Below are 63,855 nucleotides of genomic sequence, written 5' to 3'. Positions count from 1 at the left end.
ATGTTATATCAATAGGGCCTATCCCGTTAAAATTGATGTTAAGACTAATCCACTTGTTGGCACAAAGCCTCCTCCTGTATTATTGTTTTCCATTACTTCTGTAGACAGAGGATCAATTCTGGAATAATTAGAAAAAATTACTCACTGCAGTAGCTTCAGTAGCTCTGTTTGCTTTTGCATTGAGCAGTCCCCTTTTCCAACAAGATATGCCTGGCATTTGCTTCTGCTGATAAGAAATCAGTAAATGGGGTGGGAAGATGACAAGCAAACTAAAGACTAATTTACAGGGAAAAGTTAATATTTGCTCATCTGCCAGATACAGTAAGTTATTGTTTCTTGCTAAAGACTGAATGGCAAGGTGTTTTTCTAAATTGTGGCATTTTCCACAAAATACAGAATTGGTGTTAATCCATTCAACACTGCAGTTACATCACCTTACAGGAAGCAAGAACAATATGTCTCTGTTGTTCTCGAGAACAGCCCGTGTTTGTCAAGTGCAGAAGGAAGTCATGGACTGAAGGGAGACGGAAGAAGCATGCTATTCCACTTAGCATTACTGACTTGTGAGGCTTGCTTCGCTATTAGCATCGTGTCTATTCCAAATACAAGGTAGTTTTTCTACTGATTTGGCCATGAGTGAGGTTGAGCACTAAACTGGGGAAAAAATTCAAAGTACTGTTGAATAGCAAACACAAATTGTTGATGCTTTTTGAAAGTGAAAGCGTATCTTTTAATCTGTTAGCTCTCTGAAGCGAACAATCAGGCATTTAGGAGCTCTTGTGTTTTCCTGTTTGATTAGGAGATAATTCCAAGGACTTTTTAAAAACTGAAGTAACACCCCATTTGTTATCAGAAGTACCCTTACCTTGTTCACTTGTATCTCAAGGGCTGTGAAATTAACATATTTAACACCAGATGGTTTGTATATAATCACGATTCAGTACCATCCTGTTCCAGCTCTGGTTTTTTCAGAGACAAAACAGACAAAAACTTGGAACAAGCAATTGGTTGTAGACTTGTTGAAATAACAATCTTCTCTTATTTTTTTATTTCTACAGCTATAAATCATTTACCTCTGGTATTAATCATTATTATAATTTTAACATCCAAGAGTTTGCCAACTTTATTAGTTGCAAATATAAATGCAATTTTTGAAGAGTTACAAACAGCTCATGACGAATACCACAGGCTGGATTTTGCTGATCCAACCAGTGTAAACAAGGTCAAAGAACAAAAAAGACAATTCAAATGTCCTGATTTATAGAGATTAAATTTAAACGTAACTGTACCTGATTTATATTTTTTATGCATTGTGGCCATCCATGTCCAGTAGAGGGAGAAAAATTAATTTAGATCAATCTTCATTTTGAATTTGTTTATGGTAATGTGGATGGAATTCATAGAACAAACAAATCTATCTCCACAAATACTGAGTTTAAAATGGATGTGAAATTCCATTCATCATTTGAGGTCCTCTTATTTAACTACAGGATAACATATAGGAGTGACAGATTAAAGATTCACTGTAAATTCTTCACTGATAAACAGGGAAAAGGTTTCAGGAGTCCAGCATGCTTCGATCATAAGTGTCTAAAAAAATGCAAAAGAATTTAAAGAAACTTGGAGATATAAAAATTTGAATGATATATTAAAAACACGTAAGTTGATTTTCATAACCTTTAGGCCAGAACTCTCACAAGCAGTAGAAATGGTTAAACTGAAATTTAAAAAACCTTGTTTCTAAAAGATATCTAAAAACTTTGACTAAGTATATCACTGTAGAGAGTGAGAAGTAACTTTTAAGTTCAATAGGGAGAAGGCAGTATTTTGAGGCAGCCAGCTGCCAGTCTTTAAGAAAAGATACACTTACAGTCACACTGAACATTTGAAATAATATTTAAGAGGGGGGTGTGGTAAAGAGAGACCTGTGGCCATTGTATAGGGATGCAGCTGATCATGGAACAGTAACATGGGGAATCTGCTTACCAAATTACAGCATGGTTCACATGGGTGGCAGCCAGCAAAACCTGACTGAACAATGTGGATACATTATCCAGGATGGATATTTCACCAGTCAGGATTGTCTCTGTTTGTAGCCCTCTTCTTGTGTACACAGTGAAGATTGTGTGCTGTTCCTGCTTCATACTCTCTTTCCCCTTAATTCTCACATTTCTTTCTAAATCTCAATGTTTAAATCTTCATTTTCTCCAATGTCTTTCCCTCCTCTTGCTTCTTTTGCTCTTTAAAACTTCCAGAAAAGCCTCCATGCTAACTGGCTCTTTCTTCAAAATGTCATAACCCTGTTTAGCTATTGGAGAGGAGCCTTTTTCCTTTGCATTCATTACTGCAACCCCCTTTATTTTTATTTGTTTATTTTTGTTATATTTGTTTATAATGTTGTCAGGTTTTCAGTCTTAAATGACACAGGGATTTCAGCTGGAAACATCTCTATGCTTCTGTTAGTCAATAAGGATTCACATTTAGAAGAAAATCTTGATGGCATGGACCCTAAGGAATGGTTCAATAATTAAAAGACAGACAAAAATAACTGCAGTCCTTGAATATTTTCAGTGGTTTAAGCTACCTGTCCTTGCACGTGAGGAAATAGTTCACATTCTACTCTCTGGTAGAAAAGACCTTTTAGTAAGTTGTTCAAACACTTGTACTCGACCTTTCTGATTACTGTTCCTGCTGGCCAGCAAGGGTTTTGGAAGGATTTATGCACAGAGCAGTGATGGTTGCCAGCTCAACTCACACCAAAACTAGCTGTCAGCTAGCAAGCTGAGGAAATGAGGGATGTGTTTGTAGCAGAGCAGAGCTCTTGGGGCCGAGAGGGTGGAGATACTGCAGTGAGCATCTCAGCCACCTCTTCTGATGCTAACGAGGGGTTCAGCTTTGAGCTGAGCTAAGAGAAGTGGCAGCTGCATAAAGATAGCCTAAAACTGCATACTAAGCAACTTTCTCTCTTTTTCTATTGAAATTATGATTCGTTAGGTAAACAGCAATTTCAGTGTAGTTGGGGATGCTTTTCCTTCAACTGAGGGCTCTCGTTTTTTTGCGTGGAACATGGCTGCCACCTACTGCTGCAGGCAGGATCCGTCTGCTTGGAAGAATCTGGATTCTTCCTCTGCACTGGTGAGGCTGCACCTTGGGTCCTGTGTCCAGTTCTGGGCCCCTCAGTTCAGGACAGGCATTGAGATAGTGGAGCAAATCCAGAGAAGGACAACAAAGGTGGTGAAGCTCTGAAACACAGGTTTGATGAGGAAGAGCTGAAGGAGCTGGGAGTGTTCAGCGTGGAGATGAGGAGGCTCAGGGGTGACCTTATTGATCTCTATAACACCTTGAAAGGAGAATGTGGGCAGGTAGGGGTCAGCCTCTCCTACCTGACAACTTGTGACAGGATGGAAGGAAATGGCCTCATGCTGAGCCAGGGAAGGTTTAGGTTGGACATTAGGAGGAATTTCTTTACAGAAAGGGTGATCAGACATTGGAATGGGCTACCCGTGGAGGTGGTGGCATCACTGTTCCTGGAGATATGTAAGGAAAGCCTGGATGTGGCACTGAATGCCATGGTCTAGCTGACATGATGATGTTCAGTCATAGGTTGGACTCGGTGATCTCAAAGGTCTTTTCCAACCTAATTCTGTGATTTGGAGTTAGCTAAAAGGAGCTGGTAGGTAGATAATTTGGTTTCAGTAGCTACATATAAAATGCTGCTCTGATTGGTGGTCCTTCATATTTCTTGGATTTACTCAGCTGCCCAGAGGCTGAGCAGGAAATAGAGTAATGTTTAGCAACTTTGTTGGGACTTTCTCTCTCTACTTGTTTCTTTTGTTGTTATTCTACCTTGAAACCATCCTATTCAAGTCTTTCACTGTCCATATAATTTTGCTTTCTACTTCCATGGATCTTCAAAACCTGAATTCACAACTCAGTCTGTGGAAAAAAAAAAAAAAAAAGTTTGAGAACTAGTCCTCTCAGGACTTCCTTGTAACCTTTTATCCCCTTCTTGATCTTTATGTCTATGAAAATTCTTCTAATCGTGTCTTTAAAACAAAGCTGGGCCACTGATAAGAACTGGTTCCTGTTTGCACAACCTCTTTGCAGAATTTCACTCATTACGAAAGATCAATCAGCTTGGGAAAAATGGACTTGATGAAACCTTTCCAATTCTGTGATAAATTGTCCATAGAGTAACTGGACTTTAAACCATTAAGCATCTGACTCCCTGACACACTGCAAATGGCTCTGTCCAAATTTACCTACCCTACCCCTATGGTGGCCTTTCAAGCGCTGCAATTGACATGGCAGTCACAAAGGACAATTACTTTAAAAACACTTGCTCAGAAAACTGTCTTGTGACTTGCATTTTGAAAAGATGAATTGATGTTAAAAGATTTCACAAAAGCTAAAATTGGTTGAAATTGGCCTAGAGCAGCCAATTCCGTAAGGTATTCCTTTGCCCCAGGGTTAAAAAATTGATCTCATGTGATGTGAGTAAATGAAGCCTATAAATTGCCAGTTATGAGGATCTGAGAACTGCTGTGGCAATCCAAAGGATACACTGAATTGTGTTTCAGTTGCACTGAATTTGAACTGATTTTATTCTAAAATCGTGGAGACTATTTGATAAACACATTTGTTTTCATTTTTATTACAAGATTGTAGAATGAGTAGAACTGCCTAATTCTGCACCTGCGTGCCAGGTTAAGCAAATGGCATTTTTGTGGCTTTACAACGGATTTTGTAGTCAAGGTTTAGTTTTAAATATAGGTACCAGGAGTACATAACTATGTTTCAAATTCCATGAGGTAATTGTGACCAAATAGTCTAATTTGCCTTTTCTGTAACTTCTGAAAGTGTAAAATGATACTTTTTCATTTTTATGTTTAAACACATAGACGGGTCATTGCGACTAATTAGGGTGGTCTGTGTCCAACTGGAATAATCCGTCTGTATGTTAAGGGACATAGATATGGATATATATGGGATATAATATGACAAAAGCTGCAGCTGCTGCTCTGATATTAATTTTCTAAGTGTGAACACCCCCTGCCCACCTCTTCTTTTCAAAGGCAAAATTCCCACCGACTTAAACAGAAGTTGTCACAAGTTTATTCATAAAAGGGCTTGCATAGAGCACAATTTCGTACTGAGAAGAATCATAAAATATGCAGATCTATTCAAGAATTTAAGAGAATTAAAAGCTCAGAAGGTGTTTTTAGAAGGAAAAATGAAAGCTAACGCACATAGTTATGACTGAAACCTCTCCTGTATTCAAGCTGATGCACACACCCGAGCTGATCCATGTGCAGCGTGCGCATAAAGAGCGGATTGTTTCTGAAATTCGGCAGCGGTTCCTTCGGCGCAGGAGGCGATTCCGAGCGCGGCAATTCCGGACCCGCCGCCCGGGCCGCCCCTGCCATGGCCAAAGATGGCGGCGGCGGCGCGGCCCCGGCACCGCCCGGCGGGCGGGCGCTTCCGCCGGGGCCGGGGGCGCGGCGGCTCCTCCGCGGCTCCTCCGCGGCTCGGCGGAGGCCCGGGCGGGGGCCATGGGCACGGCGGCGGGCGCGGGCGCCCTGCGGCTGCCCGGGCTGCACGGGTACGCCGTGGAGTTCTCGCCATACTGCCCGGGGCGAGTGGCTTGCGCCGCCGCGCAGTACTACGGCATGGCAGGTGCGGGGGGCGGCGCGGCGGGGTGACCGGGAGCGCGGCTCCTCACGGCAGGAGGAGGAGGCTGGAAACCCGGGTGTGCGGAAGGACGGACGGTGTCTGCCAAATGCCAGAGCAGTGGGGACGACTTCCCTTTCGGCTGCGTTTGTTTCGCTGTGAGACAGCGCCTGTGCCCCGCGGCCGGGCCGGGGTGTGGCGGGGCTCCCCCTGCCCTCCACAGCCCCGGGATCTGCCCCTTGCCAAGGAGCGGCCCGCGGTGCCCTGGTGCTTCTCACAGCGCCAGGCTGATAGCGTCGGGAATAGACACGGGAGCAAAGATGTACACAGCGTGAATGAAATGTCTGAAAATAACTTTCTCCGGTGGCGGGACCCGAGGGGATGGCCTGAAGTTGTGTCAGGGCAGGTTTAGGTTGGGTATCAGGAAAAGGTTCTTCACCCAGAGGGTGTTTGGTCACTGGAGCAGCTCCCAGCGCAGTGGACACAGCACCAGCCTGGCAGAGCTCAAGAGCGTTCGGGGGATGCTCGCGGTGTGACTCTTGGGGATGCTGCTGTGCATGGCCCGGAGCTGGGCTCGATCCTGACGGGTCCTTCCCAGCTCAGATTGTTCTGTGATTCTGTGGCTTCAGCTCTTCTTGTTTTAGTCCCTGAGTGTCCAGGTACGCCCTCGGGATCCTGTGGTCACCCCTTGAAAGAGCCAAGCTGAGTGTTCCTCAATACTGGCACCTTTTTCATTTCCAGTGGGAGTATTGCTCCCCAAAACATTAATTAAAAAAAAACCCCTCCAAGTGTAGAATAACTTTAACAACATCCCCATCAGATGAGGAAGCAGAACTGATGTGTGTTTTATCAGAGCTGAATTATTTGTTTCGTTTCTAGTGAGCTGTGTTAGTATCACTGGATTCAGCAAGGGGCGAAAAAAGTGTTTGGTCTGCTGTGTTATCAAAAGCACAGAAGGGAACTCTGTGTTGTTATGTCTGTCACCTGAGACCCATGGGGAAATGTACTTTTATGCTTTATAAGCAAGTCTTTTTCAACTTCACTTACAGATGTACTGGAGTAAACAAACAAAACAACCCCCAAAAACCCAAAATCAAACTAGAAGAATCTGATGTACATGAATTACCGTTTTAGAAAACATGAGATCACAAGATGTTTAGTTATGCAAGTAATTGTTTGGCCTCTTAAAGTTTATGTGCCCTTTGTGTCAGAACCACCCCCCAATTTCCTTTGGCATTGGGGAATTAGTTGTGATGTTTTGTTTCATTTTGCTGGTTTAGGTTGTGGAACTCTGGCAGTGCTGGAACAAAACGAAGCTGGGATTGTTCTGATCAGGAGGTAATAAAGGTTTATCTTTTATTTTTGTGAGAGAAAAACTTACTGTGTACTTGTGAGTACTAGGCACAATTGAAATACTTTTGGTTATTTTTAGCAATATAAAGTATTTTTTTCTATTCTAAAGTAGCTACTGAATACAGGTCTTTGTATTTATATAGAAAAAATGTATTTGTATTTACATACAATGCATAAGATAGTTTATACTGCATTGATTTTATTATGGGGAAATCATCTGGCTCACACCATTTCTGTAGTGTAAACCATTTAATGGAAAACTTATAACAGAAATTAAGAGCAACTTCTCTGCCCTAGCTTGAAATTTTATGTTCTAGATTTTTAAGAACCTAATTTTTAAGACACCTAGATTTGTGCCTTTATGATTGATTTATAGTGAAAATAGGCCAGGAAGCTATGTCAAGTCATGGAGGTCCTAGGAGATACAATTTTCTAAGGGTTTTAAGGAAGTTGATTTTGTTGTGGATGGAAGGAAGAGAAAGGTTAGAAAGGAGGGGGTTTACTACTTGACTGTTATTAACCTAGAGCATTTTAAGGAGAGCCTTGTAACAGTGATTGTTTAGATTAAGATGGCTGACATAGAAATGCTTAAAAAAAAATTAATCACATTCAGAGAACCTTTTTTCCATTCATAATTATAAAACAAGACTCTGAAGGTGTGTAACACTCTGTCACTTCTACTAAGTACTCTGGTTCTGTACATTTCATTTATGTTTCCAGTGACGCCCCTTATTTTGTGGTAGAAAGTCCTCTTAAGTTCCTGACCCACAGGCTGTGTTGTTCATCACAGTGTTCTGTGTGGATGCCTTTACCATATCATTACTGCAGAGTGCCATCAAATTTGACCTAACCTTAGCTAAAGCTTCCGTGAAAAGGGGGTAAATAAATTTGGATTTCCCATATTGCAGTAATTGATAGCTGCCACAGGGTAGCTAACACATGGCATCAGATCCAGTATGATGAATTGTTGGTATGGTGAAAGCATTTTCAAGAGAGTGTAGAATTCTTCAGTAAATTCTTGACCGTGTTTCTGTTGGGTTTTCATTGTCACTCAGATTGATAGTGGTGTTGTGAATTGGATAGGGCTCTTTCAGCACAGTTTTATTTCTTTATTTACCACAGTGGTAAGAAACAAAGTGCTCTTACATTCTGGAGAAACCATAGATCAGACTGAGGCGTTTTGCACTTCTGTTTGCGTGGCAAGTTTTAGACTGAAATCAGAATTCCTTCTTTGTGTGTGGAAGGTCCTTGGCTCATTTATGCTTTAAATTAATCAATCTATTCGGGCATATGGTTGTAGAAATTGGCATTCAAACAAATAAATTAATTGTGACGAGATTCACTTGGAACTGAAATATATAAAAATGCTGTTTAGAGTGATAAAAAGGATGATTTAAAGACTTTCTTCACATGGAACTTGGTGTAGACTTTTATTTGTGCTTTCTCACAGACAAATATCTTCATTTTTCCAATTTAGTTTTGACTGGAATGATGGCCTGTTTGATGTGACCTGGAGTGAGAATAATGAAAATGTGTTGATCACTTGTAGTGGAGATGGATCTCTGCAAATCTGGGATATGGCTAAAACCAAAGGTCCACTTCAAGTCTATAAAGAGCACACTCTGGAGGTAAATCAGGAAAACTTAAATAAATGTAATGGATGCTTTTATGTTTGAATAATTAAAATATTTATTTGTAGCCTTATAATCTGAAGTAGCTTTTTGTTTTCTGACTCTTTTGTGTCTGTGGTTTGAATTAGTAATTTGAATATAAAGTGGATGTACATATTCTTGTGCATGTTCATATGCTGTAGTAGGTACTGCTTGATTACACAAATCTAATATATTCAGAAATAGCATTTGTGGTTCCTTACAGTAATCATTGTGATGTATGAAATTACTGAAGTCATGCTGTGACTTTTGGAGAGCCTTATTAAATAGGTCTAAATCAGAGAGCTGTTACATGAGTCTTATTCTGGAGGTTGTGGAGTGATCCACATTATGCAGATCCTTAGCACTTGGGTTGCACTTGGATCTGCTTATCTTTTCCCTCCTAGAATCTGTGAGATCCTGCTCAAATAACATTAGTCAAATGTTGGGACAGTGTGTATGTTTAGCCTTGGTTTGATACTGTTGCATTTGATTTTCTTAAAATCTGTTTCTTCATGCAGTGCTGTATGGATAGAGAATAATGTTATATTCATATTCATAAATATATTTGCACAGTTTTAAGGATATTTATACTGTAGTACATATATCTTCCCTATATTTTTCTTCCCTTTTTCTTCCCGGATTTTTCTTCCCTTTTTTTTAAGCTTTCTATCTAACCCTCCTCTCACTTCTGTGAAATCTTTGCACTTAAGATGCAATGATTGTCAGCCTGGATTTTGCTGGCTTTACTGGTACTTTATCTAAATGACATTGATCTCAATAAAATAATCTAGTAGATATGCAGTCAAAAAACTGATTGAGGAAATTCAGTTTCATTCCCAAAAACCTCAAGATTTTTTCAGATATGAAGCACAAAGCTAAAAGCTGAGTGACAGTAGTTACACAAGAGCCCATCTTCTGTAGCTTATTTCTCTGCAGTTTTTCTACTTTGGTTTAATACACCTACTGTGTAAACTGAGAATTTTGAGAGAGGAGTTTCTAGTTGTGGTCAGGATTTTGTGATAGTGTTCGAAGGCTGATAATAGTTACAGAAAGAGGTAGGTGAAGTATAGTACTGGCTTTTTTTGTTAGTTTGTTTCTGTCATTTTCTCATTGAAATTGTCAGTAAGTTTACTTTGGTTTGCTACACCATCTGTTGTTTGTGAAATATACATTTCTGTGTCTGTCTTAGCTGAGCCAATAGCATGGGAGGTGGGCATATTCATCTGTGCTTAGAAAGACAGCGTAGGAAACATGGGCCAAGTGAGAGCTTGTTGTGAGATATGAAAGATTTGTATTGATTCTGTATTAACTTGTGTTAAGAGGATACATCTCGGAAGGAATTTACCTAGTAATTTGTGGTAAACTCTGTCAGACACTGTACTCAGTAGCTTCCTAATCCTTGATCCCTGTCTGACATTTTTAATGGCAGTTTTGTCACTGTGTTTTGTATTATTTCTGATGCATGATTGACAGGGGTCTGTTTCCTTTTTTCTAGATGAGATCATTGTCCTTTCTCAAAAAACAATCTGCATTTTTAATTTAGAAGTGAATTTGCATTATCAAAGGATGATGAGTTTTATTCCAGCACTAACCAACTGCTGAATCTCATTAATAAATTAGTCTAATTTACTTTGGTTTAGACGAAATCTCACTGGATTGTGAGATAATAGAATGCTTGAATTAAATTTGTCTTGTAAAGTGAGCCTGAACATTTCTTTTAAGCTATATTTTATGTTTTTGCATTTTTTTCCCTTCGTCTTTTGCCTGAGTCATTTCTTGCTGCTATTTAGGCATAAGATAAGGTTCATTTATTTTATGATTGAAGATAAAGCACTAAAAGATTAATAGCTAAGGTTTATGGTGTTATTAGTCTTTCCTAGTGGCTCAACACAGCTTCCATTGAAGTGTCTGTAAATTTATGTTGGAGGATAGCATGAGAAGGAAAGAAGAATAAAAATGAACCTTACTGGGTTCTTTGTACTGTCTTTTCATCCTCATTACCTAGACTATCACATGCCAAATAGACAGCATCTCTTGTTTTTCCTGAGCCTGTTGCCTGTTCTGTTTGTAATTCTTGCCCAAAGGAGAGTTTGCTCAGGCCCTGCTGCCTCTGCTGCAGCTGCAGAGCGCTGAGCAGCGCCAGCCCTGCGTGCCATATGTGCCCAGCTCTGTGTCACAGCACCTGCTCAGCAGATCTACGTGCTGATAGCTTGGGAGCGAGCTGGGTGTGCTTTGCCTTTCCCTGCAGCAGATCTGATACATCCCAAGTACAATGTATTGAATACCAGCTACCCGGGTTGTGTGACACAGGTACATGTTTCCCAAAGATCTGTTTCTCTCTGGAAAATCTTGAATATGAGTATGAGAGCCAAACACTTACTGAGCTGTTGTGTGAAAGAGGCATACTGGCCAGTGATACAATTAGGGGCTTTTCCAAGCAGCAGCATCTTAGGAGGTGAGCTCAGGCCATCACACAGATTCAAAGGCAAAGAGGGAAATATTTGTGTGGAGCTCAGGAACCACTTTGAAGAACTGTCATGTCTTCAATTCATAGAATCTGTGGAGAGGTACTGGTGTAATTCCTTTGTTACTATTTTAGTAGGAAGAGTTAGAGTAGGAAGAGAAAGGAGCATGTTTGAATGAGCTGTAGTACAATTAGTTAGCTAGCAAAAGTAGAAAAGTCAAGAGTATGGTTTGGCAGAAAAACCCAAAAGAATTACCTCTCAGTTGGTTATGTGGCTTTTGTCAAGTACTCTCCTAGTGTCTTGTACATTAGTACTGTAAGCTTCTCAAGGAAGGGAGTTAGTATAAAATTATTCTGGAGCAGTAGGGCTTCCAGTATATGGGAAGCAGGACTTTGTAGAATAAAAAAGGAGAGTTGCAGATGAAGCAGCTTGTTTTTCTCTGTGCAGTGGTTGCCTTCCACTTAAGGAAGATAAACAGGCAGATGAAACCCAGTTCATTTAAGCTGGATCTAGCATAGACTGAAATATTTCTTAGGAAAGAAAATGCTCAGAAATAGCTAAATATTGTCTTGATTTCCATTCTCACACAGGACAGTCTTCATAGAAGACTGGAGTTGCTGGTTTTCTTTCCCTTTCAATTTCTCCACTTTTTAAATCTGGTAACACTGGTCCAAGCACTTCCACCTTCAAAAGAAGGGTTACTGTTATTAAATGCACAATTCCATCTATTCAAGACAAACCCAACATCTAGTATGTTGATTTGCAGGCCATATCCAGTGCTGTCCTAGAACTAGATTATCCCAGGTAGAATACAAATCCTCAGTGGTTAGTGGCCCAGCTGTTGAGAGCAGTGCCACCTCCTACTTGTTGGTAGTGACCACATTTCTGAGAAGTGTCCTGGGAGCTCTGATTGGGTCAGAAGGTTAAGTGGTTGAGGTGTTTTATCTAATATTTATCCACCTTACACTAAAATGGTTCATGTCCCACTGCAGCTTATTGAATCACTTTGGTGTGAGTTAACACCAGGTGAAATAGAATGCACCTTCCATCAAGTTAAGATGTGTATTTGAAGATTGAAATTGTACATGTACGTGAGACTAGAGGATTTTAAATAATTTGAGGAACTACCTTAGTGCATTTGTTTCTGTGAAGCAGCAGAGCTGAAAAATCAGCATTCAAGTGTTGAGTTAAGGTATGCTGTCAGGGAAGAGGGAGCTTATTTCAACTACATAGTGGAAAGTAATTTCTTAATAGCTGAAATGAGTAATTATGAGATAAAGTGAGTTTTTAATTTGTGTTATTTTACTTGTTTGAGGATTTGGATGGTAAAAAAAGAGTGCCATAGAACCTGGAAAAGATGAAAACCAGGAGTATTTTCATGATATATTTCTTGGAAGAATTAGATATAATTAAAAAGCATTTATTGTTAGTCAGCTAAAATCTCAAAGTCAGCTCTGAAGAGAGATGGCATTTACAATGAGAGATGGCTAGTAATTGGAAACTGTAGATCTTTGAATAAAATTGGATCAGCAATATGAAATCAAGTCTGAATTACAGCTTTTAAAGTAGTAGACTCCTAGTGATGGCAGATGTGGATTTTGTTACAAATTTTCTTTTTCCTCCATTTTGGCCTATCTTTGCTTTTTCAGATACTTTTCTTAGCCTGTATGTACCTTTAATGTCTGACTGAGATGCTAAGTTTAATTTTTGTTCAGGTCAATGGTATTCTTGGCAGTTTTGTTGTGCTTTAGTGGTGTGGTTTTTCAGCTGATCAGGATACAATCTGCAAATCCAAGTCTATTTTGTGAAATTCTGTCTAACTACAACCTGAAACTTGTATTCCAATGCTCCTTCTAAACTATTCTCTTATGTCATTTACAGGCATACAGTGTTGACTGGAGCCAAACTAGAGGAGAGCAGCTAGTGGTGTCTGGCTCATGGGATCAAACAGCCAAGCTGGTATGTTGGTTTTCTGCTGGAGGTGAAAAGTGTGATTTCTTTTGTGTCTCACAGTTCTTTGTGTAAGAGACAACAGGGACTCTCTTTTCCTCTTTATTTTTACGGAATAAAAATAGCCACTGAATTGTGGCTGAAATTCTGCTTTAATTGGGTGGTTGCTTAAACTCTCAGTTGATACCAGTTTAAGCATACATATGCTTTGTTTTTAAGAAGTTCATTTAATCCTTTCTGTATGTATAAAGTTTTTTTTTTCAGTGTATGAAACCCTTTCATTTCTTATTGGATATGTATCTCGTTTTCTTTTTTCCTTTATTCAGTGGGATCCAGCTGTGGGGAAGTCATTATGCACTTTTAAAGGCCATGAGGGGGTCATTTACAGCACTATATGGTCTCCACACATCCCAGGTTGTTTTGCATCTGCCTCAGGTAAGCATAATGGTAGAAGAGGTTCTCACAACAAAAACCCAAAAGCCACTTTCTGTGTTGGTGGATCAGTTCAGCACTTTGTCCAGCAGATGGTAGTGTGTGTCATATACACTCGTTTAGTAAAAATGGAACAAGGAAAGGTAAGTGTATTGCTGCAGCTGGATTTGTAGGTTCTGTTATAGTCAGTAGATCATCCTCTTGGCCATTTAAATGAGGATCAGCAGTTTTCTAACAGTGACCTTGTGGGAGTTTTTTCTGTTATTTTATGTAGCTCTCTCCCAGTCGTCTCATTCTTGTTATTGACCACTAAATCATGTTATATACTTTATTTTGTGTTTTGGCCTATGTTTTTGTTCAAATTATCTCATGTGTCAGTAGGCTATTAACTCTCTGAGAAATGTAGTCAGTTCCCACTGAGCTTTTTTTAAGTGGTTATGTAGATCTCTATGTCTTGTTCAATCAATTTTAGTTTTCTGCTTTGGCCAGTGCTATGGGTCTTGCTGATAAATACAATCACAATTGAGTTCGCTGTACACAGAGGCAAAGAGAGGTAAGGTGACAATGTTTTCCAAGCACTGCTCCTGCTTCAGAGGCACAAGGAGAGCTCTGGAGTGACACCTGGAGCCCAGTGATTAACTGTGAGAGAGGTGCTGTGAGCCACAGAGTTTGGGAGGTAAATTGGCTATAAGGCATTGTCTTAATACAAATATTGATAGATTAACTCCAATGGCCTAAATTTCTCATATTTAATATCTGTTGTACTTCTGTACTGATGTAAATATAAATTGTTTGGCTCTTACATCAAGAGAGTAAGTGGGTATAACTATGTTTTCCTGTTACTGAAGTTAGAAAGAGAGTGTGTACACATAGATACTGGTATTACCTATTCTGTGGCAAGTCAGATGAAAAAGTACATGTGGCTTTCATAAAATTTCAGTCTGGCTATTTCCATCTGATTCTAAACGCAGATTTTAGCTAGAATGATGAATGAGTAACATTTATTTGTTCTAACATAGTAGTGCTTGAAAGCCAAATGTTGGAGCACAAGTTTTTCCACCTTGTCTAGTAGATACCTGTCTAACAGGATGTGCAGAAATTTACAGGATTGAGCCCTGTATGCTGTATGAACAGTTCTACTGAAATGCAGCTATCTGTATACTACAAAATACTAGCTGAGTACCATTTGGTCAGGGTTAAGTGCTTAGTGATTTTTGCAAGTTCTAAGGAATATTCTCTTTAAAGTCCTGCTTAGAACCTTTCTGTGCATGGTATTCTTACCCATACAAAATTTCTGGCATTCTAGATAAACAAAAGAGCTTTTCTGATACAACTGATTATTTCATATTTGATCCTCTAGGATATGAAGCCGATCTTTCTTCTAATACATTGCCACTTGAACAATTTTGGGAAACATTGATTGTTAGATGCTGTATGTCGTGGTACCTAAATTGGGTACAACTATTGATCTGTTCTTTGAGTGACTCAGTGGGTGCAGCTGTTGAAAGAACTAAAACACTACTGAGTTCCTATTCTTTTGTCAATTTTTACTTTGATGCTTGAAAGGGACTAATATGCTACTGGAGACTAAAGCTAATTGCAGTCAGTGTTCACTCATTGATGGAAAAACAACATGCACAAAAGACACAGTATTTATCTTCTCTAAGTACTACACGGGTGTGAAATAAAAATCTGCTGTCAGTGTAATTCTGGGTGCAACATAATTAGATTTTGGAAGAAGAGGATTTCAAAATGATGGTAAACTTTCTTACAGTTTCCAAAATAAAATGTCTAGTGTACTTCTAGGTGAAATAACAGAATTTGTGACTTGCTGATGTGGAAAAGGTTTCTGTGTTTGCATTGTTTACATTGAAATTTTCCTGTGGTTTGATTGGATTGTTTAGCTACAGAAAATACATACTGTCAGTTGCTTCAGCAAGATTGGATAGTAGAAGGACTCGTGACCCTCTAGCTCTGTGTAAAAATGCTATTTCCTTATTGTAAAAAAGGTATATCTCACACAGTTGATGTTCAAAGAATTTATTGTTTAGTACTTAATGACATTCTTCTCTGTCAGTCATGATGAAGTAAAAGTGGAAAGTAAAGTGGATGAAAGTAAATGTGGATGTAAGTAAAGTGGATCTGTTCAAGAGGCTGGTTGTCCTCATTTAAAACTTGCTATGGTCTGCATACTCTATAGGGATGACAGAAAATCATGGGACAGAAAGCTAAATTTCACTGATGATTCATCTTCTATTGAGCTAAAGTTGGAGCTGAAAAGAAACTTGAATCTCAATGTGATAATACTGTGTCAAATTTAGAGCTGTTTCCTTCTTTGGGATGCACTTGCTGGAGAGATTGACCTGTGGTTTTGTGGTCTCTTATTTTGCAACTTCTTGTTGTCTTGAAAATTAGTGACTGAAATGTGTCTGGAGGGAAACTTTTTATACTTCCTTTCATCTCACTTGGGTTTTTTCACTTTTTAAAATTATAGTTTTTTTGGAGTTAAAGATTATTGAAACATTCCTTTCTTAAAGGACTGTAGGGTGTCTCTATGTCTTTTTTTTTCCCTCTCTTTTGTCCCACCTATCCCCTTTCTCTCTTCCCACCTCACAAATACCTACTCATAACCATTTACTTACTGCTGTCTTAATAGTAAAGTTGTAATGCTTAAGAAATTAACTTTCATGCTTCAGCATCTTCAATTCTCCATGTACAAGTAAAATAAGTTAGGTATGTTGTAAACCACAGATTGGAAAAAATGTTGCTCTTTAAATATTTTAGATTAAACTAAATGTAAGTAAAACAATGCACTCTTTTTTCTTTTAAAGGAAGCAAGCGAGGGGAAAGAAGGTTTAGAAACATTTTTCATGCCACACCTCTGCCATTTTTCTGCTTTTATTTGAATCTCTATAAAATCCTGGAGAAGTTTAATTTCTATGGAGCTAATTAGTTTGTGAACTCTGAAAACAGAAAACCAAACAGATTTGCAAACCACAGTAAAACAGCTGCTCAAAAGGATCAACTTAGACCTGAAGCTAATACTTGATTTTGAAATATGGCTTTTTATCAAGCTATTATGAGATTAGAAAAAGAATACAAGTGAAGAAAATGAGAAATCTAAGATGGCAATATAAAACAATTGAAAAAATTTGATACTAGGTATAGCCTTTTTTGCTTCATTATTCTAAATATATACAAGAAAACTGAGCTTGTCTGCAGTGATCAATAAAATTCAATTGAATTGCAAAAGATATATATGTCTGATGCTTCAGTTAAATTAGGTTTTATTCAGCATATAATGAACTTCCATTTAACATTTACAGAGATGTGTAAGGTTCTTTACCATGCTCTTATCTTCATGTACAATCATTCATACTCCAAAACCAGAAAGTAAATGGTCTTTTTTTTTTTTTTTTTTTTTCTTTATATTGGCAGCTAGTAGTAACAGAGCAAACTGTTAATTCTGGATATGTAAATAAGTGCTGTTGTGATGTCAGTAACAATTTCTGGGCAGATAAGCAGGATGTTCAGGTGTACGTGTGGCACCAAACCAGAGCCCTGGTAAATGTCTGCCTTATGCTGAAAACACACTGATGTGGAAAATGTCATTAAAGAAGTGACATGAAGCCACTAACAGCATTAACAGCAGCCTCATGGCTAAAGGGGTTTAATGAGTCATTATGTCATTTGCCTAGTAGGTTGTTTTTTTTTAACCCAGAGAGCAAATTGGTGAGAAGCTCATAAAGAACATTAAAAATGCACACAGCATATTTAGTCAAATGTTAATCAGTTCTACTAAATAATTATCCATGACTGCAGAGCTGTAGGCCTTGCTTAGTCTTGTGGTTTATGAAGAAAGCATCCTTTTTAGTATCAACTGGGTTTATTGTCTTTTAACAGTAGAAAGTACTTAATAAATACCATTTTACCTTTATCTGCAAGTATTCTTTGATACAGATACAACACTGACAAATGATGAAAATATGAATGTTTTGGATTTGACAAAGCCATATTTATAATGACTGATAACATTTTTCTTAAATACTAGGACCTTAGTTTTAATGCTGCTTTTCTTTTTAAATCAGTCTTTTTTACTGATAAGGGCAGATACATAATTTTAATAATATAATTCATGAACAAGGGAAAGAAATCCTTTTGAAAGCTGCCTGACAATGTCAGTATTCATCAGTATTTAGATCAATTAATTGTATTCTTTGCTCAGAGATTTGCTTTTCAGACTTAAAGCCCAAGGCAAAAGACTTTGTTTTACCACAACAAAGTGTGATAAATTCTCATACATTTTTATTATGTTGGCAAAAGTGTTGAATGACTGTAGCTTTGCTGTTTTACAAATGAATCTGTAAATCCAGGTCCCACTCTTGTAAGCCTTGCGTTGAGTGCTAGACCTTAACGTTGAAACTAAAAACCATTGTTTATCTCATATTCTGTTTTACTGCCAGCCCTGAGTTAGTGAGTTGCCTATTAAAAAGTCTTCTTGCTCTCTGCTCTCTTGGTGATAAATGTGTGTAGTAAAGGGATTGTCAAGCTATAGTTTCATAGGTCAGGCTGGCATCTAGTCTTGATGCACCCTTCTGTGTTTGATATTCAAGTGTAAAAAAACCTATGATTGAACAAATTATTTTCCATGAAATAATGAGCTGGGGTAGATGTACATCTGCTAAGAGAACATTTACTGAATTAGTGCAGGTTCTCAGTAGAGGTGGTTTTTGTGTTTCTGGGCCAAACTTTGGGGTTGTCAGGTTTTTGACATCACTTTTCAACTCACAAGTTTCAACTCACATTCCTGCCTCAGAAGTAGGACTGAGCAAAAGAAGGAGCCATTGGAGAGTAGGGCTTGCAGACAAGTAATTCCAAAGATGCTTTTGTTTCTTCAGGTTCCTTAAAAATGGAAGAAATAATCTCCTGTTTGGCTATGACAGTGGTTTCTCATGAGTTCCAAAGCACTTTTTTCTAGAGGTTTATATTCAATCCATTTGTGTGTGGTGTGGGGCCATTTTTTGCTTCTTATGACTCCTGGTGATTTTCTTGTTTAATGTGTTAGGAGAAATGCCATAATGAACAAGGTTCAAGGCTTGTGAAAAATGGTCATTTTTGAAATCCAAACCCTAAAGGGACAAAATAATAAGATGCTTCAATTTACTGCATGGTACATAGTTGTACAAATCAAGTGTCTAGACTGTGGAGCTACTGTGGCTTGTTGCAGTTCAGCCAAACTACTGTTTATACTAAAAGCTTTTTAAATACAATCTACTTGCTTAGTTTGCTACATCAGATTTATGTAGTGACGTGAGGTGACTAAAAATTTTAATTTGCAATCTGTTATTTCAAGACTTACCAGCACAGTACTGAATTCATCCAAATCTTGTGCTGCAGTGTTGTGGTCTAACCCCAGCCAGCCAACAAGCTCCACACAGCCACATGGTCACTCTTCCACCAGTAGGATCAGGGAGAGAATAGGTGGTGTAAAAGAGAAAACTCATAGACTGAGATAAAGACAGTTTAATAGGGAAAGCAAAAGCTGTGCATACAAGCAATGAAAAACAAGGAACTAATTCATCACTTCCAATGAGCAGACAGGTGTTCAGCCATCTCCAGAAGAGCAGGGCCCCTTTGTGCATGACAGTGGCTTGTGAAGATAAATGCCATCTCTCCAAAGGTCCTCCCACTTCCTCCATCTTTCCCCTACTTTATATGCTGAGCATAATGTCATAGGTCTGGAATATGCCTTTGGTTAGTTGGAGTCACCTGTCCCAGCTGTGTCTCCTCCCAGCTTCCCATGCACCCCCAGCCCCCTCAACAGCAGGGCAATCTGAAAACCAGTGAATGCCTTGCTCTGTGCAAGTCCTGCTCAGCAATAACAAACACATCACCATATTGTCAACCCTGGTCTCAGCACAAATCTAAAGCTCTATACCACTGAGAAGAAAATTAAACCTACCCAAGCCAAAACCAGCACATCAAATAAGTTTTACTAAATCATTCTTTAATGTACGAGCTGAAGTAGTTCTCAGGAAATGAGTTTATCCCTCAATTTATGCTATTTAATCATAATAAAGTACTGTATATAGTACATGCTGTAATATAAAGCACTTTCAGGTTACAACATTTCATATTAAAATCTGATAACATGGTTTAGTGTTCAGAAGAAATAAACAGTAACAGTTTCTTACAGTAAATTAATTTGGATTGTGTTGTTTGGGTTACAGGTAGAGATAGCCAATATTTCCATTTGCTGAAGAATGGCTTAATCGTAAGTCATAACTTTGGTCAGTTTTGGGGGAGAAAATAAAACAGTCCCAAGATGTATATATAATCCTCTTGGGAAACACTGAAATAAAGATTTCACTAACTTTTAAGAATTTATTTTATTTTATTTTATTTTGGTTTGGTTTGGTTTTTTATTCTGTTTAGAAAAAGAATTAATCGGGCTCTTCCCTAAAATAACTTAAAATTCTTCTAATTTTTAGCTTGACAGCATTTTGTATTAGGCTAATATTGACCAGCTAGAAAGTATATTTCCACTGGTAATTATGTGTACTTGCTAAGTTGTTCTACATGGAGATAGATTTTGTGTATTTGGTAGTAGTCTTGGATGATTTAACTAAAGCTATTATTTGTGTCACTCTATTTCTGTCTCTTTGTGCAGAATTCCATGAGCTTTATTATTCCTATTCTAAGTTTTCTTCTACTGTTGTATTGGTTTAACCCCCGTTGGCAGCTCAGCCCCATGCAGCCACTCAGTCACTCCCCAACAGTGAGATGGAGAGAGAATCAGAAGGGCCAAAGCTGGAAAACTTAAGGGGTGTGGTAAAGACAGTTTAATGGGTAAAGCAAAAACTGTGAATGGAAGAGCAAAACAAGGAATTCATTCACCACTTTCCATGGGCAGGAAATTGTTCAGGCATTTCTTGGAAAGCATGGTTCCATCATGCTTAATGGTTGCTTGGGAAGACAAATACCCTCATTCCAAACATCTCTCTCTTTCTTTTTCTTCTCCCAGCTTTGTAGGTTAAGCATGACTCCATCTCTTATGGGGTATCTGTTTGGTCAGCTGTGGTCAGCTGCTCCACTTGTGTCCCTTTCCAACTTTTTGTGTAGCCCCAGGCCCATCACTGGCAGGGCACCACGAGGAGCTGAATGGCCCTTGACTTAGTGTAAGCACTCCTCAGTGACAACCAAAACATCAGTGTCTTATCAACATTATTCTCATCTAAAATCCAAAGCACAGCACTGTACCAGCTACTCAGAAGAAAAACATCTCTATTTCAGCCAAAATCAGAACAATCATCTCTGATGGAAACAATCAGCACCATCATCTTAACATGCATAAAGAGATTGGTTTTGAGTCATGAGATTTGGGTTCTGATTTTAATTCTCCCAGAGATTTTCTATTTGATTCGAGCTAAATAATTTAATCCTGTTTCATATTTAAAAATACATGTAAGTAAGCAAGTAATGTTAAATTATAATCACTCAGTGGCACTGCAGGCATATTTAATAGCAGTAGTTTTGGCTTTTTACAGATGCATGTAATGATAGAACAAGGGCTAATGCTTTAAACTGAAAGCGGGTAGGTTTAGATTAGATATTATGGAGAAATTCTGTACTGTGAGGGTGATGAGGTGCCAGAACAACCAGAACAGGTTGCCCAGAGAAGCTGCAGATGCCACTCATGGAAGTGTTCAAGCCCAGGTTGGATGGGGCTCTGAGCAACCTGGTCTGGTGGAAGTTGGTTACTGTACCTGTCCTAGTTAGAGTCCTTTTCCCCTTAAGATACTGCTTAAGGTTTTATGAGGTTTTATTAACCTCCCAAATACCTACCTATTTTTTGTACTTACTGTTTGGGAATGATTGCTAAGCTGGTTACTCTCACAGGACTTCAGAGAGGATGTATAAATTTGGATAAAATATATCTGTGAGTAAAAATGTAGTATAAAACCTACATGAAATTTAAATCTTAAATAAATTTTATCTTTTCTCTTTTAGACCTTGTTGTTCGCATTAGCAATCTTCATCCTGTGTATAAGGATGATGTACTTGTAGATTAGCATCAATTGAAAAGTTTTGAATAGATGAGTGTATATTGTGTAGTTTTATTGATTCGTCCAAGATTTCACAAATATTCATTAGAAAGAAAGCAAGCAAGTACAATGTATAAACAATTCTGAAATAATAATTATCTAATGGACCAGTAAAAATCTGTTGCCATGGAGAAATTTCTTCTTACAAAAATAGCAATATTTTGTGGGGGAAATGTTGGGTACTTTTGTGGTTGCTTACTTTGGAAGATCAGCTGGAAGTGTCTGTTAATGAATGTGATTGCATTAGGTGTGCTATCCTTGGACTTTCTACTACTATTATTATTATTATTATTATTATTATTATTATTATTATTATTATTATTTTACTTTTGCTTTATCATGTGGAAGAAGTGCAATCTCAATAGTACTCATGAAAAGGTGGAAATTGCAAAATTTTTAGCTACTGCTTTTTTGAAATTAAATGTAAAAATATATATGTAATGGAAATAAGTTTGAGGTTAAAAAAAGTTTGTTAAAATGTGCACTGAGTCAGGATTGCACTGTTTATCAGGGTTTTTAAAAAAATTAATCTGATTTTTCCACTTAAATGAAAGAATTGGATTGCCCTTGGCTTTAAATCAGTCTTTTCTATTCACAGAAAGGTTCACTTGCATGTTGTGTTACTCCATCAAAAACATTTCACTGATAGTGCCAGCCAGAATTAAGAACTGCTAAGTCTAGCATTTTCAAAGAAATTTTTTAAAAAAGGAAAATAACTATTTTTTCCTTTTCTCATGCATCAGCGTTTTCTGTTAAAAAAAGAAGCAATTGGGGCAATTGTATTTTTAGTGTCAAAATTAATATTGACTGAATTACTTATTTTTCCAAATGCTTTTGACCCTTATAATGCTACTGTAGCATCTCTCTAGCAGTTCATTCTAGTTCACCTGGATTTATATATTTATTTGCTTGGGGAAAATGATCCTCTCTGTAGTGAAATATGTGTTTCCCCTTCAAATCTATGTTATCTGATGAAATTAAAATAAAAGCTTTTTAAGAAGTCCATTATAATATCTCAGAAAGGCTTAAAACTCAAACTGAACTTTACTCTGCAGGCAAGCAGATTAGCAAAGCTAATGGAGAGTGGATCCAGGGCATGCTACCAGTTTTTTTTTTGCCAAAGCCCTGCTGCTCGTGTTTCTTCCTCTCCATATGTTGCCCTGTTTTTATCAGCGCTGTAGCGATGTTTGCGGCTTCGGCTGGCTGCGGGGTGCCATTGTCGGGAGCGCTAGCCCTGTGCTAGCAGCAGTCTCCCTCTTGACAGCAGGGGAGAGGAGTGAAAAGAGGGACAAACTGGGTGTTGTTCCCACCTTAGAGATGGGAATTTGCCCACCAAGAGTGCAGCATTTCTCTCAGTCTTGAGGGCTGAGGATGAGCTCCCCATGCTCTGCACGGTCAGGAGGCTGCACTCACAACATACAGTGAAGCAAGCTCTCTCTGCTTTATTTATTTAAACTTTCCAAATTCTAATGGGTTTTTTTGTGAAGTCTACAGGGTCTGGTAATTCATGCAGTTAGGAATATTGCTGTGGAACTGGGGATGGTTTTATTTGATCTGTAGCCAGTTTCTTGAAAAGATCTATGATTTTTTTTTTTTTTTTTGTGCCCAGATGTATATTTTTACAACCAGGGCACTAAAACCATCAAAGTGCTTGTATATAAACGGCATGAAAATAATAATTATAAGGAAATATCAATAATTTCTTCACTAGCAGTGTAATACAGTGGGTTTTTAATTTAGGTAGTATTGACACATGTTTCCTATAGAAATCATAAGTGTTTTAATCACCTTTTAGTGATTAAATTTCTCTCTTGAATGAACATAAGCATAATTATAATTTAATTTCTCTCTCTGTAAGCTAGAGAGCTAGCAAATTCATTTTTGCTGACACAAAGCTTAAATATTCAGGGCTAATGAGAAAATCCCAATTTAAAAAATTGCATAGTTGTCATGTCAGCTGATGCAGCTTTCGATGTCTTTACAAACCATTAGGAAGTGAATTTGTAAGAAGAGTGTATAGAAATGCTAAAGATCTTTAGGGGTAGAAGAAGATTTATGGCTGGAGGTTAAGAGAGAGGCACAGGTGATTAACAGCTCTTAAGCTGGACTCCACTACTCTCTGTGTGTGTGTTCTTGCTCCAAGATTAAAGCACATGTTGTCTTTCATATCTGTAACTCTTAGAGTAGAATGACTTTATCTTCCAATGTTCCAGTAAATGAGAGTAACTGCAGGCTTTGTACATGATGTATACAGGTGATAAATACATAATAAATTTTCATTTCTTTGAAGGAATTTTGAAATAAATTGTATATTGAATACTGTTCACTTTGTGCTGAAAGCATGTGACTAGCTTGAACTTCTCAGTTGGTTTGAAAAGAAAGCTTTTTCATGATTCTGATCTTCTAAGTTCATTTTAAAATGACCTTTTAAATGGCTGCTAGTTTAATGAAATGTTATTTAAGTCTTTTACCCTATCTCCTTTTAATCACATCTGAGTTAAAAAATTGTAGAAATGTCAGTAGTAAAATGAAATTTTTTCTTTAATGAAAGAGCAGTAGTAATTTCAGATACCTTTTCTTGCATCAATCCATCTTCTATAATGTGTCTATAATGTTACTTGCTTTATTTGGCATGATTGTCCTCATGCAATAATTTGTATTTCATACAGCTAAGAAACACTTGTCTGCCAAGTGCTAATGGACTGTAACTGGTGCAACAGCATTGAATCAATTTCTCTTTGTTTCAGGTGATCAGACTTTGAGAATTTGGGATGTGAAAACCCCAGGAGTCAAACTTGTGATACCAGCCCACCAGGCTGAGGTCTTGAGCTGTGACTGGTGCAAATATGATGAGGTATAAAACCGTTCATCCCACTGTTTTGCTAATTGAACCCCTCTCATTAAATAGCAGGGGGTTTTGCTGCAACATTATTGCCTCTTCACTTCATGAAAATATGCCTAGTTTCTTTGTTGCTCTCATTCACTCACTACTACATCTCTGGAAGAGCTTTGTTCTAAGAGATGTGAGCCCAAGCAGATCAGAGATTTTGCTTAACTCTTTTGTGTAGTGCAGTAGTCAAAAGTGGAAAACCAGTTTGTTTCTCTGTGCTCTTTAATTTACCCACTTGGGACGTCACTTCATTTATGATTTATTAATCTGGTTTTTTTATTTATCTAACTTTTGTATCTAACATATGCATTGCTACAATTTAGTAATTAAATCTTATTTTTGTTACATCATCAGAATTTGCTGGTAACTGGTGCAGTTGACTGTAGCTTGAAAGGCTGGGATTTGAGGAACATCCGGCAACCAGTGTTTGTCTTGCTTGGTCATACCTATGCCATCAGAAGAGTAAAAGTAAGTTGAATTTTATTTCCCACTGACCTTCACTGAATTGTTAGACAAATTTTTCTGGAAGCCAGCAATATTTTATATTATGTAATAAGTATGAAAAAACCAACAGGATTTTAGATGTTGCAGTGACTGTTCTTGAAAACTTTCAGTTTAACACTGTCAAACATTTTGATGTTTTGTAGATTGCTGGGATTTTACAGTAAATGGCATTTTCAAAGTCAGCATATTTACATGAAGAGTGTTAGCGGGTTTGAGAGAGGGTTAGAATGTTGACTTCAGCTAAATTATATGGGAAATTTGAGATGAGGAAACCACTTCCCTTTACTCATTTTTAAATGATGCTGTTCCTTTGTCTTTCCACACAAAGGGTGCCAATATTCACAGAAGACAAGATACACATTGTAAATATATACTTTTCTGTATACAAAGAAAATATTAATGTATTCAAAGAGGTTTTGAAACTTTATCCATGAAAGGCTACAGATAATTTTACTGGACCTGTGCACAACTAGAACACCCACCATTAAAAATTTGCTCTCAATGCACAAAGACTGTATTTTCAGTCTTTTTTGTTATTCAGTTATTTATTGTTGTATGAAAATATGTATTCAAATACCTTTTAGGCAAACTAAAAAGCTATAACTATGTTTCAATATAAAATATTGAAACCAGCAAAGAATGTGAGAGTCATATGCATCAATATCAAAGTCTCCTGAAAAAGGAGATAATACCTGATCCTTTTAAAACCTTTCAGGAACAGGTATGTTTATTAATATTTTCTAGGAAGTCTGAATTGGCAGAAGAAAGCTATCCTGGGTTGATATTTTGCTTCACATGGCCTTGATTTGTTTCTAACATACTTAGAAGTTACTGTACTTAGTAATTTGTCAGAAAAGGGTGTGACTCAGGTAGTCATTCCGTATCACAAATCCTTTTCAATCCTTCAGAAAACCTGAGAAGCTCCTGCTCTCCTTAGCTCAGCTACCCCTGCCTCCCAGCTCCCCACTGGTGATTGATGCTGAGTCTTTTTTTCTAATTCAATGCCTGCATGACTGTTCTCCAATGTGGCTCTGTGAAATATTTTTCATAGGAGAAGATGCATCCATGTGCAGGGGAGCCATACTGAGAGTACATGACTTCCATTCTATCTTACCAGGCTTCCATTGCTTCCATTTCAAGACAGACATGGTCCCTGAGGACATAAGATATGACAGTGTGGGCCAGCACTTCAAGAGGGTGCAGCATATCTGCACTTGTGTGGTATAACTCACCTGTCACTCTGAATTGAGAGAGACCTGGATGCTGCCTCTATAGAGGCCACTGCCCCTACTGATATCCCTTCCCCTGCATTGTGCTGCCACTAGTGACTGTAATGCTATAGCTTTTGGCTCTGACTGAAAACCCTGTCCCTGAAAGTGACTAGTTACTGTCTGGATCACTAAGGTGTTTCAATTTGTTGCTCAACCACACAATTGCAAGCCTTGACATAAAGGAGGGGGACAGTTAGAAGTGGAAAAGAAGATCGAAGCCACAAGTCTTGGCAGCAAGAAATTTGCTTAAACCAACCATGAAACCACACTCTTTTTGTTGCTTGTCGTTTGTATTCTGTTCACTTGTTCAGGGCTTGTGTTGACTGTCAGATCTGAGGCTGGCAAGGAATTCTACCCAACACAATACTTTCAGGATTCCTGTGGATTTCTTATGGTCTTTCACTGCAGTACAAGGCATTATCAGCACACTAAGGTCATCTGGAGTCCTTTTTGGGAGAGTTCGATGTTGGTGCATTTCGTCCTCACCTTCTAAGCTGGCTTAATAACTTACACTGAAACATAGCCATGGTTTTTGCATTTACCTTAAAAGATACTTGGATAAATGTTGGAGGTCAGGATGAATGATAGGGTGGTATATTCTGCCTGTATACAGATGTTCAGATGACAAAATTGTGGCCGAAAGACATTATGCAAATTTTTCAATTTACATGTGTAGCACTCTGCTAAGTATTTTGATAGAGTTTGCCTAGGTAAATTTCTAGGATATTTAAGGTTAATGACAAAGCTTTGACAGGATGGTTTTGCTTTATCTTCAATTATGTGGACATGCAAAGGGGGCTTATGGAAGGTGTATCATTGTTTTTTGTTGCCCATCAGACTTCTTCCCCTCTACTGTTTATTTTCCTGAGATGCAGAATCTGTTTTGTTTTGGGGTTATTTTCCTCTCAAAAAAAATTGCAGGAGGTCTGCAGAGGTTCAAGTTCCAGCATGTACCTCCCTCAATTCTGCTATAGTAAAGAGAACTCTGTCAGCAGAGTTCAGCAGCCATCAGCATACTCTGCTCTCTTGGCAACTTGGGCAGTTGTAGCAGTAGTCCAGACTTAACTTTCGACTTTGTCATTGCTCTAAAGAATTGTAGAGGTCTTGCAGGAAGTCTTAACTATGAAACACGATATGGGGGACCTGCAGTTCCAACTCAAGTTATGTCAGTGGCTTGTTGTATTTCCTGCTGAGAAATACAGATTTTAAAATAGTTGGAAACTGAAGGTTGCCAAAAAACCAGAGTTGAGATGAACAATTTTATTCATCCTTCTTTTGCTGCAGTTCTTAGATCAATCTGCAGGAGTCCACAGAATAGTGTATCCTGTAAAATGCCCTGTAGAAGAGGGGGAAATAATGAAATGATGCTATATTGCCTTCAGTTTTTCTGCTTCTCTCCAATTTTCCCATTTGTATAAATAATTTCAAAATTCTAGGATATAGAACTGATGACAGTAATATATCTTATATTCTCTGCAGTATGGCACAGATTTTGTCTCTCTGAAAATAATTAACTGGTCACATAGCTGGTTTGAAACTTGATTTATATAACAAGATGAAACTCAGCCTATTAGCCAAAAGCAGAATTTAATGACTGTTTATATGACTTTTCCAGAACTTCTTAACTTTACAGCATTACTGCTGTAATGAAATATAGGAAAACCAGGGTCCCAGAGAGCACTCCTTGTGATTATTAATTCTATGGTTGTTTGTAATTAGAACCATGAGGGAGTAAAATACATTGATGTAGTCTGTTTCGTTGCAGCATGATGTGGTACCAACCAAGATAATTTAAGTAGTTAAACTTTGATAACTTGCTACTTACAGTAAGTCTGTATATGTTCACAATGCTTTAACTTTAAAAGTTGTTGGTTTTTTTTTTCCTTGCAGTTTTCACCATTCCATGCAACCATATTGGCCTCTTGCTCCTATGATTTTACTGTAAGGTACAGTATCTTCTCTAACTGGATAAAACTAGAAAGGTGATCTATTTTAATATAGCTTGCAATAGAAAACAGTTCCAGAGTGAAGATACTGAAGTGTAGTTAATGTGGCTGTCAGATTCTTCATAAGCTCTGTTGAAAATGCATGAGTTTGTCACTTAAAGGCCAGATCAGTCACACAGAGCAATATCTGCTCTGTCAGATGCTTTCTGCAATCCTTCTCACATCACTTTACTGAGCATGGTTGCATCCAGCTGTGGTAATGTCTGATAAGAAGGTAATGACCTCTTAAAATTAATTTAGTTAGGTGAATTCATATGTTTCTGCTATACATTTTTACTTAGGCTTTTTGTGAACAAATTTTTTGTCCTACCAGTATCTGAGGAAGATTTAGTAGTGTTCCACAGTGTGTGTGCTGAAACTCTTTTGGCAGTACTTCTGCAAGTTCCCTTGCCTGCTCAGTATATCTGATATTGCTGATATTACAGTTGTTTTAAAGCTAATTTCAAGTCCTAAAGAAGTTTTATTTGATACTGGGATTTCTCTAAGATACAGTTGTAAGTCAGTACACTATGAAGTATTCCTGAATACCTCAATCACATTATTTGGTCTACATTTTAATTGTCTAACATGGACTGAATGTAGTAGGCAGTACATTAAGCAATGGGAGAAGCCGTCTTGTCTCCATAAAGGACTGTAAAGTTATCCCACTTGTCCAAATCATCCCAAGTAATGTTGCTTCTGGTTGTGTCCTAATTGGTCTGACACCAGACCTAGAGAGGCTCTGTTGCCAAAGGGTTCTGTTGCTAATTCTCAGTGCCTGTATGTGTTGCTAAATCATAAATCTATCCAGTGTTCTTCCATAACATCATATAAAGTTGCATCATGAAGTTTACCCATTAAGCATTGAAGTGACTTGATTGTGTTGTCATGCTTTTCCCCTTTTTGACACCAGCTATATATCCTTCAGGTTTGGTGCCTATGTGCTTCATGCAGTACTGAAATCTAATGCAATTTCAGCTCTGACATTTCTGTATGTGGAAATTGTCAGAAAAGATGGAGAGAGCTACTAGCTCACAAAGCATCGTGTCTATAAATGCAGAGCTTGGGGACCTCCTCACTAAATTCACTCTAGTCATAATTTTTCTTTTCAAATATTTACTTGTCATGACTAGGGAGAGACAGCAGAATTGAAGACATGAAATAAAGATTTTTAACAGTTTTATAAGACTGTTGGATTTGGTACAAGTGAACAAACAACAGAGAAGGCCAGGTGAAAGTCTTTGGGAAAGGTGTCACAAGCAAAATATTCTGTATAATGGAGGAAAATTGTTGCCATAAAAATTTGGGAACATCTCTTTAAAAGACTGTTTACCTCTGCCACATACTGTCATTTTACTGGATGCTCCATACACATGGATGCACATACATACATGTACATACATCCTGTCATATATGCACATGTTCACAACATGTGGATGTGAATATATGCACATATACATTTCAGTTTAAGACTAAAAATCCTTGATAAATATATTAAAGGTGGAAGACAAATAAGGATTCTAGTACATTGCATTAATTATGGATCTTGTTGAATCTGCTCAAGGCCTGTGACTTTTTAGCCCCATTTGGTGGGGGGCTGATTTTTGATTCCTAGAACAGCATGGTATGGCAGTCCCTTAAAAACAGGTTCGTTGCAGTGGTATTTTAATTGCAGTGTAGTTATGATATTGGTCATTTATATTCTCCGGCAGGTCTGTTTGAAGCTCAGAATTATCTACAAGCATTAGTTTATAGCAGATAACATGATACAGCATAGCATTGGAGCAATATTTACTAACAGAGCTCTGTAATCTTAAATGTTACTGAAGCTTTATGGTTTAACCAAACAGTTGCAAATCTTGGTTCAGATTATCAAACTGTCATGTAAGAGGCAGAGGTTTTGTTTGTTTCAGGTTGTACAGTTAGTTTGGCACATAATCACAACTGGATATCTAAAAGAAAAAATAGTAGGTTGAAAACAAAGTTAACAGTGCTTAGCTTCCTCCTTTGCAGTTAGTGTAATGATTGGATGTGAGTACTGTAGTCAAGCTATTGAAAAGAAACCTAGTTCACATGCCACCTTCATAGTGGGAGGTGAGAAAAAGAGGATGTTGATTTAGACTTGAGTTTTTACATACCTCGCTATAATGATTTATAATCACTGTCCAGTAAATGCTTCGTTCAGACAAATTTTTTCTATACCATTTCCTTACTCTTTAGAAGAGCTCATAAAAAATGTTGGCTAATTAAAGAACTGATTAAATACAAATGAATCATTAAAATGCCAGGAAATACACAAAGTACTGTAACATTTCCAGGACTACTTTAGGCCTACGTGCATATTCCTAAACATTATCTCTGTCAAAATTCAGTTTGGAAGAACACCAGTGTCATCTTTTACTGGAATCACCATTTTGTATTTTTGGACTCTTCAGAATAAAAAAGAAATCTTGCTGCATTAGTCACAGACAGTGCTCACAAAAATCTAAACAGAAGATCTGATAAATTATAGACCTTCATTAAGCTGGTATCAGGCCAGATTTTGGATCGTATTCACAGAGGCTTGTCCCTAAGGCAAAAAGGCAATTTTCGTTAAAAGTTGTACTATACTGGACATCATCTCTGCAACACACTATCTCCAGCTCTCCATCACTATGTTCAGTAACTTGGATCACAAAGAAGTCTTACAGAATAAGGCTGATCATAAAACAAACTGTGTTTAATTTCAGTTAGCTATCCTTACTATCCTTGTATTCTTTTTCTGTTTTTTTTTTTTTCCCATCAAGGGGAAAAGATGGGTGTTTGCTCATTTGCTCTCTTTTTTTTCTTACTTTCCTGAAATGGAAAATGTCCTTCTATACCCAAATTGCTTCATAATGTTGATACTTCACTGCAACTATAATGAAATTATCTCTTCAGAATATTAGTGTGGAAATGGTTAGATGTTCCCAGTTAATGCCTGAAGTAACATCATTGCCCTGATTGGCCTGTATCCAAAAGTAGCTTGACACTAAACTCCCCTCTGACAGAAGGTTTTAGAGTTTGCAGGAAGAACTTTTACAAGTCAGCACAGGAATTAGAGAACAGGAGCAGGTGGATGAATTGTGTGATACATATGTAGTAAACTAGCACTGAGTTCTGTGTTGCCCATGATAGGTTCTTGGTTTTATACCTCCACATGCTACTGTGACTTGTTCCTGGTGTGGTTGTGTGTGAAAGCTAGCATTAGTTGTTGAGTGGGCTTTTATGGAAAGCAGCCCCTAAACAGCTGATTCACACCCCTCTAAAAATATGATGTATGAAGACATCTTGTAACCTAAGAGCATTAGTAAAGCTTTCATGAATAAATATTTATCATAAATATTTTTTTTCTTACCCAGAAGGACACAGACATGATGAGTTGTTCTTTATGCTTCCGTCTGTGCATTTCGTGGAGCCATTTCCTGGAGTAACTTTTGAACTTACTGAAAACTTAACTAGATTTGACAGGAAACTCTTAGTCTAAATTTACTAAGCTTTTACAAATTTAATGGAAACTCATGAGCATGCCAGAGAGGGAAACCCCAAGAACTGCCATAAGGAGGGTAAGTGACATGGCATGGATTCACCACCACAAGTAAGCAGTGTTTTTCCTGATCTGCTACCTCCTCATCATGCAGCAACAGGCTACCACAACAAATACAATTGTACAGATGCTGGAACCTGGAATGATACTTGAGACTTCTTTGTTCCCAGCCAGTGGTGGAGGTGCAGGGGCACTTGGTAAGGGCAGAGTGGGGGTGAGGAGAAGGTCAGAGATATGCAGGACAAACTATATTTGGGTTGGTAGAAGTGATTCGGCTGGGGAGCACAGGTGTTAATGATGCTGCTATGGGTGGTACAAAGTACAAAATCCATAGCATGACAGGTTTTTTCTCTTCTCACAATGTCTTGTTCAGAATGAGCAGTCCAGTTGCCATATATGTGCAGCTTATGAATTGCATGCCAGGTACATGTAAACGAAAACCAAAAAAAAACCAAAAAAAACCAAACAAAAACCCCCCACCATAGAGAAATGAGGGAGAAAATATACTTTTAACAATTCCAGCATTAAAAAGTTTAAGAAAATGCACTCATATAGATTTTGGGGTTTTGTGATCAGTGCAGATGTGACTGAAGCTGTGGTTTCATACATAATATGGGTAAAAATAGCTGTTCTGAATGACACACCTGTGGTTGTATGGGCTGTACAAACCTGTAAGAGACCCTAAAAGCCTATGTGGTTGTCTGGCCCATTTTTTAAATTCATGCTTCTAACTCTGTAGGCACACTTTCAACAGAAGTAATGCAAGCCCACCTACGTGTGCTGTGAATGCATCTTCACTTTGCTGTACAGTCATCCTTCTGTGGTACACAGTGTCTTAGAAAAATTGCATTGCCCTCTCAGTCTGCAGAATGTGATGGAAATTGAGGAAAATATTTCTGTCATCGTGGTGGTTTTGGAAGGTGTGCTGTAGACAGTTTTTCTCACTTTGGATTGCAAAGATTTTATGAGAACCATCATTAATTTGTCATCAATAGTTCTCAGTCCTGAGACTGAATATTTTTTTGGGCTTTCCCTAGTAACTATTTATATATTAAGAAAAGGTTTCAAAGCTTCCAGTCAGTCTGTTGGACTTGAACTAATTTGCACTACTCTTAAACTCTAAACTGCTTCTGCCTTTTTACAACATGACTTCATACAACAAACACTATATTGTCCTACTATTTTTAAAATTGATCAAAAGGTCTTTCTTAGTTTTTTATTCATGAAGATCTAAAGTTATCTTCTTTAATTGTAGTTTTTACTTATGAGCATCTGTCTTTCCAGAATTAGTAGAGAGCTAATGTGGTAAGGAAGACTAACATTATTACTTAGAAAAAGCAAGATTTGTTTCTTTACCTTCTTATGAACAAATTTGGGAGGATGGAAATGGTGAGATGGTCTTTTGCTCCTCTCTCCTGCAAAATAAGTTGTTTATTTTAGATCTTAGGTACCAGGAAAAAATTAAGAGGGTTGTTGCTATGGCATAGCCATTGTGCTGATACTGCTCTCCTTGTTCATGAAGGAAATTACATCTACATATTAAACAAACTGACCCTGCTGGCTCCAGTGTTTGCTATTTTACCTGAATTGGTTTGAACTTGCAGTACTTCCACTGTAGTTGATCTGATAATGAGCTGTTCTTGTTAAGTATTGTCACTTTTCCCAATAAAGGCAAAGCAAAGAGACCTCTATGATTGTTACAGAAGTAGAAAAGCATTTAACTGACCCCTGTGTGAAAATCTGAGCTGTAGAAAATTTGATTACAGCTGACAGCCCACAAAATGTGTCGTGCTGTGCAGCCTGTGGACTTTCCTCAACAGTATATACAACACAAGAGAGAGAAACAAGTCTTTGTTTTGTGCTGTCATATGGGGTTTTGTCAGTGTGTTATTATCTGAAAGTTTTGGGTTCGAATCCTTTTTTTTCATGACTGAGGTATCTTTTACCTCTATTTTAATCCCATCTACTCTTACATCTCATACTTGCTGTTAATTGCATTGATGGACAATGCATCTGTTGGGACAGTAGCTGGGAGAAGTAGAGGACTTCAGTATTGTCATTTTGGAAGTATTTTTATAAACCAAGGCTCAAAAGAAAATTTTCTTTTAAAAATATGAACTAGTGGAATTAACTGTGTAATATAGTTCATCTGTGTAGTACAAATTTGTTTTTAAATTCTGTTTTACAGGAACACAGTCTCAAATTTGAGAATGTGCATGACTGAGATCTCTAAATGAGTGTGTAATTTTTATTTAAATAAAGAACCCATTGTTAATGATGCCAAAAACTGAGAAAAATCACAAATTGTGCTAATAACATTCAGGGATAAAGTTCCCCAACCATCAAGAAATATAACAAGAATATTCTAGCTCACATTTTTTCTTCTTTTTAGTAGTGTCCCAACCACTGCTCCTTGGTGCCAGCTTTGATCTTGGTTTCTGCAATGGGACACAAAGATGGCTTTGCTCAGTGGGGTTTAATTTATGCAAATCAGCAGATGTTTTTTCAGGAGTATCATTTGTTTTGTTCCCTAAGTGGATGAGTTTGCTTTTTTAAATACCCTGGCAGCAACAGATTTGTCAATATCTTGCATTATATTTTTGAAATGGCCTTTCAATTACTTTAATTGTGGTTTGTTTGATTTTTATTTTTTTTCCTCTCTCTCTCCCTCCTTTATTGTCTCTATAGATTCTGGGACTTTTCCAAGCCTAATCCTTTGCTGGAAACAGTTGAACATCATACTGAATTTACATGTGGTCTCGATTTAAGTCTTCACAAGCGTGGTCAGGTAAGAGCTGGGATGCATTTACTTTTCACTTGCCTCTCATAGGCACAGGTCATGGCTGGCTGCAGGACTCAGATCCTGAGTAAGTCACCAGATTGCAGTAAGCTTCTGGAAGTGAGTCTGGCTGAATGCTTATCAAATAAACCTCATTTCAGGTCCATTTTTATTTGTGAAACAGTTCCTTGCATTGGGTAGGAGAGTAGGATAGGACAGACAAGATTGCAGAATGAGATAACTGAAAGCCATGGTGAGCTCTGGGAAAATGAGACATTTTGTTTCAGTAGGAAGAATAGTAGAGAAGAGTCTAGAATGCTAAGCTGAGATACAGAGCTTGCTTCTATCTACTTCAGTTGTCAAGTTAGATGTCAGTAGTGTCACACATGATGCCTAGGCCTGGTTTGGCATGTCTGGAGAATTAGGAGAGGCTTAATCTGTGGCTGAAATTAAAAAAAACCTCAGCTGTTAATTTAAATAAGTAGAACCTATTTTATCAGTAGCACTTGTTTATGTACTGGTTCTGTAAGGATTCCCCTCTGCTTCTGTTGCTACAGTTATTTCTATTTTGTAAAGAGAGGATTCTTTTTTTGTAGTATAAAATGTTTTTCTAGACAAGAAAATCTGAAAAACTAAAGGTAATTTTTTACTTTAAAATGAGAAAACCTTTATTTTTCACACAAAAATTACTGTAAGTGTATTAACTGTTCTTAATGTACTATTTAATTTGTCAGAGATATCATTTGCATCAAGATTCTTCTCAAAATCACTGTAAAATGATATTTTTTACCCCAGATAAAAATCATAACAGCTGCATTCACATTCTGTTAGGACAAAGCAAATTAAAACCATTGTCATTTCTGCTGGTAAAAGGAGAAAGGGGAAAGGTGTAGGTTTGGCAAAATACTTAGCTTACTGCACATGGAACCATTCTGGCTAAATGATAGCTTGATGGGTTTTTTGCCTGGTTGGTTGTTCCTTAAATTCTGTTGCTTCAGTGATGCTGCAGTAACTGTACACAAGGCCATGCTGTGAACCACATGGGGGAATGTGTAAGGCTGAAAAAAGCTTTCAAGGTTCAGGTTATTTTTCATCAGTGCAAGGCAAGAATACTTAAAGGCCAGTTGCTGGGGATTGAAACTTCATCCCAAGTGGCTACATAGATGTGATTTAGCTGCACTGGATTCAAAGGGAGAAATGAGTATGTGCTGAGCCCACCTCAGTTTTCCATGAAGTTGGTGTGGGTTTGCATTTGGTCTGAATGAAGAGAGGTTTTTTCTTTCATTTTGTATCGAGGATGTGATTACTTTGACTATAAGCCCATTGCTTCATGGTGGATAATGAATTGAAAGAAAAGTGCACATGCACTTTTATGCTGAAAAAGGAAAATGGTGGTGCATATCTGTCAACACTGGGACATTCAGGTATCTTTTTTTTCCATGCAAAAATTCTACAAATCTGATGTTGGATTTAGTGCACAGAATCTATAAATCTGGAGTACGTATCCATGTTTGCCAAGTGCCAATGTGCATTCCAGACAGAAGTTTGGCATTTGCAACAGCTTTGATATTCCTCTGTTTTTTTCCATTGAGTTGATTTAATGTATTCTGAGGGTTGGAATCCCAGCAATGCAAATTGTGATTTTTTTTTTTTTAAGAAGTTTAAAAACCTGTGATAAAATGGAATTCTCAGTAAGTTAAAGAAACATAAATGGGAAACATAACTCCCATTTTGAAAGGAAGACCCATGAGACACCACCTTGAGTATACTTTGTTGTCTGAGTAGGACATGGACCTGTTGGAATGAGTCCAGAGAAAAGCCATGAAGATAGTCAGGGGGCTGAAGCCTCTTGTGCAAAGTAGTACATCTCTTGTACAAAGACAGGCTGAGAGAGTTGGGGTTGTTCAGCCTGGAAAAGACAAGGCTTCAGGGAGACCTTGTAGCAGCCTTCCGGTACCTAAAGGGATCCTCCAAGAGAGCTGGAGAGGAACTTTTTACAAGGACATTTAGTGATAGGACAAGGGGTAATGGCTTCAAACTGAGATCATTGGTAGGTATAAGGAAGAAATTCTTTACTGTGAGGATGATGAGACACTGGAACAGGTTGTGGATGGAAATGTTCAAGACAAGGGTGAAAGGGACTTTGATTAACCTGGCCTAGTGAAAGGTGCATGTCAAAGGGGTTTGAACTAGATGATCTTTAAGGTCCCTTCCAGCCCAGACCATGCTATGACTGTATGAACACCTGCTGAATAGTTGCTTTCAGTATGGGCCCTTGGAGTCTTTCCCTGGCTTCTGCATCCATCCAGCAAAGATTAGTTGCTTAAATTTTATGCTGCTGCTCACAATATGTAGGTTGTCTTTATGTCTGTTCTTTATCAATCTGATGATGAGCTCCATTATTTCTTTTCTACATTTATTTGCATGATTTGTGATTTTCACTTTATAAGGAAAGTGCTGCTTTATAAGGAGTTATGATTTCAGATTTGAACTGCTTCTCTCCTCCAGGGAGAAAGAGAAGAAGGATCCAGGGAGAATGCAGGGTATTTTATTTATAATGGACAAGCTATTCATTTACACTCAAATTAAGTACCATTCTGGTCATTAACCTTTGCTTTCATTCTTAATGATATCTTTTGTTGTCTAGACAGATTATATTTCCTTTGGCTTTGCACAATGAACTTCAGCATTTTTGAAGTATTTTTTATATGTCAAGGAAAAAATTATCTGCACTATTGAAAGTGTTTAGAATAGATATTGTGATTAAGTAGCTAGTAATCTAGGATTTACAAGACATTCCTGTGGAACTGATTGAGCTTTGAACAGAACCCACAGTCAGAGAGTAGGTACATGCAGGAAAGCTGATTCTTGTGCTAAGGGAGGCAACATGTGGAAAAAAATCTGGTCATAAGGAATGTGAAGAGATACACTAATATTAGCTAGATGATACAGTAAATTCCTTTTGCACTTAATTAAATATTCTAGTACCTATTTTGGATTATCTGCCTCTTTGTAAAAAAAGTGTTTTTTGAAAACTTTGAATTTTAAAAATCAGATGTAAGGTTTGAGATTTTTTTTCTCACCATCTCAGATTAATAGAAATTTGAGACAATAAACAAACTTTCAGGTACACAGAAAAATGTGCATTTACAGTGCTAAGTGTTAACAGAAGTGATCCTCATGATTTTCAGGGTATTTCTCTGTTAAACTGCAAGTGCTGATGCAAGAGTTTGCCAGGCATATTTTCCAGGAGAAAATACTCCCAACTCCAGCTTTCAGCCAAAGTAGCCTAGGCACACTTGATAACAGCAACAAGACCCTAAGCACCAAACATCTTTTAAATTTGTGATGGTGTATAGTATTGAGAACTGAGCAAATCTGTTTACCCTGTCAGCAGCATTAGGAGTATGCAGTTTTTAAAACCAGATAGTTCTTTCCAAAGTTTTGGGAGAAGAAAAACAACTAAAGTTTACTTCCTTTCATACACACTAGATAGACATAGGATATATGTAGGGATTAAAAAATTATAATCAGCTATAAAGTATTCCTTGCTTGGGGCTGGTAATGCTAGACCATGTAGTGGAGTTGTGCTCTGAAGCTCTCTGTATTTATTACTTCTCTCCTGGTATATACTTTCCCTGTATGTGATCTGTGAATGTTCTGATGAATAAAAATCATCCTTCTTTAAGCTATCTCTTCCTAGGATTTTGCTGTGTTCATGTTCATGTTTATATGCTGTAGATAACTTTCTTGGGTGTTACATCTGCAGCTTTATTTAAAAGCGGACTTTTTCTTTTCTTGTACATTAAATGCCATATGGGAGTCATGAATTAATTTTAAATATCTTCAGGCAATCCATTAATGACACAGATAAAAGTATAGATCCTGTAAACATTCCCTTCTTGTCTTGATTCTGAAAGGATTTCCATAAGTATATAAAGAATAGAAAATACACATGTATCATGAATTTATTTAAATAATGGACAAAATGATACCCAGCCCTTTCTGTTGCAGTTCTAAAACAATTTTGCCTAACACAAATATTAAAAAAACAGACACTCTGGATTTTGTCTGAAAATCTTTTTTAGCTACACCTCACATCTGTTCTGAACTCTGTAAAGCAGCCAGTGGAAAGTATAAATTACTGATTTCCCTTGAGTCAGGCTTTCTGTTGTGCTGCTGAGAACAGGATTAAGCATCTAGTGGGAACAGGAGAGGAATCTTTCAATTTCACTATACTTCTGTGCTATGAACAATGACATTCCTAAACTGCAAGGATTCATAATTTTCAGTGGGAGTGATGGCAAGTGATGTAGTGGCTTAGAGCACTTGGTTTGTGAAAAGCACATTAAACATCTGTGACGTGCAGATCAGAGCATGCTGAAGTCTAGGTTTTAGAATAACTTGTGTACAACACAAATAGTGATCACTTAGGATTTGCTACTACTGTGATTGTGTATATTTGGGTCATAATTGCACCACAAAAGGGCAGCTGTCAACAAGTTTGGGAGGAGACTTGTTTTCTCTAACCTTCTGGCTGTACCTCCTTTTTTCCCCAATTCTCTTCCCCATCCCACCTGAGCAGCAGTTGCTGGCAGGGATTAAACACACACAACACCCCATATTATGGAGACAGCAGTGGTACCATTGTGGTACCCATGGATCATGTGCTCTGTGTTACACTGGCCTTATAATTTGGCCTTCCTGAACTTCCACTCTCTTCTTCCTAAAGCTGCAAGGTGTCACCAGCATGTTCTGCCAAAGCACAGTTTGCTCCTTCCTTGCCAATGCTAGAGCTGAGAAGAGGTGCCTGCATTGGTCTGTTGCTCCCATTAAATTGATAGTATCCCGCATCACTACGATTTTAAAGCTGTCATTTCTTACTAGCTGGAGGGAGGCCATGGCTGATCTGTATACACTTGACCTGTATGACCTGAGGGTAACTTGAAATCGAATTCTATATTTGTCCAGCTTTATGGGGAAATTTTTGATCATTGTCAAGTTTTGGTGTGCAGGTTTGTTCTGCTCCTTGTTTTCTTTGTGCAGCTTTTGCAGTGTGCTGCATTAGCTGTGCCAACACAGGAAGCAGAAGGGACAGGAGGAGCTGTGGAAGTTGGCTTAACCAGTATAGTCAAATATAAATGCAGATGATGTCTTTAGTAAGGCTGTTTGGCTGTGTATTTTGCTGTTCATTTAAATTAATTGTGGATGCTCAAGAGGCCCAGAAATGTTGATTGTTCCATATAAAACTAGAGTTTCATCCTGTGGAAATGTACAGAAAAACAGACATTCTCTGCTTTTTTTCTTTTGATCACTTGTTCTTATCTTTTACACTTAATTACTCAGGACCTGATAGCTTCTACTCAGCTGTTATGGCTATCCCACTGCTATGATTGTAACACTATCTGTACTTCATTTTAGTCCCTCCTTATGGTCCTTCTCTGGGATGCTACTAAAGTTAAGCATTTTCTTTGATTCTTTGAGATAAAAAGAACCTACTTACTTAATTTCAGGATGGTTTTTTTCCAGAAAATATCAGATTTCACCAGCTGCAAGTGTTAAACCAATCTAAACATGTTACTGATTTGGAGGGGCTAAAAGGAGATATTTCTTAGTGGTGCTTACTATATGTCTTTCCCAAGCTGTGAAAATTAAACTTTCACTGTGTAAGTCAAAGCTAGACACTCAAGAGTAATGGTCACTATTTGCCATTATCAGCAAAAGTCTCAATGTTTGGAAAGGTTTCTGTCAGGCATCACAATTTTATAAAAGCTGCAAGTGTTTGGAGAGGAAAATCAATTTGGATACTGAAGTATTGGGATGAGAGACAGTACTTTCTTACTCAGTAAATGTGTTGCTTGTGCATTTTATTTGGTGCAATGACTTTCAAATGCTACTTCTGTGAGCCCCATCTTTTACTTAGTATAGTGGATTCTGTTACTGTCCTGCATGACCAGTAAATGTTCAAGAAGTCCCAGTGAATTGCACTGGGAAACTCGGTGGAAGACAGCAGGATTTTGCAGCTGTTAATGAAATTACTGTTTGGTTTATGATTATTTGTGATTATATCCCAAAATGAAGGAACTGAACTCTGAGCTGAAGGATGAATTTGAAGGTTGGATAGTGTCATCAGAAAACAGTTTCACTGATGTAAATTGACTGCACCAAAGTCAGAATCAGCACAGAAAAGCCTTTTGCAGTTCCAGTGTGCCTTCTACAGAACTTAAAATTGACTTACCAATTAAACCAGTTCTTGGAAGACTGAGGTGATGTCTTTCTCCTGATTTTTAGAGTACAGACGAGTTGCTACCAAATCTCTGGAGATTTCAATGTTTTTTTCTAACATGCAACTCCCATCTCCATTTCCTTTACAACTTACTGTGCAAAGCACATTTGGAAGACTTGCATTTAGGAATGTGTGGCATGACTTCCAAGTCATCTTCCCATTGCCCATGTCAGAGCAACAGAACAAATGATGAGACAGGTCTCAGCTTCTTAGATAATTTCTTTGTGGCATATCTTTGCAATGTGAAAAATAATGCCACTCAAGTCTTTTATCTCTTTTTTTCCTTAAGAAAGAAACAGATTTTTAAAGCAGCATTTGGAGCATCTGTTTCTGATAACTCTAGGTTGAACATAGATCTTTGTAAGAAGTTCCACTCCAGGGTTTGTTAAATTTTGTCTTTACTGGAAGTAATTGTTAAATCAAAGTATGTTTTCTCAAAATAAATTTAAATAAATATTGGTGTTACTGCACATTGAAAGTAAAAATTTTATTTGCAAACTCCCATCACTTTCACTCTTATGTAAAGGTTGGCATCATGCAGTTCACTCTGGTAACTGCTAACCGAATATGCCACAGTAGTGGTACAGACTTTTTGGAAGAAAGTAGGTATTGAATTAATTTAAACTCATGCATGGTCCATTATGCACTTGACCAATTAGTTTCAATGTTCACCTGTGAAAATAATTTGATGAGTAGCAATCCTAATAGCTTGCATTATCTTCAATTAATCTCCATCCCACAAGTTTAGAAGATGTTCAGAATCCTTCAAAAATACATAATAATGATATAAATAGACCATTAAATTATGTTTGAGGAGACCCAGAAGATAAGAAACTAAAAGAGGAAGGGAAGCACAACTAATGGGAGTTAGCTGAATTTTTTTTTCTGCTGACTCTTCTACAGAAAAAAGAAAGACAGGTCTCATTTGAAAATGGGGTGGGGAGAAGCTGAGAAATGGGCCTCTCTCAGACACATTTATGTATTATCATATGATTCATTATGAGCACTCTGGAAACTCAGTGGCACCAAGATAGTTCTGGAGATATTAATCTAGAGAAGGCTGTACTTTGTTCTGATTAAACCCTTTCATAAAGGGTAATTGAACTCTGAAGTTTTTAGTTGTTCTTTTGAATGTATTTAATCTTGATTAGGGCTTGCAGATTCATTGTACCTTCAAGTACTGAATAAAAAAGTTAGTGGCCAACTTGGGGGTTTTCTCTTGTTCTCTTGCTTCTTCTGAACAGTAAAGAGGCAGAATGTCATGCAGGTAATTGCACTAGACTGAATGGATTGCCCTCGGGTGCTGGAAAAGGTCTAAGTCTATTGCAAGGCAAGATGATTGTGATGAATAGGAAACAGAGGGCCTGTCAAAGGAGTAAATCAGTTAGTGAGTCAATGGAAATGGCTCTGATAAATGAATGGATGTCAGTATTAAATCAGTTGGTGGAAAACATTGTTATACTCTGGGACAAGGATAAACATTTCAATAAAATACAGGATAGCTGTTTTAGCTGAGGTGAACTATGATTGTGTAGTCAAGCAATTCGCTTTCTGCAATAACTGCAGGGGTTTTTTGTTAGTTTGCTTGCTTGTTTCGTGGCTTGAAGAGGAATACAGTGATCCCCATTTTTTGTACTTGTTTTTACATCTTTGCTGGCAGATAAATTGGCATGATACTTGTTCTGCAGTAATAACTGTATAGTACCTTTAGTGTATATGCTGGTACCACAACTTTGCTACTGAAATAAGAGTGTTAAAGACAATTATTAAATGTAATTTTGTTAGACTGCCTTTGTTCCATATAGCTTTAGTCACAATGAAAATTACCAGGCCTAGAATGCTTCTTCTGTTTGTGTTATTTCTTCATGTAGCTTACCAGTCAGTGCAACAGAGAATATTCTTGTTTTGCAGTTAAGCTCAAATTATTCTGCTTTTTCCTGCAGTCCAATAATTAAAAGTTGCTATAGTAAAATAGTAAAACTGCATTCTATAGTTACAAGAGTATTCATAAATGATAATGAAAGTTGCATGACATACAAAATATGCCATGCAAAATAGTTAGTATTACCAGGATATTGCAATTTATACAGTTATTTGCAATTGAAATAAACTGTCCTCTGCTCTGCTGGCATGTCAGTTTGGAAAAAAAAAAAAAAAAAAAAAAAGGCCAAAAAAACATGCACCCTCTAAAAACAAATCAGTGAGATTTGTTTGAATCTCAGAGTAGAATTTGTCCCCAGGACAGCAGACTTTTTTAAAGGAGGAGAAACTTCTATCACTTCATTTCCCTCATGGCAGGGACTATTATCAGGTGTGCAGATAAAGTGTGAGTCCATTTTCAGTTTTCCTTTATCTTCATCCCACCACAGGAGGATTTTCTATACCTGTCAGTAACATCATCTCATTGATCAAAATATAAACTCTAGGAACTTGCCCCTTTTTGTATGCTGTATTTATTTATTGTGGTGTGCTGGATGAGCCTTCATCCCAATGAAATTTCTACCTCTATTTTAATATTTAAACAAAGTAGTATTTGGTGTATTTTTTTAAAAACGCTAAAGCACTTTGAAGTATGTATTAAAAATGGCCATATGTCACATGAGAACTGACATTTCTAAATACTTTTAAAGCACTTACATCCAATATCCCACGTTCTTCTCTTCTGGGGAAAGGCACACAACTGTCATAAGACCACTGTATAAGACAGGTCACAAGATAAAAGGCAAAATGCAAGGAGAAGACATTTTGTGAACTGATGGAGCTGCTGCATGAACAAGTCCTTCTCTTTATCTTAGGATTCATCTTAGTAGTTTGTATTTGAGGCAGTGACAACCTCTGAGCTACTGCAGAGGGGCATGTGGCTCTCTCCATCAATGAATGCTGGCTGCTGCACTCTTAGCTTACAGGTGCCCCCTTTCTCTGACATTGTTGGCTGTGTTTTGAGGAAAGTATGAGAAATGGAAATGTCATTTCATTTTTTAGTGTTCTGCCATGCTTCAGTGCCCCAGTTTCCCACAGATATCTGTTTGCTTACTTCACATGTGTATTTTCATCAAGGTTTCTGTATTCCATTATAGACTTCCTGCTGCACAGGAGAACTTGATTCATGGTTACTTACTGAAGCTTTTGTTTTCCTCTTGTTGCCTGGCTATGTTTTCTCCTTTCATGTGGTATCATTAAGTCAATGAGTTGGGCAACTTATCACAAGTGATCCTTTAAAAACTCTTTTAATATCCCCTGTTTATTTTTAGTGTTGCTAGATTAAATGGTTCTATAACTATATTTGTTCAGAGGAGATTTCAGGGATGCTAATTACATTGATAACAGGTGGGAATTCCCATGGGATTTTTTCCAAATGTTATTTTTGTTTCTTTACAAAAATAGAAAGTATTGCCTATAGAACATTGATCTGTAGCTGTGGAGAATAGTAAAAACCTGCAGTTTATATGATTACCACCTTCTATGCAGCATTTGAGTGGAAAACTCAAATTTTCTTTTTGGTAAGATTTAAGAGACTGCAATGCAGCAGAACATTATGCTACAGAAAGCTCTATTGTGTCATATGAATAGACAGACATATTGTCACGAGTTTTTTTGACCCATTTAGATGTATATGGAAAGCACTTCAAATAACAAAGTAGAACCAGCTAAGGAAGCAATAAAAATGAATAATAGTGCAGTGTAGTAAACACAAAATGGGCTAATTATAGTCTGAAATCAAATACTGTAGTTGGATTTCCAAATTTTTGGTGTGCAGCTGTTCATTCTGGCTCTAGAAGAGAACAGGAATTGCAGTCAGCAGCAGAAGGAAGCTTGTTGTGCAGAGGATCCAATACTGTATCTTTTGTGATCCCAACTGGAAATGACATTGTAAAGATAATGCAATATGGTTTCAGCCAGATTTGCTGGCATTTATTTGTGGAGCTCATCAACTTTTTCTCTTTAGCTGTCCTCTTTTATTTGCCTTAGTTCTTGTCTCCTACAGTATTTTGTGAATATATATGATAGATCATCTTCTTGAGTAACTGCCAGTGTGGTTAGCCCTTTCACTTTGTTACAGACTCTAAAAAGAGTTTTCAATTCATTTTCAAACCTGAAATATTTAGTACTCTTTTTTCTTGAAATCTTGTTATTTATTAAAATCTTTAAACACTACAGACTTAGGTTAACCTTCTGGTTTTCTTGTTTCAAGTTCAAGCCTTCATCTAGGATAGAACTTGGGACGTTGAATTCAGAAAAGTTGCAGTTATACTCCAGTCAGTCACTGTGTTTATAAGATGCCTTTGCCACAAGTGGCACCACTTCTTAGACTAGTGGGGGTCTAGGTAGTGCTTGAAGCAGCACTACAGCCTCCAAATCACAATGCTCAGCAAATACACATTTCTCTTCTCAACAATAGACAGTGAGCTCATAGCTTATCAAGCATGAGACTGAAATTCTGTTTTAATTCTTCAGGAAACTTCCTGTATAGTTTTGTTGAACTTTTTTGATTTTCCATTCATCAGCACTAGGCATTAGGAAATTGTCTATAACAGATTTCTGCATCTGAAAGTGTAAGAAGGTTATTCAGGTCTGGTCATGAATTGCTTAGATATTATGGTGAAAGGATCCTTTGAAGCATTTTAAGTCAGAGTACCAACTGGTATTAAATCCACAATATGCATTAAGTTCCCTGTGGTTTTTGTAAAAATGACACTTGTGAAGGATCTAAATAGATTTTGTTTGCTTTGTAGGTGGTGGACTGTGCTTGGGACGAACTAGTCAAGATCTATACTCCATCATGTCTGGCAGTTCCTGTTTAGAAGAGAAGATGATCTGACACACCAGGAACCTTTCTCTCTTCCCCCACAACCAGCATTGTGCTAAATTGTCAACAGTGTCACTAATCTCAGTGTCTCTTTATAAGTAAAACTGCTTGAATGGAGTGTTGTGCACTTGAACATGTGGAGACTTTAGGGCTTGGTTTGCTGTACAGTAGTACTTGAACTAGCAAAATGTTCCACAGCTACCTAGTGGCTGAAGAGTGGCCACAGCAGATATCAGTGGTGTCTTCAGAGCTGAATCACCAAAACAAATTTGTGATTTGTCTGGCTAACAATGAGAGCAGAATCTTCTTGTTCTTTATAAAGATTAAAAGTAACTGGCATTATATGTTGAGATGTCACTGTAGTAAAGAAAAGAAAGGAAAAGAAAGGAAATTAAAAGAAAATAAAGGCTTTTTACTATAAAGTACTGTAATGTCAACTGACGTTTGTATCACCCAGACGTATTTATGTTTTGCTGTGAGTCACTCTGCATTATTTTCTTTTGCAATATGATGCATTTACTCTTGATCGACAGTAAATGTCATAGTTTATAGCCAGCTGATTTGTTTGACCTTTTTGATTGCTGCTTCTCAAAGATGGTAAAGATTATTTTCATATATTTTTCCTTTAGATCTTTTTGAATAAAACAGTTGATGAGGTTATGTAGAAAGATGCTCTGATAATAGAGAAAATGGTTATGAAAAAATGAAATATATACAAAACTAATTAGATCACAATCCTCAAGATGTAGGGATAGGACAACCATCTCTTCTAAGACTTGTCTTCTATTTTCACTTAGAATATTTTTACAAGAAATAGGAGAGGAATGTGGCCATATATCCCATGTTTCTGGACCTCTGATGGCCTGGCCAAAGTGAGAACTGATGTCCAGACCAATTGACCTATATACATGCAGATTAATTATGTGATATAAGCATAACAGATCCAGCATGGCCAAACTATTGCAGTCACTACAATATCCACAACATGTTCTAGGTATGTTGAATACTTTGCATTCTCAGTTTGACCCCTCAGCCCACATGCTGGTACTTCCATCTAAGTTTTCTGGGACAAGTAGAGATTTCAGATGTTATGTTTCTCCAAACACCTCTGAATAGTGCTTTAGGATAAAACTGTGATAGTACTGCAGCATTCATTGGTGTATGTTAGCCTTCTCTCCTGGTTTCCTGCTAGCCCTTTTTTTACCTTCTTAAAACTGTCTCCTTTCTGCTGTTAGACCATCTCAACTACCACTACCACCAGGAGACTCTGCAGGTTGGGTCTTTGCAGATCTCTGGTCAGATTTGCACAGTGTGCTGTTAATAAATGCTCTGCCCTTCTGGGTTGCAGCACTCAACCAATAGCAGGCACTGCCAGATCTGCTGGATGCTTTGAAGTCATGAAGGAAAGAATTCAGCTGAGCTAAGACCTGCAAGTTGCAAGGAAAGAATGATTGTTCTGTCTTGGCCAAAGAGCCAGGGAACTAAGAGGTAGCCACAAGGAGACATGCATATAGTGATGTGGTATATAGGGCTGGACAGGAAGAAACTTGCTTCTACAACATGATAATTTGGATCCCAGTTGGATCTGGTATTTTTCTTGGTAAATACAAACTGCTCCCAGACTGGCATCTTTTTGAGCTGAATTAATAACAAAAAATATGTTTTATCTTTTTTTATGACAGTGTGCTGTACCAAATCCCAAACGTTTACTGCACTTTAATTCTGTGTGCTGAGGAATAATGCAAAATAAAGCTGTGCTGCATGCAGCTTTCAGCAGTACCATGGGCCATAAAATCTAATTTTAGGCATTAAAATTGATTATTTCAACTTCAATAGTTCCTCCACTCTTCTGTTTTATCTCCCTTTTCTGCTTTGATTACAAGTTGCTTGTCTGAGTGGAACATTTTGGTGGCAGGTGTGTATTTTATATGCATGTTTCTGGGAGGACAGAGAGAGTGGGTTATTCCAGAATACTGCCATGGCCTATCAGTTAGAAGGGAGGATTTAGAAAACCTAGCACAGGGGGGAAAATTAGGAATTCTGAACATGCACACTCAGCACATGAATTAAATCTTTCCTCAACTGCCTTCTCTCCCCTCATGTCCTGGTTAGCTTCAGTGCTGAGGGTTGCTGGATCTGGATTTAATTTTCTTGAAAGATGAGCACATCCAGAAGATGCACATAGTAAATAAAAACTGTGGCCTTTAATCTTCCTGTGTGATCTTTGAATGGTGAGAATGTGCTGTAATATTTCTGCACTATAATGGAAAAAACAATTTGGCAATAGTTGTTGCTGATTCTTAATTCTCAGGGAATATTTGCTGTAGTTGCTTTGAAAAATACTTCTTATTTTATGACCAAAATACTAGCTTCCAATTTTTTTTCTTTTCATTTACTGAAACAGTTAACAACAACAATCTAAAAGATGTAATGTGTTCTACTTTCAAACTTGCTCCTGTGAAAGATTTTGTTTTATTTAAGTCTGGATTTCTCTTTGGTTCAAGAAACATAGTGATTAATCAAGTTCTAAAGGTGTGGATTTGTTGTTCTATAATGCTATTAAATTAATTGCACACAGTATCTTTGGCTATACTCTTGTGTTCACTTCCCCAATTAATAAATGTTAAAAAAATAAATACATTGAAAGATACTGAGACTATCTTCTAAGAAAAGTATCATGGTTTATTTCATGTATGAATACTAGGTGATGGTTGTATTTTTCCTGTGTGCTGCTAGATACCATACTTCATGTATCTTTTCCTAGCTGTGTGTATCATCAGATCTTCATTTTCATAAAGGAAAGCTATTTTAAATTATTCTTTGTATCTGGTTGTGCAGAGTATGTATCAGTGATGAAGTGATCTCTCTCTTCTAGCCAAGTACAGTGCTGGCCTCAGATTTTGCTGCATAAGCAGGCTGTACTGTGCCTTTCAGTAGTTCTGCTCAGCTGTGCTCAGGGTCATGCAATGGGGAATGAGTGCAGCTCTACACAGTTCTTCCCTGAAAGACCTCATGGTTGCATTAGACTCTAATTAAAGCAAATTCTCCATTAACCATTTTATAGAGATCTTGACCATTTTCATCCAAGAAGCAATTATAAAAAGTCTGTGCTCTTAGGAAGACACCAGTTTGCTGCAGGTTTTGTTTTCCTCTCACCTGTGTCATTGTACCTTGGTGAAATGCAGAACTGAGCATAATTTCTTTTAAAGGATGAGAGTTAAGGTATCCTAATCATCCCATTAGGGTAAGGAACCACAGAGCCATTTTTTGCTATGATCTGCCCCACTGCCAGGCCAAAACTCTTCAACAGAGTCAATGTATGAGCTGAGCAGCCACTGTTCCCTCTGGACACATGAACAGCCAGTGTGGGGGAAGTTCCTTCATTTCAGTGTCACCTCTGATGATGTCTCCCTGCTGCTTTATTCATTGCCTCCCCAGTGAAGAGCTGAACACTTTCTGTGACTCTCAGAGGGGCAGTGGGAGACTAGTACTGAACCTGGCCTCAATCCATGTTGAGAAAGGGGTGGCTTGGCAAGGGACAAGCTTCCCCTCCACCTCCCTTTCCTGTCTATAGACAAAGTTAGGAGTACCATTGAGATGTTGCAAGAGAAGCTACCCTTACAGCACAGGTGAGTTCCAAAAGATAGGATTTGGTACTTGAACACTTACTTTCCAAACTGAGTATTGGTGCAGCCTCTCCTTGAGTTCTCCATTCAGTTCTGGGCTCACAATTTAAGGAGGATGTGAACGTCCTTGAATGCTCCAGAAACGTACCTCAGCTTAGTGGAAGGGCTGGAAGGCATGTCCTGTGAGGAGAGGCTGAGGGCTTTGGGCTTGTCTAGTTCAGAGCAAAGGAGATGGAGAGGAAACATTTTCTGATGCTTCCCAAGAAGGGCAAGTGGATAGGGAAGTGCTGATCTTTTCCATTTGAGACTCAAGTGATAAGATGCACGGGAATGGTTTAAAGATGCACGAGAGGAGGTTTAGACTGGACATTTAGCAGCATTTCTTTACTAAGCAGGCATTCAAACACTGGGACAGGCTTCCCAGAGAGGTGGTCAATGTCCCAAGCTTGACAGTGTTTAAGATGCATTTGGAGAGTGCCCTTAACAACATTATTTAATTTCTGGTCAGCCCTGAACTGGTCAGGCAGTTGGACTAGGATGATCATTCTACATTCTTAACAAGTGAAATAGCCTATTAAAATTTTTGTTTCTGATACATTTGTTTTTCTGTTTCAGTCAAGGAAATACTTAGTCCCCAAAGCAGTTTTGCAGCCTGATAATCTGCAATGTCAGAGATTCACTTCTCTAGTGATAATTTCACTGGTGAGGTGACAAATTGTTTCTGCCAGAGGATACACTCAGGCATATCCAAATTACTACAGTATTTCCAGAACGCACAGTCCGATTTTTTTTTCCATCTGCTCTTATTTGGCATGAGGGTTTTTTGTCTCGTGTGCAAACACTGTCAAGGTGATCCACACTCCTTTAAATTGTGTTGTGTGTGCACTTGGGGTGAGTCCAAATAGAGGCTGATGTAAATGTACTGGCACATTTCTCCAGTGGGTTCTGAAACCAGTCTCCAATATCTATTTTGGTGGGTTTTTTTTTTTCCTGCATTTCCAGTTTTCATCCTCAGACACTCATTTTAATGCATACCTCGTTTCATTTTATAAACCTTGCCCTGTCTCCTTTACTCTGCCTGTCCTGATGAGAGAAATCGATGGAAGATGTTAAAAGAAGGCTCAAGCTTATAAGGCAGCTCTGAATAAAAGTATAGTTTTTCCTTCCCTTGTGTTGCCTGACACTGCAGGAGACTGAGAGAGAGGACTGGCTGCCCGAGAGAGCTGCTTTTGCTTTGCCTTTTCGTTAGAGTCCATATGGTCTATTGCCATCTCCTGTTAAAACTTTCATCGGGAAAGTCGAGAGAAGCGATCAGCTTAATTAAGCTTTACCAGACTTTAAAACATCACTTTTGAAAGCTGTGTGTCACCAGTTTTTGGTGACTTCTCAGTGTGATTTCCTCTCCTAGAACCCGGTTCTCCCTGCAGCGTTTTCTTAGCAGCGTTCCCGTCTCTGCCGTTCGTAGCCCGAGAAGGCGCTCCCTCGGATAAGCCGAGGAAGCGGGGGAGCAGCGGGAGGGATGCTGCCGGCAGGCTCCAGAGATGCTTTTTCCCGGGAGGCCGTATACTTTCATGGAGTGGGAGAAGCGGTGCTAACCGCTTGGGAACGCGCGGGACTGCACTGATCTCCCCGCTCCGGGAGACGTGGGTTTTCCCACGGCTGTTCCAGGTTATTTTCGGGCGGGTGGCGCTCGGCTGCGGAGCTTTCCCCCGCGCGGAAAGCACCTCGGTGCCCGCTCCCGCTGTCCGTCCTGCTGCACCCCGGCGGGGTCGGGAGGGCTTGAGGACAGCGGGGAGCCTTCCCATCCCCGCTGAGCCGGGATTGCTCCGGGAACACCGCGGGGCAAGCCTGGAAACACGGGGGGCGGGGGAGGCGGGATGGGGGACACACCGGGGATGGCGTGGGGACACACCGGGGGCGGGGAGGGGACGCGGATAGGAGGGGAGACACGCCGGGGGCGGCGCGGGGGGACACGTCGGGGGCGGTGGCTGCCCTGCCGGGAGCGCGTCCTGCCTCCGCCCGCCCCCTGCCTCCCTGCGCTCGTCCCCGTCCCCCCGCGCCGCCGCCGCGGCGGGTGCCCGGGCGGGCGGCAGAGCCGGGGCCGCGGCGGCGGGGCCGTGCGCGGGCAGGATGCTCCGCTGGCGGGGCCGGGCGCGGGGCGTCGCGGTGGCGGTGGCGCACGGGCTGTGCTCGGGCTCGCTGAACATCCTGCTGAAGTTCCTGCTGGCCCGCTACCACTTCGCCTTCCTGACGCTGCTGCAGTGCCTGAGCAGCGCGGCGGCGGCGCTGGGGCTGGAGGCGCTGCGGCGGCGAGGGCTGGCGGCGCTGCCGCCCTTCGGGCCCCGCCTGGCGCGCCCCTTCGCCGCCGTGGCCGCCCTGGCCACCCTGCAGTCCACCCTCACCCTCTGGTCGCTGCGCGGCCTCAGCCTCCCCATGTACGTCGTCTTCAAGCGCTGCCTGCCTCTCGTCACCCTGGTCACCGGTGCCCTGGTGCTCCGCGACGGCATGCCCTCCCCCGGCGTCCTCGTCGCCGTCCTCATCACCACCTGCGGCGCCGCGCTGGCCGGTGAGCGCGACCGCGACCGCACCGAGACGGGACGGGGCGGGATGGGCAGGACGGGCAGGAGGGGACGGGACGGGACGGGACGGGACGGGACGGGACGGGACGGGATGGGATGGGCGGGACGGGACGGGACAGGCGGCCTCAGCGGTAGCCGCTCCATCTGGGCTGCGGGCGCGGGACCAGGAGGGCAGCGCCAGCCCGGGGAGAAAGATGCGAGGATACGAGTTAGGGTTAGGGTTAGGTGCTGTCCTGGGGGAGGCCCCTCAAGGACGGGCAGGTGCAGCCTTGCAGGGGTGGATGCAGCTCCGCTGTGATTGGTACGTTCTTGTAGGGCTCGGTACAGCCTTTTGGAGATAGGGGCGTCCTTATGGGGGTCGGTGTAAACCTGTGAGAGTAGGTACAACCTTATTGCAACCCTACAAGGAAGGTGAAACCTTGTGGAGGGCAGTGTAGTCTTATGGAGAGTGAGTGCATCTACAGGGGTAGATGTGATGTTCCGGGAGCAGCTGCAAGTCCATGGAACAACTGCAGCCCTGCTGAGGCAAGTGTGATTTTGTAAGGGCAGGTGCAAGCTTAGGGGTCAGCTATAGCCCTCTGGGGCCAGGAGGACCCTGTTGCTTTCCAGCCGAGGTGTAGACATGGTGGGAGGAAAATCTGGCACTTTGTGGCCCGACTGCACTCCTGGGTCGGGGGCTGCCTCAGACGACAGAGCACATGCACAGTGTGCAATTTAATCTGCAAAGTGGCTGACAGGGGGCTCGGGAGGGAAGGCTGCTGCTTCAGGGATCCCACAGAGCTCCATTGCTAGAGGGTGCAGAATGGCCAGTGGGTTGGAGGACAGGCAGCCCGGCCAGCCAGAGCTGGCATGGGTCTGTGCTGGCAAGAGGATGCCTGGGTTTGCTCTGTGTGTGCAGTTTCAGCTACAAATCTTCCACAGTGTCTTCACAAGAGGGAGAAGGCAATCTGATTTTGGCTGGGGATTAGAGCGGGGATGAAACTCACTCTATGTTTGCAGCTTAAACAAATGGATAAGAGATTTGTTGGGAGGCAAGACTTGGGACAAGCATGACAAATCCTAGGGGTTATAGAAAGTGCAGTGATGCTTATTTCCTAAATATCCCTCTAGTCGAAAACAGTGCTCTCTTTCTGTCTCACATGCAACACCCATTATTTCTCTCTGTGACTCTGTGACAGGAGCTGGTGACCTGACTGGGGATGCTATGGGCTATGTGACAGGCGTGCTGGCCGTGCTGATACATGCTGCCTACCTGGTGCTCATTCAGAAAACCAGTGTAGATAGTGAATATGGACCCCTGACAGCTCAGTATGCCATTGCTGTTTCGGCCACCCCTTTCCTCATCATCTGCTCCTTTGCCAGCATGGATTCCATCAACGTCTGGTCCTTCCCAGGGTGGAAGGACCCTTCCATGGTATGCATCTTTATTGCTTGTGTCCTGATTAGTTGTGCCATGAACTTTACCACCCTTCACTGCACTTACATTAACTCGGCTGTGACCACCAGCTTTGTCGGGGTGGTGAAGAGCATCGCCACCATCACGGTAGGCATGGTGGCATTCAATGATGTGGAGCCCACAAAGTTATTTATAGCTGGTGTTGTGGTCAACACCCTGGGGTCTGTCATTTACTGCGTGGCCAAGTACGTTGAGACCAGGCGGCAGAGCAACTATGAGGACCTGGAGAAAGAAGCTAGAGAAGAGGAGGGGAAAAGGCAGGCTGGAGACCAAGCTCTCTTTGCCATGGAGACAATTTCCCAGGGGAAGGGGTCTGAGGAAGCAGTGGTCGAAGAATCATCCACAGGGCAGAGACAGAGTGGAGAGGAAGAGAAGGACATCACTGAGAAATCAGCCAAGGCACTTCTGGTGCAGGGAAAATCAACCATTACACAAGAAGTGAACAGAAGCTCGCTGAAAGAAGCCTATCTTGGAGTATGGAGGTTGGTGAGGGGTGCTAATTATATAAAGAAGGATTATTTGATAGAAAATGAAGAGCTACCAAACCCTTAAAAAGTAAATTTGAAAACCTATTGCTTGAGGACAGACACCTGGTTTTCTGTACAGGGGGAAGGCAGAGCATACATTTCCACATCAATGCTTACAAATCCAAATCATTCAGGATGACTTTACCTCATTGTCAAAAAGCAAAAGGTCACAGTTTGCTTGTGCTTTGGCTTGCTTTCAGCTGCTTTCAGTATGTCACTTCAGACCCACCTCAGCTAAGGTGCTGACACTCTGCTGCAGAGACAGGGAGAGCTGTGTAAAGGGAAGTCATGGGGTGCTTGCCCAGCAGCAGGGAATATGAGGGACATCAATGCCATTGAGACACGTGGCAGTGCCAGTTATTACAGCAGTGGCCCATACCTTAGATTGTGTCTGGAGCCTAGTGATTTTAACACATTTGGAGGCTCTGTCAATGTTCTTCTGTATCTGTATCCATCCAGTTACAGGTATTCTACATAATGAATTCCTACAATATAAACTCGTGTTAACTGTACTTTTTTGTGCTTCTCTGTGTCAATACAATTGCAGGAGAGCTAGAGATTGTGCCACTTCAGTTATATTGGTGTAAAATTCCTCTCTTATCTGATTAATTGAAGCTCTCCAGGCTGAGCCTTGGACCTGGTTTACATTGGGTGCTTTGTGTCTTCAGTAGAAATACTTTAGTCTTGTGGTGGTGCACATGAAAGCAGAAGCAGGTCTGAGCTTCTAAGAAGCTTTGACTGGGAAAAGAAGGATGTTTATCTATGAGCTTTAACTACACGTAGCATTTGGAATGTTAGCTTGACTCAAATAAAAGAGCTTGGAAATGTTGGCCTGTATTGACTGGATTTGGGAGGGCTATAAAAATTTAGGGGAGGAAGTGTGTGCCTTGTGTTATCCCTCCTTGTACCCTTAAGTCGGATGAATCAGAGCCTGGACTGGAACCCAGGTGTCCTCTTGTAAGCAAAGACCGAGAGCGGAGCAGAGCCGAGCTGGGGACACCAGCTCTGAAGTTCCCAGGGGCACTTTTGCAGGACAGTTGTGTTACATCCCGGGCACATGCTGGTCCCTAGCTTTGTGTGTATCCACCCTGGCTGTCCCTGCACTGAGCTGTGGGGGGAGCAGAGTGCGGGCAGGCAGCCGGAGTGCCCGGAGCAATGGCACATCCATGGCCGAGTGCTGGGGAGAGGCATGCTCGGTGTGCTTGGCAGGAGAACATCCATGGCTTTGGCTGAAGCAGCTCCCCGGTGCCCAGGCTGTCCCTGTCCCCGTGGGCTGGGAGGGGCAGAGCTGCCTCTCCCCATGGACACTCAAGAGCTCCAGCGAGGTCTCTGCCGCATATGCTAGTACTTTGTTCCACATCTGTTTAAGTGGAAAGACTGTGGAAACAAGTGTTTGAGTGCTTCTTTGCCTGAAGATATCCTTTTGCTAGATAGATAGGGAGTACTTGAGTGGAACCTCTGCTGAGACTAGATAGAGAAAAGATTTGATTGTGAGTATTTCTCACCCCAAAAGGGTGCTGCAGCCATTGGGGCCACCGTGACAACAGACTGAAACAAGCTGTTATCGTTTTCTGAAGAAATGAGCCAAGTTTATTGTTGTTGTTGCTGTTTTTATATTGTTGTTATTAATAATTATTTATTATTGTCTATTAAGCCACTGAACTGAAAATCAGTCATTCCCACAGCCCTAATTAAGCAGTGCCTAGCCCCGTGCTCTCTCCAGCCGAGCAGGCAGCATTAGCCTCACAGCGCGTTCAGTCTGAAGTGAGCAATCTGCCCAGCAGGGAATATTTGCAAAACTGCTCTCTGGGGGAGCTTTAGGTTCTTGTCAATAAATACAGGCAGAAACATCAGGTGCTGTGGCAGTGTGTTTTCAGAATGACTGCATAAGTTGGCTGACCTGGCATCACCCATGAATTTTGAAAGAGTTGGCTTAAAGGACACTTATGTTAAAAGCCTGTAGCTGGTGAGCTGGGGGGACAGAGCTCTGTACATCACATGTTATGTATACCTTGTATTTAAGAGGTACTGGCTGTATGCCAAAATACGTTTACCTTCTGTTCAAGCTCCATATGGGATCTTTTCAATAAAAGTACTATTTATTGTTTCTAGGCTAATATAATAGGGCTTTTATTAGTTTTTCAAATGTGTCCTAAAGAAGTTTGTGCCTATGACTTATCGTTGCTGTATTACTGAACTCATTGTGATATTGAGCTGCTTTGTTATCATACAGATGGCTGGAGAGAAACCCACAATTCTGATCTGTCCTCACTGTGCTTAGTGTTTTCTGTCCACAAAAAATGTGTGTCTTACCACCTGGATGCCAGTCTTAGATCCTGTAGTGCACACACCACGTTTGACACATGCAGTAGGAAGCTCTGCCCCTAGACTCTTGTATCAGGCCTTTTTCCTGAGGGGTTAAATGTTTTGCCACTTACTGTTGTTAAATTATTAGTAGAAATCTGTGGAAATTCAAAGAGTTTTGATTATCAAAAAGCTGCTGTTACAATGTTGTGCATTTGCATGTATCGTCGAAATGTGATTATATTGTATTCTGTTTTTACCTGTAAATTCCCTAAATTAAAATGGGAATTTGGCAAATTCAATCCAGTTTTTTCAGTAACAGACACTGTTGCACAACAAAATAAGAATACTGCCTCGTGCTGAGGTATTTTAATAGCATCGGTGGAAGACTGCAGAATATGTGGGAATAAAATGTACTGCTTTCCAAAAGCCTTCTGGTTTTCTTATTGTTGCTATTCCAGGGTGCTCATTTTTGCTTAATTTATAGTTATTCTTGTGCCTTTATACCATCCAAGTTTCCTCAGCTTGTGAGCACACACTATAAACAATGTCATGGACAGAGGGACTAAGGATGGACAAAGGAACACAGGATTCTGAAGTGCTGGGGCGTCAGTACAGCTCAGAATTTCTGTGGTTCTCAGCAGTGATATTTTTATTTGCATATTTAAGATCATTTGATGTCACTGGTGTAACTGTTGTAACTCCAGAATTAATAAAAGCAAGATGATGCTCATTATTAGTAGTTCTATTTAAAAATGACTGCATTTTTAAAGGATGTTAATATTAATTTTGTTTTACAATGTAAAGTATTTGTATTTCCATCTATGTCACATGGCAGTGCCAGGAGATGACTTAAGCATTAATTTTTACCTGTTTGCTTTGGATGAAAGGTACATAATATGCCCATGGCTGAAACTGGGTTGTGCCAGACCAGGCTGTTGCCGAATTCAACTCAGAGCTCCACACAAATGTGCCTGCAGGTTGATTTAGAGAAGGAAACCATCCTTGTTGTCAGATAATGAATGAACCTGATGCACAATGGCTGCTTTGAGAATAAATAGGAATTTCAGTGTCAACACATCCTTGAGTAACACCTGCTGCAACACTCCTAATGTGCACGTACACGCACATGCACGCACACAAATACACATGCAACAGGACAACAAGAGCCAGGCTGGCTTCTTTTTTCAAGTGCTTTCTTGTCTCTAAGAAATTAAAGAGGGGACAGTTTATTTTGAGGCAATTCCAGTTAATATTTCTAAGGATAAACTAAAAATTTGCACACATCACTAATCTTGTATTTGCCATTGCTTCCACCTGGAAAATAAGCAGCAATCTGCAAAGAACCATCTGAGAATGAAAGAAATTTTACAGCTAACTAACCAACACTCCAGACCCTGCATACATCCAGGGGGTAGTTTATTGCCAGTGTTTAATAGCGTCTTGTAATTCTGTTTGTTGCAAAAATGTGTGTTTGTTGCAAAGGCTTTAGTAGGCAAAAAGTGCAAGCCCTTCAGCTCTGGTCCTGAAATTAACATTGGAGCATTTTGCTGCTTATCATGGTGAAGGGTTAACACCTTAACCCTCTCTGCCTGTTTCCTATATAATTTCACTGCTGCTTTGAGCTTTCTTCTGTGTTTTTCAAACGAGTCTCTTAAGTGCAGTGGAGGCAATCAACTCTGCTCTCAATTAGCTGCCATATTCATGCTTCAGTTGCTTGTTGAAGGTCATCAGGAAGCTTTTCAGTTCAACCCTGTAACTGTCAGGAACTGATGAGCATGCACATGCCCTCTTTTCTCATCCTTTGTTGCTGCTGTACCTCCCAAATGTTTTTTTTTTTCCAGTGTCCATCCTAAAAATCTCTGCAAGTGATGGAGGACTTGCCAAAGAGGCTTCTTCCAGTTTTGTTGGTTTTTTCTTTCCAGAAGGGCAGGGAAAGGGATGGACCAGCAGGACTTGTATGTCCAGATTGCTTCTTTCTACCTTTGTGCATGTTTCTGCCCACAGCTCGCTGCATCCCAGATCCCTATATAGCTCAGCCCTGGCTGTGTCCCAGCTTCTGGTGGAGCTGTGCCCGGGCTGTGCACAGTGTCCTGCAGAGCTGGGCTGTGCTCGCACCGGCGCCGCAGTGAGGGCTCTCATTCTGCCACACAGCCAGCACTGAGCCCAGCTCTGCCTGCCCCGGGGCAGGTTTGTCATGCACACACAACCAGGGGCTTTTCATAGTAACAACCTTTTAAATAATCAGGCTACAAACCTGCTGTTGAGCCAGGCTCGGTTGTTTTTTATAGGCTGAGACTAAAGAAATCCAGTCACGCTTCAGTGCTGGACTCTGTGTTTGAATAGAAGAGAGGCAGCCTGAGATGAAAACCCAGGTAGAGAGCATGAAAACAATGCTCAAAGAGGTACATGGTGGGGGATAAAGATGGGTGGGGAAAATGTATGAACGACAAATGAGGATGGATGGGGAATATATGATAGTTTTCACAAAAGAAAAATGTTCTTGCATGAAAAAAAAGAGACAGCATTGGAAACCAATGGCCAAAGAGTGAGGTGAAGCTGCAGTGAATGCACTTGAATTTGGGCTCTGGAAGAGCAGTGCACATGAAGGAGAAAAGCAGAGTGAACGAGCTGGCTGAGGGAAGGATGTCTAGATCTATTCTTTGTCGTTCTCTCTTTTTTTTTTTTTTTTTTTTTTTTGCTGAACAGTTGTAAGAGATTTTGCTCTGGGCACATTAATCTTACTAATAAGTTTGTCTTTTAGCAAGTAAAAGCAACATCAGCTCTGTTCTCAAAATTACAGTACTTCTTTTATTAGGTGCTATTGATTTTGTTCCTGACAAAACAAGAAGATGCCAACAATTATTTAACAGAGTTCAGGATTTCTCTGATAAAGACCAATAACTACTACAGTCACAGACCACTTCTTACCTGACATGGGGGTCAAATGAGAGTCATTAATAAGTTGGAACTGGTCATAATAGTAAACCAGTCAGGTTTATTAGCTGCTGTAGATAATGATCAGTAGCATCAGTAGATAAAAACAGCTAAAAGCTGCAGTGTATATTACCATTAACTCTTCATGTCCTGAATTGTCCCAATTCTGTTAAGCGCATTTTTTTGTCTTCAGAGTATCTCTGCAAATTTGTCCTTATGGTTAGTCTAATTCCAATCCATGTCCACCTGATTAAAAGGTAGAATATAGATTTTCCTTTCTATTTCTCAAGCCACAAGCTAACCTGGGATCTGAAGAGAAGTTCCCTTTGTCAATGCATCTTTTCAGTGAGTGAACATTCAGGATCACAGATAAAATGTCCAACAACATATGTCATTACAAACACACAAAAACCAGCTGAATATTTCCTTAACAGAAGGAAAAAAATTAAATTTCCTTAAGCATAGTGGCCAAGAGGCTGCTGAGCCTAATTTGTCATTGAATATGTGAAGGCTGATGCACACAAAACTCACCACAACTGAGTGCACAGCCACACAGTTTTGGCCTTGGGCTTTACAATATTTTCCAAAAAAAAGGAGACTGGGAAACATTTGCCTGGCACCTTGAAGCAATTGCTTGACTTAGGTAAGTTGTGTTGCAGGTCTCTATGAAGAGCTTCTCTTCAGAGAAGGATCACTGCCAAGCCAGCAGCACATTTCCAGGAATCCCGAGACAGGGTTGGACTTTCAAAATTGCTCAACCTTTTTGTTTTTTTATTTATTTTTTTTTTCTGCAATAGATGTTATGGATGAACACAATCATCTGTAATAACTGGTCATGTCATGGGGCACCTTCTGAGTGCTGAACTCTTCATCCAGCACCTGGATGTTGCAGTGGCTTGATAAAACCAGTACAATTTGATTCATGCTGCATCCAGCTCTGTCATCCAACACGATCAGCACTTTATTTTTCCGTCTGGGAAATCTATTTAATAGTGATTAATTATGCTTGTATACTCATAAAGGTCTTTTATAACTTTTAATGCCACAGTTTCAGGAAAGAAGCTAAGCAATAGCTAACTGATGAAGGATGAAAATGCAGCTAGAGCTGCCTTTCCAGTGGAAGATTTTGCAGATGGATTTGATCTGGAACTTTTCTTTACCTTTCTTTTGAAAACTTCACCTCTGCCTGTCTCCCTGTCGCTGGTCAGGTAGGGCACAACACCCAGAGTCCTGTTCCTGGCCCACACCAGCAGCCAGCAGCTAAAAAACGTCAGATGCCACTTTTGGGGTCAGAAATATGGACACATTGTTCTGTACTTGAGTTTCATTACAGATTTATGCAGATTCACACTCATCATGAAAAGCACTGTGAGTAAGACCTTCCCAGCCGAGAAGGCTTTGCTGCATATCTGCACTTAAAGCATGATGTGAAAACAGGAATTACTTTTTAGTGGGGTTCCTCTGTGTGTTTTGTATAAATCCAGCGTGCTGGCACATAAATTGGCAAACTCTGAGGGCTCAGGCTGCCATGTGAACAGGAATTCCTAGGTGGCAATATAGAGCAGCCACCACAACCCTTCCCACATGCCATCAGGAATTCTCTCATTCCTTGCACTAAACCATTTTTGCATTTTGTGCCTTGATCAAGCCTTCATTCAGTAAGACATGAGTCTCAATGAAAGCATTTTGGGGCTCACTAGTGCATTAGGGCCTCACTAGTGTCCATTGTTCCACTTCCCCAAGCCAAGGGGAGTGTTAGAAGGGAGTTTTAGGATTATTTTCTATCCCACCAAGCAGAGATCTGTGCTTGAGAACTTAACAGTCAGAATTCCATCTATGCAAAGTTAGAGAAGGAGGCCCTCAAATGTCCTTAGTGACATTGCTGTGGCAATACAGCTTTTGGCAAAAGCAGCTGTTGCAAGGAAAAAAGGAGTTTCTGTGGATTTGGCGTGTTCCATGGCACTGTGCAGCAGCAGGGAAGGGCCACCAGCTGCTGGGGCCATGCTGGCACCTGGAACACACAGAGCTGTGACTGCAGAGGCTGTTGGAGAGTCGCTGTGGATACTAAAGCTGCGTGGGTGAGTGTTCTCCCGTGGGGTCAGGAGTTTGCCCCTTTTCCAAAGCTCCTTACAGGGAGCTGGCACATGACAACTCAGTCCCTCCCCATGCAGGGTAACAGGTCAGCTCAGCTGCAAAGTTGTGTCTTGGTGAGGGAGAGAAACAGCACAAATTTTACCTGTGCAGTTCAGACAGGCTATTACTGCAGCAAAATTCTTCCTTTATTGCTTTTTTTCCCAGATGTAGTTCCCTCTATGCTTCTGAAAGGAAATATGCAAATGCACTAATAGTTTTTACAGAAGAAAAGATTTATTTCAAAAGAGAGTTCCTGCAGGCAATACAACCCCTGCTGAGCTTGCAAAATCATTCAGTGTATGGGATGGATTAGGTTGGTGGCTGCCTTATTTTCACTGCCTTCGAAGTGACTGGGAAAAGGAAGATGTGAAGGTAAGGACTGTAATAAATAACAAGTTCTGTAAAGCAGCTTTGCTACAGCAAACCTTCAAACCCATTCGAGAATGTCAGGGATTTGCCATTATTCTTGAAGCTGACTTGACAAACAATTCTGGCATCTTGACATCTGAGCCTTAGAATAAAAAATGTCACAAATTCAATCTCCTGCAAGATAAGGAGTAGCCAGCTGATTGCCAGGGTGCAGGCAGTGCTGATCTGCCCCACTATCAGTGAGCTCTGCTGCAATGGGATATCTAATTTAGGTAAGTGCATTTCCAGCATTAGGGTGCATAAGGTCTGATTGTGAGTGGCTGCCAGGAGAGACACACAGGATCAATTTTGCAGATTCATGCAAAAAGCCAGCTCTCATTTTAACTAAAATGCTAAGCTTGAGCAGTAATATAAAAGTGTTTTAAGCTATCTGGGAAGAAGGAAAGTGGAAGGAAGCAAAAAAATCGTAGTCCCACAGACACATTTCCAAAGATTTACAGTGTTGTTACTCTGCATTTTTCAATTAGAATAATGAATAAACATTTGACTAATAACAAGAAATACATAAATAATTTGGATTATTTTAAACCCAGTGCCACTATCTGACCCAAATAGAGGTGCAGGGAGCCTGTAAGCAGAAGCCACGAGGGTCTGAGCCATGGGTATCCCAGTGCATCACAGTACTTTCAAGGCTGGAGAAATCTACTGCATGCAGGGATCTGTGAGGCTGGAACTAAATACATCTGCTGCTTTGTTTTCTCTTTTTGTACCTAGATAAAATTTAAAACTTCACAACCATTTCATTTGCTTCCCATTTTTCTTCAGAAGCAAAGGTCTCCCCACCCATATTTTTTTTTGTGACAATGCCTCAACTGGCATTCGCATTACAGTATTGCAGGGAAAAAAAAAAAAAAAAAAAAAAAAAAAAAAAAAAAAAAGAAAGTCAGAAGTGTAGATTTTTTTTTTTTTTTTTTTTTTTTTTTTTTTTTTTACCAGAGCCTCCAGATTAACTAAGCATTTTTTTTTTCCTGCTAACTTGCTTTCTTAAAGATGAATATTTAGATGAACTACTCATTTCGTTTTTGTTCTATCTGACATGTGAGATAAAGATTAGACAATCCACCAAAGTTGGCATTTTTGTTACACCAGTTGTGACAGGAGCTGCTGTGTTCCAGGGCCGGTGTCTATGTTTAAACAAAGTCCACTAGACTTGGATTACAGCAAGTTCTTTCATTGCTGGGATTTTTTCAACTAAATAGAATTTCATTCCCTCTGAAGTTTTGCTGTTCCTCACTTTTGTAAGAGAAGGCTTGAGTATTTGGGGGTTCGATCCATTGATTTTGGACTGTGAGTTAATTCTGTATATTTGGTGAGATCAATGTGTTTCAAAACAAGCAAAGAGCTGGCTAGCTTCTGCTACAGTGACATGGTCGCATAATGCCAATGAAATTGATTGGCAAAAAGCTGTTTCAGGACAAATAGGTCCCTCATGCTCTATAAGCATGTCTCCTTATCAGAAAATTATGGACATAAAACTGTGGAGTTCTCTGCTGTGGTAGCAGAGAGGAGCATTAGAAAGGTCCTGTGAGGGGAGTGTGATTTTATAGACCTGTCACAGGGGTTAGTGAGATGCAGCTCAGGATTTTTGTCTTGTTACAATTTCCCATGTTGTGGAACAGTTCCTTGGTGGAATTGGCTACCTGAATTTAGGGTTGTCAAAAATGAAGACATTTAACTGACTGTTTTTTTCTCTTGGTGCTACATGGTTTACAGTAATTTTGTCATTAATTTTCACCCCATTCCCTGTGTCTGCAAACACTGTGCTGGGAGATACCTCCCTCTTCAGTTCAGATGCAGTCTGCAAGTCATGAATCTGCTACTTGGCAAAATTCAGGGGCAGGAATACCCAGTGCAGGAAATGGGGGTTGGATGAACTCAGTGTAAGCTAAAAACTTCCCTCAATCAGTGCCAGATCCACTTGAGGCAATAACTGCCCTTCTCCTCCTGACTGCCCATTGACAGGTTCCTCATCTCAGTCACCAGCTTCATTGTAGCAGCATCTAAAATTATTCATCTTTAGTTTAGCTAAAAGTTACATTATTTTCTTCTTCAGTATACTGCTGCATGTCACACTGTCAAATCCCAGGCTGGTCTTGCATTGCTGACCCTTCCAGCCATATTTACACTGCAGGTGGTGCAGAATTATCATG

At 39.7% G+C, this 63,855-nt stretch overlaps 2 protein-coding genes across 2 annotated transcripts; both read left to right on the top strand.

Moving 5' to 3' along the window:
* The first annotated feature begins 5,471 nt into the window (after positions 1-5,471).
* PEX7 (peroxisomal biogenesis factor 7) lies at positions 5,472-48,294 on the top strand. The gene is made up of 10 exons (XM_079299228.1): positions 5,472-5,676; positions 6,951-7,008; positions 8,501-8,651; positions 13,022-13,099; positions 13,417-13,525; positions 24,375-24,481; positions 24,872-24,985; positions 28,183-28,238; positions 34,531-34,630; positions 45,641-48,294. Exons 1-10 carry the CDS (start codon positions 5,553-5,555, stop codon positions 45,707-45,709), a joined length of 966 nt encoding a protein of 321 aa, XP_079155354.1. The 5' UTR covers positions 5,472-5,552; the 3' UTR covers positions 45,710-48,294.
* Positions 48,295-51,467: 3,173 nt separating this feature from the next.
* On the top strand, positions 51,468-56,942 carry SLC35D3 (solute carrier family 35 member D3). The gene is made up of 2 exons (XM_079299226.1): positions 51,468-51,906; positions 53,098-56,942. Exons 1-2 carry the CDS (start codon positions 51,471-51,473, stop codon positions 53,925-53,927), a joined length of 1,266 nt encoding a protein of 421 aa, XP_079155352.1. The 5' UTR covers positions 51,468-51,470; the 3' UTR covers positions 53,928-56,942.
* The last annotated feature ends 6,913 nt before the right edge of the window (positions 56,943-63,855 follow it).

This window comes from Erithacus rubecula (assembly GCF_903797595.1).
Source record: "Erithacus rubecula genome assembly, chromosome: 2".
NCBI classification, from domain to species: domain Eukaryota; kingdom Metazoa; phylum Chordata; class Aves; order Passeriformes; family Muscicapidae; genus Erithacus; species Erithacus rubecula.
The sequence above is the reverse complement of the archived record's forward strand: the minus strand, read 5'-3'. Positions and strand labels throughout refer to the sequence as shown.

Coding starts and splice junctions, on each gene's coding strand:
- PEX7 (XM_079299228.1), top strand. CDS start 5,553: ATGGGCACGGCGGCGGGCGCGGGCGCCCTGCGGCTGCCCGGGCTGCAC. Junction 8,652..13,021: donor ATAAAGAGCACACTCTGGAG/GTAAATCAGGAA, acceptor TGTCATTTACAG/GCATACAGTGTTGACTGGAG. Junction 24,482..24,871: donor ACTGGTGCAAATATGATGAG/GTATAAAACCGT, acceptor TTACATCATCAG/AATTTGCTGGTAACTGGTGC.
- SLC35D3 (XM_079299226.1), top strand. CDS start 51,471: ATGCTCCGCTGGCGGGGCCGGGCGCGGGGCGTCGCGGTGGCGGTGGCG. Junction 51,907..53,097: donor CTGCGGCGCCGCGCTGGCCG/GTGAGCGCGACC, acceptor ACTCTGTGACAG/GAGCTGGTGACCTGACTGGG.